The 72,089-nt window shown below is 40.3% G+C and overlaps 2 protein-coding genes and 2 long non-coding RNA genes across 6 annotated transcripts in view; 1 reads left to right on the plus strand and 3 right to left on the minus strand.

Annotated features, from left to right (window-relative positions):
- The first annotated feature begins 19,025 nt into the window (after positions 1–19,025).
- LOC124257549 lies at positions 19,026–20,986 on the plus strand. Its single transcript, XR_006893300.1, has 2 exons — positions 19,026–19,060; positions 20,879–20,986. It is a non-coding gene; the product is annotated as an uncharacterized LOC124257549 (long non-coding RNA).
- On the minus strand, positions 19,400–27,745 carry LOC124257550. The gene is made up of 2 exons (XR_006893301.1): positions 26,586–27,745; positions 19,400–19,540 (listed from the first exon to the last, which is right to left on the minus strand). It is a non-coding gene; the product is annotated as an uncharacterized LOC124257550 (long non-coding RNA).
- Positions 27,746–29,208: 1,463 nt separating this feature from the next.
- LOC124257548 lies at positions 29,209–43,775 on the minus strand. Of its 2 annotated transcripts, XM_046691648.1 has the most exons (5): positions 41,868–43,775; positions 33,393–33,577; positions 32,479–32,571; positions 32,179–32,237; positions 29,209–29,535 (listed from the first exon to the last, which is right to left on the minus strand). In XM_046691648.1, exons 1-4 carry the CDS (start codon positions 43,664–43,666, stop codon positions 32,215–32,217), a joined length of 2,100 nt encoding a protein of 699 aa, XP_046547604.1. In that variant the 5' UTR covers positions 43,667–43,775; the 3' UTR covers positions 29,209–29,535; positions 32,179–32,214. The 2 variants fall into 2 exon arrangements, with proteins under 2 accessions (XP_046547604.1, XP_046547603.1); XM_046691647.1 differs by lacking the exon at positions 32,179–32,237.
- A 17,971-nt stretch (positions 43,776–61,746) lies between these two features.
- Positions 61,747–72,089, minus strand: part of LOC124257553 — a 24,842-nt gene continuing 14,499 nt past the window's right edge. Inside the window, exons 1-3 of one of the 2 annotated variants that reach the window (XM_046691652.1) lie at positions 69,255–69,783; positions 63,425–63,525; positions 61,747–62,641 (exon numbers count right to left, since the gene is read on the minus strand). In XM_046691652.1, the coding sequence (XP_046547608.1) occupies positions 62,367–62,641; positions 63,425–63,525; positions 69,255–69,451 (573 nt within the window). In that variant the 5' untranslated portion in view covers positions 69,452–69,783 and the 3' untranslated portion in view covers positions 61,747–62,366. Of the gene's footprint in view, positions 62,642–63,424; positions 63,526–69,254; positions 69,784–72,089 lie in introns of those variants that run through there. The other variant, XM_046691651.1, reaches the window with a different exon arrangement.

Below are 72,089 nucleotides of genomic sequence, written 5' to 3' on the forward strand. Positions count from 1 at the left end.
GTATGTAGTGTCATCTACATTGCATGCAGTGTCACCAACACTGTATGTAGTGTCACCAACATTGTATGCAGTGTCACCAACATTATATGCAGTGTCACCAACATTGTATGTAGTGTTACCAACACACTATGTAGAGTCATCAACATTGTATGTAGTGTCACCAACTGTATGTAGTGTCATCAACATTGTATGTAGTGTCACCAACTGTATGTAGTGTCACCAACTGTATGTAGTGTCATCAACATTGTATGCAGTGTCGCCAACACTGTATGTAGTGTCATCAACACTGTATGTAGTGTCATCAACATTGTATGCAGTGTCACCAACACTGTATGCAGTGTCACCAACACTGTATGTAGTGTCATCAACACTGTATATAGTGTCATCAACATTGTATGTAGTGTCACCAACACTGTATGTAGTGTCACCAAAAATGTATGTAGTGTCACTAACAACACTGTATGTAGTGTCACCAACACTGTATGTAGTGTGTCAGTGTCACCAACACTGTATGCAGTGTCACCAACACTGTATGCAGTGTCACAACATATATACATGTAGTGTATGCATGCAGTGTCACCAAACTGTATGCAGTGTCACCAACACTGTATGTAGTGTCACCAACATTGTATGTAGTGTCACCAACACTGTATGCAGTGTCATCAACATTGTATGTAGTGTCACCAACACTGTATGTAGTGTCATCAACATTGTATGTAGTGTCACCAACACTGTATGTAGTGTCACCAACACTGTATGCAGTGTCACCAACACTGTATGCAGTGTCACCAACATTGTATGTAGTGTCACCAAACTTGTATGCAGTGTCACCAACACTGTATGTAGTGTCATCAACATTGTATGTAGTGTCACCAACACTGTATGCAGTGTCATCAACATTGTATGTAGTGTCACCAACACTGTATGTAGTGTCATCAACATTGTATGCAGTGTCACCAACACTGTATGTAGTGTCATCAACATTGTATGTAGTGTCACCAACTGTATGCAGTGTCACCAACATTGTATGTAGTGTCACCAACTCTATGCAGTGTCTCCAACATGTATGCAGTGTCACCAACACTGTATGCAGTGTCACCAACACTGTATGTAGTGTCACCAACATTGTATGCAGTGTCACCAACACTGTATGCAGTGTCACCAACACTGTATGCAGTGTCACCAACACTGTATGCAGTGTCACAACATTGTATGCAGTGTCACCAACACTGTATGCAGTGTCACCAACACTGTATGTAGTGTCATCAACACTGTATGCAGTGTCACCAACACTGTATGCAGTGTCACCAACACTGTATGCATGTACTGTGTAGTGTCATCAATCACTGTATGCAGTGTCACCAACACTGTATGTAGTGTCACCAACACTGTATGCAGTGTCACCAACATTGTATGCAGTGTCACCAACACTGTATGTAGTGTCACCAACACTGTATGTAGTGTCACCAACACTGTATGTAGTGTCACCAACACTGTATGTAGTGTCACCAACACTGTATGCAGTGTCACCAACACTGTATGCAGTGTCACCAACACTGTATGCAGTGTCACCAACACTGTATGCAGTGTCACCAACATTGTATGTAGTGTCACCAACACTGTATGTAGTGTCACCAACACTGTATGCAGTGTCACCAACACTGTATGTAGTGTCACCAACACTGTATGTAGTGTCACCAACACTGTATGCAGTGTCACCAACACTGTATGCAGTGTCACCAACACTGTATGCAGTGTCACCAACACTGTATGCAGTGTATGTAGTGTCACCAACACTGTATGTATGCAGTGTAGTGTCCAACACTGTATGCAGTGTCACCAACACTGTATGTAGTGTCACCAACACTGTATGCAGTGTCACCAACACTGTATGTAGTGTCACCAACACTGTATGTAGTGTCACCAACACTGTATGTAGTGTCACCAACACTGTATGTAGTGTCACCAACACTGTATGTAGTGTCACCAACACTGTATGTAGTGTCACCAACACTGTATGCAGTGTCACCAACACTGTATGTAGTGTCACCAACACTGTATGTAGTGTCACCAACACTGTATGTAGTGTCACCAACACTGTATGTAGTGTCACCAACACTGTATGTAGTGTCACCAACACTGTATGCAGTGTCACCAACACATGTGTATGTATGTGTCACCAACACTGTATGCAGTGTCACCAACACTGTATGTAGTGTCACAACACTGTATGTAGTGTCACCAACACTGTATGTAGTGTCACCAACATTGTATGTAGCAGTGTCACAACACTGTATGTAGTGTCACCAACACTGTATGTAGTGTCACCAACACTGTATGTAGTGTCACCAGCACTGTATGTAGTGTCACCAACACTGTATGTAGTGTCACCAACACTGTATGTAGTGTCACCAACACTGTATGTAGTGTCACCAACACTGTATGTAGTGTCACCAACACTGTATGCAGTGTCACCAACACTGTATGCAGTGTCACCAACACTGTATGTAGTGTAGTGTCAGTGTCACCAACACTGTATGTAGTGTCACCAACACTGTATGTGTGTCACCAAGCACTACCGTATGCAGTGTCACCAACATTGTATGTAGTGTAAGTGTATAGCAGTGTCACTCAATCAGTGTCAGCACTGTATGTAGTGTCACCAACACTGTATGTAGTGTCACCAACACTGTATGTAGTGTCACCAACACTGTATGTAGTGTCACCAACACTGTATGTAGTGTCACCAACACTGTATGTAGTGTCACCAACACTGTATGCAGTGTCACCACTGCTGTAACACCGTATGTAGTGTCACCAACACTGTATGTAGTGTCACCAACACTGTATGCAGTGTCACCAGCACTGTATGCAGTGTCACCAACACTGTATGTAGTGTCACCAGCACTGTATGCAGTGTCACCAACACTGTATGCAGTGTCACCAACACTGTATGTAGTGTCACCAACACTGTATGCAGTGTCACCAACACTGTATGCAGTGTCACCAACACTGTATGTAGTGTCACCAACACTGTATGTAGTGTCACCAGCACTGTATGCAGTGTCACCAACTGTATGTAGTGTCACCAACACCGAGAACAAACATCAACTCTGTATGTGCCACCCATGACTAATGTCCCTCTGGTTGTGAAACCATTAATCCAGTGTATGCAGAACTCCGCCACAAGCCGCCTGCACGCCGCTCTCCCCACAAGCCAAAGTATAATCTATTGCAAGAGTCGTGGCGACTGGTGTCTAGCTGGGGATGTCATAGATTACAGAAAGCCGTCGCAAGCTGAGTCAACAGTGGACGCTCTGTCACAGTGATCTATAGACGCGTGGTCACAAGGCAGGTAGACACGCATTACTCTCTATGCGTCTTCTTCACAGCCGTGCTTCCTCAGCGCTTAAGGGCCAACGCAGTAGTTTCAATTAAGGGAACCGTATGACTGATAGCATGTTCAGTCTACATATGTGTATGTACGTGTTGGTTCAAATATATGTGATGTGTATTATACTTTGTTGTACTGTTTGGTTGTTGTTGTTGTTGTTGTTGTTGTTGTTGTTGTTGTTGTTTAACGCCGCACTCAGCAATGTTCCATTTATATGACGGTGGTCTGTAGATAATCGAGTCTGGATTAGACAAACCAGAGATTGATATCATGAGCATCGATCTACGCAATTGGGACACGATGAAACCAAGTCAGCGAGCCTGACCACCCAATCCCGTTAGTGGCCTCTTACGACAAGCATGGGTTGCTGAAGACCAATGATAACCCGGATCTTCACGGGTTATGAATATGCGGATGAGCACCTTCTTCTTTACATTTAGGAACGCCGTTGAAGGTACTAACGTCGTAATGAAACGAGTGATGAACTTACACCAAAACATCGCTCCTGACTGTAATTATAAAGCTATTCATGCCTTATCCTTCTTCGTACTCGGGGCGGTGGGGTAGCCTAGTGGTTAAAGCGTTGGCTCGTCACGCCGAAGACCCGGGTTCGAATCCCCACATGGGAACATTGTGTGAAGCCCATTTCTGGTGTCCCCCGCCGTGATGTTGCTGGAATATTGCTAAAAGCGGCGTAAAACCAAACTCACTCACTCACTCTTCGTAAGACGATTATTTGATGGTACGTATGATATGTACATCTGAAACATATATGTACGTCATCAAGTAAATGAATGTTGTTTTGTGTCCCAATCAGCAGTCATATTCCAGCGATGTGAAGGCACAACGTGAATGATTGAGTTCCAGACAGTTAACGAGTTGGTGAAACCATTAGCAACTAAACAAGCCTTTGGACTACGTTGAAATACACACCGAGATTGCGACCATCCCATCATCTCCCGACAAGCATATGTTTCTATGGATCTGTTCTGAATCCGCACGAGGACAACACACTGAACAAGACTATTAAGTCGTTTATAGAGCTGCTGGTGTGTTCTTTGCTGTTGTGTTATAATATAACTAAAGAGTTTTTCTGCTCCAAGGAAGTACTTCTATTTGCAGCCCAGGTCTAGACGTAATTATTGCCCTATATGAAACTGAGCCTCGGTGTAATTAGGCTGGTCATTAAGGTTTAGACCGATACACAATAAATATTGAGGTGGAAGACAAATAAAGTGGCATTTGAATCAAACTAGGGCTCCGCTACTGCTCGAACCAGATTGAAGTTTAAAGGGCAGTTTGACAGTCTTGGCAAGTGTGACATGGCCGTTCAAACAATAATTGCTTTGTACACTTTCTCAAATTACACGATATATACCAGCGTAGCAGTTAACTGTTGCTTTCATTACATGGAGACAGTGTCTTGGGTGCACTCAAGGCAATCATTACCTGCACTAGACCTATACTGAAAATTGACACTGACCAGTTGAAGAGTCACCCTGTAATTGTTTATGCTGGGGGCTTTCTTGTGTCTCCCATACACGTCGTTTTGGATGGGTCGTCACATGGAGGCTATATAATGTGTGACAAGGCGACAATTGTCGTGCCCGCTTCCTCTAGCGTGGACCGTCTGATATATACATTGATTGAATGCTACCACTGATAATATTTCTCATTTCCAAGATCACATCAGTCAAAATAACCCTGAAAACGGCTAGAACCTCTGAACTGTTTTCAAATATTTCCAAAAACAATTTGATCGGTTCCAGCCCAGGCGATCAGCCGCTTCGTTGTAAAATTTGGATCCATCTTAAAACGATTTCTTTTCTTCTCAGTTCCCTTCGCTGTTAAATCAGAATCAATAGGAAACGCCAAGGAAACATCGGAAGGAAACGGGTGTTTAATGGGACATGGCAGAAGTAAGCTCGTTTTATCAAATGGAGATTAACTCAATATCTTTGAGCCACTCGCCATAGCCCGATATCGGACCAAGGCAAGACGTCTCAGACGACCATCCCATCCCGGCTTCAAAGCCGCCGCCATCAGTCACGTGACCTTGTCAGACTCAGGGGTCGGGGAGACGCTACCTTCAAACGTGAGACGGCAAGACGTTGAAGACGCGCGTTCGCTTAGCACGCCTGGAACCCGTTAGCAACCAGTCGAATTAGATTCCGGGCAAATTAATTCGAGGATTGAGAAATTAATTGATTCTTTTCGCTCCCAAATCCAAAGTGTTGGAACCACGGTTAAGAAATCTACATTTGGGACGCAGGCAGCAAAGGGGCCCAATGCGATTACCTCCACAGCATTTGCATAGTTATTGCGGTGGTAACAGACAGGTCTGAAATAAGAGGTCGCCGTGGTTGGACCGAAATCTCCGCCGCATTACAGCCCATATCTTCTGGACGTTGGACTGTGTCTAATTTGTCTGTAACTCACTTATCCCCATGTCATAACCAGGGCGGAGACGCACAGTTGCAATTATTACTTTATAAAGCTGCTCCCTCAAGACTATTTAGGCATTGCTTTACCGAACGTTGGCACTACGCCTGCTTTACTAGACAGTGTCCCAGTTTCAATTGTATTAATAAATTGGCCCAATTACCATAACCGACTTTGAATTTATCCTTTGTTATTTCCAAGGACACGTGTAGTATAGGGTGTGTTGTTTGTCATATTTATGAAATTGGTTAGAAAATTACCATGCGTGTGTATCGCTTTGACGAACTTCATCATGATGCTAGAGAAAATATTTTGCTATTCATCTATAGGACATATGATATCTTGGCTTAATGCCAGGGACGACTAAAGTAACGTTGCATCGTCAATAAGAGTATCATTGTTCAATCTTATTATAGACATTTTTCATTGTTTTATATTGTTGACATATATAACACATGAAGAAGCATGTATACATGACTCATGGAGTGATGCATAGATATGTAGAACCATGGTGTGTTATATAGACATGCGTGACACAAGGGTTGATATATACTTATATATGATACCGGTGGGATATATAGATATTACAACACATGGAGTGACATATACAGGTGCGCACGACACATACAGAGATATATAGATATTACAACACATGGAGTGACATATACAGGTGCGCATGGCATTTGTTGGGATATATATATATATATGACACATGGGGACATATACAGGTGCACATGGCATTTGTTGGGATATATAGATATATATGACACATGGGGTGACATATACAGGTGTACGTGACACATGAAGGGATATATAGATATATATGACACATGGGTTGACATATACGGGTGCACATGAAACATGAAGAGATATATAGATATATATATGACACATGGTGTAACATATACAGGTGTACGTGACACATGTATGGTATATAGATATATATGACACATGGGGTGACATGTACAGGTGTATAGGACACATGTAGAAATATATAGATTTATTTGACACATGGAGTGACATGTACAGGTGCACATGGCGCATGTAGGGATATATGGATATATATGACACACGGGGAGACATATACAGGTGCACATGACACATGTAGATATAGATATATATGTGTAGATAGATAGATATATGGCACATGGAATGACATGTACAGGTGCGCATAACACATGTAGGGATACATACATGTAGATATATATGACACATGGAGTGACATATACAGATGCACATGACACATGTAGAGATATATATGACACATATATGAAACATGGCACATGGAGTGATATTTAGAACTATATGGCACATGGAGCGACACATACAGGTGCACATGACACATGGAGTGATATTTAGATATACATGGCACATGGAGCGACATATACAGGTGCACATGTCACATGAAGGGATATATAGATATATATGGCACATGGGGTGACACATGCAGGTACGTGACATGTGACATATACAGGTGCACATGACACATGGAGTGATATTTAGATATATATGGCACATGGAGCGACACATACAGGTGCACATGACACGTGGAGTGATATTTAGATATATATGGCACATGGAGCGACATATACAGGTGCACATGACACATGAAGGGATATATTGATAAATATGGCACATGGGGTGACACATGCAGGTGCACATAACATGTGGAGGGTTATATAGATATATATGGGGTGAGTGAGTGAGTGAATGAGTTTAATTTTACGCCGCACTCAGCAATATTCCAGCTACATGGCGGCGATCTGTAAATAATCGAGTCTGGACCAGACAATCCAGTCATCAACAACATGAGCATCGATCTTTGCAATTGGGAACCGATGACATGTGTCAACCAAGCCAGCGAGACTGACCACCCGATCCCGTTAGTCGTCTCTTACGACAAGCATGGGTTACTGCAGGCCAATATTCTAACCCGGACCTTCACGGGTAAGATATATATATAGCACATGGAGTGACATATACAGGTGCACAGGGCACATGGAGGGATATATAGATATCACATGACACATTTAGGGATATACAGATATATATGATACATGGGGGACATATACAGGTGCACGTGACACATGTAGGAATATATAGATATATATGACACACATGGGGACATATACAGGTGCACATGACACATGTGTAGGAATATATAGATATATATGACACACGTGGGGACATATACAGGTGCACATGACATGTAGGAATATATAGATATATATGACACACGTGGGGACATATACAGGTGACACACTGGGACATATGACACATGACATGTGTAGGAATATATAGTAGGAATATATAGATATATATGACACATGGAGGACATATACAGATGTGCACATGATATATGACACATGACATATACAGGTGCACACATGACACATGTAGGAATATATAGATATATATGACACATGGATGTACATGACATATATGCACATGACACATGGATCCCGGACTGATATATGTAGACATTTATGACACATGGTTTGATTTAATGAAACATGACACATGTAGTGATACACACACACGGTAAACTACATTTATATCGAACACTTTTATAACGCGCATATACCGAATTGTTTTTAGGTTTCAGCCACTTGCTGTATGTTTCATTCGAAATGCATAACGAGGTATGGATATAACGAACTGAAATTCGTGGTCCCTTTGAGTTCGTTATAACTGTAGTTTAGTGCATATAACACATGGGGTGATACATACACGTGGAGTTATATTAAGACATAGAACAAATGGACAGATATAAAGATATAGATGAGTGAGTGAGTTTAGTTTTACGCCGCTTCTAGCAATATATTTCAGCAATATCACGGCGGGGACACCAGAAATGGGCTTCACACATTGTACCCATGTGGGGAATCGAACCCAGGTCTTCGGCGCGACGAGCGAACGCTTTAACCATTAGGCTACCCCACCGCCCCAGACATAGATGACACATGAAGTGATATAATATAACCGTAGGTGACACATGGAGAAATATACAGATAGACAAACAAGCAATGTGTCCAAGCTATTCGGAGAATGGAAATCTTCAGCACTTGTAGCCATATATGTCAGTGGTATAGTTAGTGTGTAACATGAGAATTACCCACGTTATCATTGCTACAGTGTGTTATCTTTATTTTTCATTTATTTACACAAGATTAAGATAACTATTTCTTATTCCGACAAGGAAGTGTATTGCATAGTAAAACAATTAATATGACGGAAAACACAAACACAGTGTTAAACACACATGAAGACACTAAGGAAAATGTCATGACATTATTGTTTAAAGTACAGAATTATCGATTGAAACTTTAGTATAACAAGAGACATAATATGTCGAGATGTATATGGTTTTGTGCGTCTCTGGGACAAATCGGTCATATCTACATACCAAACATTAAAGAACACCCCATTTTCATATTACTATAATTTATATTGCCATACTACGACGTATCAACTGTAGTACTAGATGAAATAATTTCAGCATTGGCATTGATTCGGGGTGTTTGTAGGGCTTCACACATGGTAGGGACGATGGGAAATAGAACCCGGGTCTTCGGTGTGACGAGCGGTCGCCTTAACCACTAGGCTACCTACAGCCTCTAATAGACAAGTACGTAAGCTGTTTGCAAATAATTAGTAACTTCAGGCAATTAAAACAGATACATGAATTTATACAAACGACTTGCTGACTACACTTGTGTCTTGAGAAATGCTGTTTCTGTTAGGAAGTATTTTGTTTTTATTCCACTGTTTGTTATTGTTGACGTCTTAAGTGAGCTACTGAACATATGCAATGGCCGGGTGTTAATGGTTGTAGTGGTCATTGTCTGCGCTGCCCTTCACTCCCCCTTCGTGCTGACACTGTCCAGAAGTGGCCTCGGATCCCTTAGGAGTATTCCACGTTCTTTCCATGAAGGGGAAATTGACGTCGCGATCGTCTCATTTGCACATGGGTCCGGTTCGAAGCATGGACGGCTGATCGGAATCGTAGATGAAAGGTTGTAAGAGCTGCCTTCCATCATCAAAATGTGCCCCACGAACGCTTGGTCGTTTTTCAAAGACAAGCCGTGTGAAGGCGGGACCCATGCTTCTTACATTTCCCACCTAACGTAATTAAGGCTTCGCTGCGGTCGGGATAGCTGGTGACAAGCGGTTTATACGAAACGTTAGTCGCTCAAAGAAATCAACCCACATGTTCATCGTCAGGTTCCCACTTGTCAATTAAATAAATTTTTCGGCGGATATCAAAATAAAAAATCCATGCCTTGGGACAAATCGACTTTCTGTTATTTTCCTTTTGATTAAGAAAAAAACTTTGGGAGATAGGACATAAAATTAGAGTTATTGAAGCCTCATCGGGCGATATCTCACAACCAGTCCATATTACGTCTGCTGGTTTCTGAAACTTGCATGAATACCTCGATAATAGGGGAAAGTGACAACGCAAAGATCGATTTCAGCTCTGAGTGACGTGATTTAGTGGCTAGCTTTACACATCATTGCCATTCTTCGTCTCATGTGCTCTCGTGAAGTACAGAAACTTGCCATTTTGTTGGGAACATTACATGCGGGTTTGTAATATTTTTTGGAAAATTTCACCCTCATTTAATTGCCTCATGATACTTTTATACCGAGATGAAACCCATATACAGACATTATGCCGAGACGAAGAGACTAGTGTCTTTTCCATAATGCTCTAAACTGATGATGTAACTGAAAGATTTAAGGATGCTTTTGGTCGAGTTACAGTTTCGCCTGCCCTTGTACAGCTCGACTGTAACTCCTGTAACTGATATTTCATCATGTCGTTTAAACAAAAGAGTACCAACTTATTTTGTAATTACGCAATTGCCCTTTACAATTTTCCGCCACATGACACAAAGCAAGTCGTAGATAACCAACACTGGGTGGGATGGTTTGAGGTAAACTGACACGACCAGTCATCGTCCTCCCGCAAGAACCACCAATGCTCGTACAGCTGAACGTTTACATAATAAGACCAGGAGTCTTTTTTACTCGTTTTAGGTAGGTTTTGTTTACTTGACATTTTAATGTATCGTCAATACAAAAAAGGTCAAGAGTTTCATAATGATAGTTACTCTCGGACTTCACTTAAAAAAACTAATCGTAAATGATATTTGATGGACGTTCCATGTGACACGATGGGGGTTCTTTTCGCCGCCACTGGGCGCTTTGTCTGAGAGCTGTGGGCTTGGGGTTGTTATTTTGAATATTTGTGACACTTTTGTTTTTACTTTTTGGTCTACAAGGTTGAAAACGCGTCAGTATTTTGGCCCTAATGAGGTTGAACTTTGATACTGGCGTCTTCCAGATTCCTCGTTTGAAATGGGATAGGGCAGTCCTATAATCTCGCCAACACAGCTGGGATATACGCTTACACTGCGTGATACCGTTGAAGTTATGCTCTGACGGGAGATTCCTGGATGAGGATGGATTGATCGGATGAAGAGTGCCTGGATGTTGTTTTACGCCGCGGATTGATTTGTCACGACGGCCCGACGGTGATGGAGTTCGGACCAGATCTAGACGGTGATGGATAACATGAGCAAAATTCATTACAATTATAATCATCCAATCCCAATTGACCCTCTGTGTCTTTGGTACCGCCTCCGTGGTGTAGTGGTTAGAGCGTCCGCCTGGAGAGCGGAAGGTCGCGGGTTCGATCCCCGACCGCGTCATACCAAAAGACGTTAAAATATGGTACTTGTTGGTCCCTGCCTGGCGCTCGGCATTAATGGGTACAACAAGGACTGGTCGGCTCGGAGTCAGTATAATGTGTCTGAGTGGGGTATTCATGCTTCACTGCGGCATGTATCTCAGTGGGCTACCACTATAAAACCAGCCTAAGTCTGGGTGGCGTGGGGGTGGTAGTCTGGTTAGTGGATACATGTGTGTGTTGAGGCAATGGATGGGCTGGTAGATAAATACATGTACACAGGTGTGTTGAGGGTGGCGTGGGGGTGGTAGTCTGGTTAGTGGATACATGTGTGTGTTGAGGCGGTGGAAGACCGGTAGATAAATACACGTGTGTGTTGAGGGTGGCGTGGGGGTGGTAGCCTGGTTAGTGGATACACGTGTGTGTTGAGGCGGTGGATGGGCTGGTAGGTAAATACATGTACACAGGTGTGTTGAGGGTGGCGTGGGGGTGGTAGTCTGGTTAGTGGATACACGTGTGTGTTGAGGCGATGGATGGGCTGGTAGGTAAATACATGTACACAGATGTGTTGAGGGTGGCGTGGGGGTGGTAGTCTGGTTAGTGGATACACGTGTGTGTTGAGGCGATGGATGGGCTGGTAGGTAAATACATGTACATGCATGTGTGTTGAGGGTGGCGTGGGGTGGTAGTCTGGTTAGTGGATACACGTGTGTTGAGGCGGTGGATGGGCTGGTAGGTAAATACATGTACACATGTGTGTTGAGGGTGGCGTGGGGTGGTAGTCTGGTTAGTGGATACACGTGTGTATTGAGGCGGTGGAAGACTGGTAGACAAATACACGTGTGTGTTGAGGCGGTGGAAGACTGGTAAATACAAGACAAATAGGGTGGCGTGGGTGTGTTGAGGATGGCGTGGGGGTGGTAGTCTGGTTAGTGGATACACGTGTGTGTTGAGGCGGTGGAAGACTGGTAGACAAATACACGTGTGTGTTGAGGGTGGCGTGGGGGTGGTAGTCTGGTTAGTGGATACACGTGTGTGTTGAGGCGGTGGATGGGCTGGTAGGTAAATACATGTACACAGGTGTGTTGAGGGTGGCGTGGGGGTGGTAGCCTGGTTAGTGGATACACGTGTGTTGTTGAGGCGGTGGATGGGCTGGTAGATAAATACATGTACACAGTGTGTGTTGAGGGTGGCGTGGGGTGGTAGTCTGGTTAGTGGATACACGTGTGTGTTGAGGCGGTGGATGGGCTGGTAGGTAAATACATGTACACAGGTGTGTTGAGGGTGGCGTGGGGGTGGTAGTCTGGTTAGTGGATACACGTGTGTGTTGAGGCGGTGGATGGGCTGGTAGGTAAATACATGTACACGTGTGTGTTGAGAGGTGGCGTGGGGTGGTAGTCTGGTTAGTGGATACACGTGTGTGTTGAGGGCGGTGGATGGGCTGGTAGGTAAAATACATGTACACGTGTGTGTTGAGGGTGGCGTGGGGGTGGTAGCCTGGTTAGTGGATACACGTGTGTGTTGAGGCGGTGGATGGGCTGGTAGGTAAATACATGTACACGTGCTGTGTGTTGAGGGTGGCGTGGGGGGTGGTAGTCTGGTTAGTGGATACACGTGTGTGTTGAGGCGGTGGATGGGCTGGTAGGTAAATACATGTACACGTGTGTTGAGGGTGGCGTGGGGTGGTAGTCTGGTTAGTGGATACACGTGTGTGTTGAGGCGGTGGATGGGCTGGTAGGTAAATACATGTACACAGGTGTGTTGAGGGTGGCGTGGGGGTGGTAGTCTGGTTAGTGGATACACGTGTGTGTTGAGGCGATGGATGGGCTGGTAGGTAAATACATGTACACAGGTGTGTGTTGAGGGTGGCGTGGGGGTGGTAGTCTGGTTAGTGGATACACGTGTGTGTTGAGGAGGCGGTGGATGGGCTGGTAGGTAAATACATGTACACAGGTGTGTTGAGGGTGGCGTGTGGGGTGGTAGTCTGGTTAGTGGATACACGTGTGTTGTTGAGGCGATGGATGGGCTGGTAGGTAAATACATGTACACAGGTGTGTTGAGGGTGGCGTGGGGTGGTAGCCCTGGTTAGTGGATACACGTGTGTGTTGAGGCGGTGGATGGGCTGGTAGGTAAATACATGTACACAGGTGTGTTGAGGGTGGCGTGGGGGTGGTAGTCTGGTTAGTGGATACACGTGTGTGTTGAGGCGGTGGATGGGCTGGTAGGTAAATACATGTACACGTGTGTGTTGAGGGTGGCGTGGGGGTGGTAGTCTGGTTAGTGGATACACGTGTGTGTTGAGGCGGTGGATGGGCTGGTAGGTAAATACATGTACACGTGTGTGTTGAGGTTGGCGTGGGGTGGTAGTCTGGTTAGTGGATACACGTGTGTGTTGAGGCGGTGGATGGGCTGGTAGGTAAATACATGTACACGTGTGTGTTGAGGTTGGCGTGGGGGTGGTAGTCTGGTTAGTGGATACACGTGTGTGTTGAGGCGGTGGATGGGCTGGTAGGTAAATACATGTACACAGATGTGTTGAGGGTGGCGTGGGGGTGGTAGCCTGGTTAGTGGATACACGTGTGTGTTGAGGCGGTGGATGGGCTGGTAGGTAAATACATGTACACAGGTGTGTTGAGGGTGGCGTGGGGGTGGTAGTCTGGTTAGTGGATACACGTGTGTGTTGAGGCGATGGATGGGCTGGTAGGTAAATACATGTACACGTGTGTGTGTTGAGGTTGGCGTGGGGTGAGTGGTAGTCTGGTTAGTGGATACACGTGCGTGTGTTGAGGCGGTGGATGGGCTGGTAGGTAAATACATGTACACAAGATGTGTGTTGAGGGTGGCGTGGGGTGGTAATCTGGTTAGTGGATACACGTGCGTGTTGTGAGGCGGTGGATGCTGGTAGGAAATACAATGTACACAGATGTGTGAGGGTGGCGTGGGGGTGGTAATCTGGTTAGTGGATACACGTGTGTGTTGAGGCGGTGGATGGGCTGGTAGGTAAATACATGTACACAGATGTGTTGAGGGTGGCGTGGGGGTGGTAGTCTGGTTAGTGGATACACGTGTGTGTTGAGGCGGTGGATGGGCTGGTAGGTAAATACATGTACACAGATGTGTTGAGGGTGGCGTGGGGGTGGTAGTCTGGTTAGTGGATACACGTGTGTGTTGAGGCGATGGATGGACTGGTAGGTAAATACATGTACACAGATGTTGTTGAGGGTGGCGTGGGGGTGGTAGCCTGGTTAGTGGATACACGTGTGTGTTGAGGCGATGGATGGGCTGGTAGGTAAATACATGTACACGTGTGTGTTGAGGGTGGCGTGGGGGTGGTAGTCTGGTTAGTGGATACACGTGTGTGTTGAGGCGGTGGATGGGCTGGTAGGTAAATACATGTACACAGATGTGTTGAGGGTGGCGTGGGGGTGGTAGTCTGGTTAGTGGATACACGTGTGTGTTGAGGCGGTGGATGGGCTGGTAGGTAAATACATGTACACAGGTGTGTTGAGGGTGGCGTGGGGGTGGTAGTCTGGTTAGTGGATACACGTGTGTGTTGAGGCGGTGGATGGGCTGGTAGGTAAATACACGTGTGTGTTGAGGTGGGGAAGAGGCCGGTAGGGGATTATTCCAGCATTTATATATCACATTTCACCGAAATAATGTGAGGTATTTTTGTAAGGGACAGAGATTCTTTTTATTCACTGCTACCTAACAACGTAATTTGCTGGCCTGTCCAATTTGATAAATTAAATCACACATTATTCATCAGTCCCTTTGTATACTATGAATACCGTCCAGCAAGATGACTTGAACTTGAAATGATCTAGAACATGCGACTGATCGTCATGAATCAAATAATGGAACTTAATGGTGAACGAGGCAAGGCTCGGCACCAACTTCCTGTCAAGTTGTAATAAGATTCTTTTTCCAGTTGAGCAAAGTCCTGTTAATTACAATCGAAATTATACACGTGTATAAACTGAAGGGCAAAAGAAAGCAAAAACATGAAACGAACGGGAAATGTTTTTTCCACGTTGATTTACTGATAAGGGTTGTATTTTGAACCTAGGTTAACTGTGTTTTGGACGACTGTTTTCAGCGTTTGTAATGTATGCGTCAAATCCAGTTTTCAAGTGTGCTTTGTTCTTCCACGTAGTTTTATTATTTTCACAAACAAAGAACGGTAACAGTCGCACTGTTGATATAGATTGGAAGATTGGTCAATGCACTAACTGACGGAATTTAATGTGCTTTTTATCGAATGTTTGTTTAAAATATGGTAACTTGTGGCGAAGAAGAGCCTTCAGAACTTTAAAATATGCTATGTTCCCATCTTAAGCCTAAGTAGCCCCCGGGAAGTTTGCGAGATGTGCTTCGAAAAATATTAAGCTTATTTTTCCCCACCACATGTGACAGGGGTCTAATGCTGCTTCGAACAGCTAGAGTGTGTGTGGTATTCCTTCTCCATAACTAGTACAAGCAAGCCATCTAGGGACAAGTGGTAACAGCTAATGAAGGACCACGATCGAGGGGAATCTTGAATTCGAACTCGCGTAGCGGGTTCGAGCTGTTTAAAAATATGTATTTAAATGGGAATGATGGCATGGAAAATATAGCCGGGAGTACAATGTTCCGTTTCTGTGAATGAAGCGGAGTAAAATGCTTCACTTTGCTCCACGGTTGTTTCTTGTGGTTTCTATGATGGTTGTAACAAAAGTTACGTCCCCTCGAAATGTCACGTGATCAGCCGCCATTGCTAGTAACATTTTGTTTGTGAAGGTCAATCACGTTTCTTCTCATACAGGGTATGATTTTCATTCACTGCCATGCAGTCAAGTGTTTAGATTGTAATGAATTCATCATTGGTCGTTGAATTTCTTAGATTTTGATCATAATTGTTTCAACAACGTGTTACAGTGTATGAATGAATCTATTTCACCTCTGAATGCGGTGTGTCGTTTGAAGTGCATGCTTCTGCGGTGTGTAAACCATTGACGTTTACACCATTTGCACGTACCCATCTATGAGACAAATTTCAAAATGCAAACAATGTGAAGATAAACATTTTTTGTCTTTAGAATCTATTTGCTAACAGTAATAACAATCTACAAGGGCGAGTGTTGTAAGTGTTAATTCAAACAAAGTATTTCACTAACTAAGCAAGGTGGGGTGAACCTCCGCATTTGTAATAAAATACTACATACATGACAGTAAAACTTTATTGTAAAAACAGTAAAACTGATTGGTTTGAAAAATATTTAGTGCACTACTCAGCCAGATTTGTTGAAATGTTATTTAGACTTGTTCACCTTGTGAGTTATCAGTGAAGGACAGACAAGGAAATCGGCCATTATGGCTTTCTTGTTTCAAAATTGACTGAATTATATGGACACGAAATTGTTCCTGTGGGTAAGAGTTCCTCCCGTTCCCCTATCCCAAATAATATTTATAAATTAATGTATTCTAAAAATATTAACAAAACCTAACACAACAATTACTAGAGAACTCACAAAAATAACTAAAAGCCCCAAATTTAATTACAATATATCAGGTCGGCCCCTTTTTTGTATGATAAGGGCCCAAGGCACGGTAATGCTACATGTTATATGGGAACGGAATGGACTCTTTCCGATTTGTGACTGAATGAAAGGTGTGATGTTCAGTGTACACTTCCAGCCTGTCAACAGTGGGATTACGTTATTATAGGGATGGCAATTGATATAGGGCATAGAGAACTAAATATCGATTAGTAATCAATAAGTATCTGAGAAGTAAGAAATGAATCTATTTCACAACACTTGTGAGCGGTGATATGTTGCATGGATTACTAAGTAAACAAAACAGCATCCTGAATGTAATTTAGAAGCAATTCATTATTAAAAACCTAACCCTATGTTGTTATGTTCACTATTATTCAGGCTCATGGTGCCTCAATCCGAGATTGGGGGCGGTGGGGTAGCCTAGTGGTTAAGGCGTTCGCTTGTAATGCTGAAGACCCGGTTCGATTCCCACATGGGCACATTGTGTGAAGCCCATTTCTGGTGTATTGTATTGGAATATTACTGAGTGGAGTGCGGTGTTAAACAACAAACCAACCAACCATTAAGAAAATGTTCTTTTAACATGTTAAATCATGACATTGTTTGTTGCAGATGGCTGCAGTGCCTCAACTCCGAAACCTTCTGAGGACAAAGGTGAAGAGGGACCTGGGCATCGGGATTGCTCTTGCTGTTGTTGCAACTATCGCCTACAAAGTTACAATAAACGATGTCAGAATAAAGAAATATGAAGATTTCCACAGGTGAGTTTAGGATTTCATTGCAACTAAACATTATCTTGTACTCTATTTGCTTGTCAATCTGATAAGATGATCAATTTTGTTCTTGTGTGTATACAGATTTACCATTATGAAAAATAGCTAGACTGACTAATAAAGTTGACTGACATTTGCAGTATTTGTGTAACATATTTGATACTGTCAACTCAAAGGGTATAACAAATTTATGACATAAGTGCACATTAAACTAGTTTGTTTTGGATAGGGTGAGAAAACTTGTAGAAGTGTTTGCCACAAAGTTTGAGGCAATGTGAACCAATATGAGTTATGGCCCTTTGATATGACATGCACTGTTAAATGGGCATTTGGACAAGTAAACAGTGGGTTTTATGTGCTTTGTTATTGGAGTCAAAGCACATAAATTCAGGAAATTTTTAAAGTTAACTGAGTATTTTGTCAATCTGAATTTTAAGTCAGAACCTCTGTGCCCTTGCTACACAAATGTATGAGCACATTCCATTATTATGATTACAGTTAACATCAAAACAACCTTTTGAGGAAATTTGACTGGCCAATGAACTGACAAACACAAAGTTACCAACATGGCTGGATGTTAGTGTTTCTCCCTGCCCTTTTAATTTGGCACCCTGACCTTTTTACTTAGCGCCCTGACCCGTGAAGGTGCGGGTTAGAATGTGCCTTCAGTAACCCATGCTTGTCGTAAGAGGCGACTAACGTGGTCGGGTGGTCTGGCTCACTGACTTGGTGGCCATGTGTCATTGATTCCCAATTGCACAGATCGATGCTCATGCTGTTGATCACTGGATTGTCTGGTCCAGACTCAATTATTTACAGACCGCCGTCATATAGCTGGAATATTGCTGAGTGCAGCGAAAAACCAAACTCACTCTGCCCTTCTTTTAATACAATAATTGATATTAACACTTGGTGGTCTTTAGTTTCTATTTCATGTTGAAGCTAATTGAAATAACTGAATGTATAATTGAAATAACCTTTAAGAATCACATTGCATGAATAACTTATCATAATACTTGGTAATGTGTCATTGCATGCCCTTTTTGGATCCTGGGGGGAACACTAAATGTTTGATGTGATGAACATTTTCAGAAACTACGATGCCAAGGCTCACTATGACAGAATGATCAAGGCCGGAGTGTTCCAGTCAATACGATCCGATGGAAGCGTGACAGCAGAAGACTGGAAATAGAATCATTATTCAGGATAACTGGACGTATGTTTTGATTTTGGCTGTCATAATCTCATTTGTCTCTTAATGAAAATTTGTTGAAAAAAGAAATAGAACACTGATAGTGGACGCCCTGAAATTGTGACTTCTAGGGTATTTGATGGTTATTTGGATGAAGGAGTGCCAGTGAGCATATTGAGAATTCTGCCTGCTAAGTTATGAAAGGGCCCTGTGCAGTGTGCGAAATAGTTTCCAAATTTTGCCAGCCAGTCGGACTAGCTATGCCTGAAAGTTACTAGCAGCCCACAGAATAATTCACTAGTCTGAAATTTGAATGTAGACATGGGTTTCATCATTAAGCTGCTAATATGATGAACATTTTTATCAGACCATAATCTTTCATGATTTGAAAGTGTGTTACAACTTAAAAAGTCGAGAGAGTGATATATTTACAAAATGACCCCATGAAAATTCACTAGCCAGTCGGGCCAGTGACTGGAGATTTACTGGCCGACTGGATTTTTACTAGCCACGGGCTAGCGGGCCAGTGGCTTTTTCACACTGTCCCTGTGACTGTATGTATTTGTAAACTGATGTGTCAGTTTGGCAATAAAGTACTCAGAGGTAAACCCTTTAAAAATATATGATGCCAGAAACATTAGTTTTGTTGTGGATCATGATTTTGGGGGATCACAGAGTAAATAGCTTTCACTTTTAGTTTAAATAGGTAACATCTGGTGAGTTTTCTAACTGTTGTAAACTGTCAAAACCACTTGTTCATATTTTGTATGGATGCAGTTTTTTCCACCTGTTTTGGGATAAGCTATTGATAGTAACATGCATATGAACAGCTGATTTATTGTTTAACTGTCTAGGCCATGGTGACAGTGAGATAAACAAATGATTTGCTAAAGATGCCTCCTGTTGAAATATTCACACCTGATATCACATTACCAGACCTGAGCTGTCTGTGCCATCATCTTTAGTCGAATCTTGTGTTATCATTAGAACTAGTATAGGCAGAGCATTTGAGACCGGACATAATTTTATTAGACTTTGGACGAGTGCAAAGGTTCCTTGGCTCATTGCAGGTGTATATATGGAACTAAATGCCTTAGGCATCTGGATTGGGAAAAATAGTTATGTTGTCCAAATTTAGATTTTCCAAAGTGTGTTATTACCAAAATTCAGAGTTGTGTTTAAAAAATGCTAAGGAATGTTCTAAAGCGGCTTCCTCCATAATGGTCTTGTTGTCAGTGAAGTACAAGTCCTATTATAGAACCATGACATTAGTGACCCGTGAAGATCCGGGTTAGAATGTGCCTTCAGTAGCCCATGCTTGTCGTAAGAGGCTAACTAACGGGATCGGATGGTCAGGCTCGCTGGCTTGGTTGACATGTAATCTGGTTCCCAATTGCGCAGATTGATGCTCATGCTGTTGATCACTGGATTGTCTGGTCCAGGCTCGATTATTTACAGACCACCGCCATATAGCTGGAATATTGCTGAGTGCGGGGTAAAACTAAACTCACTCACTCATGACATTAGTTATAAAGATGACAGAATGACAAAGGAAATGTTTATCCGTTTTGGGAACTAGTACTGACATTTGTTGCGGAATTGCTAGATATGTTCCTGGATTGTAGGTTAGAGTGACAGAAAAAACACCCTGAATGTGATCTCGTGTATGTCATAGCCAAGACTCATGAGTTTCACCAAATTGTAATTGAGTAATACTGAGTCTTGCTGCCTTATGGTTAAGTGTGCATGTCATGGCAACTGCAATACCCTTGAAGCAGATCTTAACCCAATTCACTGTTCTTGTTAATCCAGAAGTAATGGGATTTTTTGTGTTTGTTTCAGATATGTAGTGTGAACTATTGGTACAAGTGTGTAAGTCACTCCAGGAAACCAGGGAGCCTGCTGTTGTGTTGTTTCAAAAGATAAATTAAATCCTATCGACTAGAAAAATGGTGTGTTTTATTTTGTGTTTCTCATGTAGTGGAGAAAACGAGTATCAAGTATACTGGACAATATAAGTTGGGGATATTGGTATTTTTATGATTGATATTTTATCAGTGTGTCAACAAATAAATAGATCATTATTCATAATTTCAAAATTTACATATATCCCAAACAATTTTTGTCCAGTATATGTTTATAGCTCAAATGAGCCATCCTGTTAGCAAATTATTCCGAACTATCCACACAACAGACCTGCATTAACAGAGATGTTTCAGAGTGTTGTTTTTGAAGGCTATGTCTTGGCACCACTATCAGCAGTACAGCCATACATCTCTATTGCAATCTATCACAGCTTCCAGTCCCTTGTTTTCCCTAATTCTGAACAGTGGTTTGGTCTTCACTGGGCCCATGCTTCTAACCACCACCTCTCATGAAGAATTAAAACAAGGACTGGGTAGCTTGGAGTTAGTATCCTGGGTCTGAGGTGGGTATCCTTGGTAAACTGTGGCATGTGTATCACTGACTGACAGGTCCATCCAGCTGGCAGTATAACACTGACATGGTCCATCCAGCCACGTGCAGGCACATCAATATAAGGGACCGTTCATAAGCCATATTGGGAGGTGGGGTGTGGGTGTGATGATTTTATGGAGAAGCATGTACAATGTGAATGACCCTCTTAAAATTTATGTACAAAATAAGTGACCCCTGCGTGTCATGTACAAAATCAATGACCCCCTGCTCGCTCCCCCTTCCACTGCCTTTAAAGTTCGAGGTTTATTTTGTACAGATTAAATGATTATCAAGTGGTTTTGAGATAGTGTTAACATATACTGCATAATAAAAATGGTTATAATTATTTTCCCCATTGAATGTATTGTGCACGAATTTTGTTAATGTCTCCAAAATATAATACATAAATCCAGATGTCTACAAGTAGATGATACTGATACTTTTTTATCATATCAGAATCTCACATGTCTTGTTAAATATTGTGAAATACGTGTTGCACCGTGGCAATGTCAGTGTTGATACAACTGGGGTTCGAATAGCATTTGTTCAAGTTGTGCCGAGTGACAGGGCTTCAGTATAGGGGAGGTAACTCTAGCACAATTGCTGACGATTTACTTCCTCAATGAAGGCCGCTATCCAATGGTGCATGCTAATTTGATGCTTTAACATCTTGTGTTAAGAGGCACACACCAACAAAAAATAAATGGATCGCATTTATTCTTTATTGATACAACAAAATGTTATGTTGATGACAAGATTATTAAAACATGGGTTTCTTCTCCAACAATGAAGGATTGAATTTACAAAAATAACCGACAAGAGCTTGAGAAATAGTACTAGCTTAAAGTAAGATAGTACTAAATTAGTATTATAGTTTAATTTCGAAAATTGCTGTGTAGACTCTTCGGTTATTCAAATAGAATCGTCGTACTTGTGCTTCAATAACTACAAATGATCATGTGACATTGATGCTCAACAGCTCCTGGAGAAAATTGAAGTGGAAGCCTGTAATATTGTGTACATTTCACAAATATAATTGTCAGTTGTGTCGGTGTGATTATACCAGACAGACTATTGTACCCTGAGAATTTCCATTCTGCCATTGTGAAGTGGTTGGCAAGGTCAATGTGAATGATAATCTCGGGAACCAACTTTGAGCTTTGTCCCAGCTGATAGTAGATTGTCTTGACCCCTTCGCTCCTTGAGTGAGTGAGTATAGTTTTACGCCACTTGAAGCAATATCACGGCGGGAGTCACCAGAAATGGGTTTCATGCACTGTGCCCATGTGAGGAATCGAACCCTGGCGTGACGAGCGAACGCGTAGGCTGTATCTGCCTTTTTGAAATATGAAGAGTAGCCTTGCTCCAAGGCTGTACTGAATGCTGAGCCCATGGATGTATAGTAATTATATCCTCCGAAGAGGCTAGTCTAGATAAGCGGACAGTGACTCCAGTCTGTTATTTATACTTTTTTTATTATTAAAGAAATTATGAGTTAAGCTATTAATTTTACCTTCGAGACTTATGCAAGTCTATATGAAGAGGTACAGTGAGCTAGTATTGCTTATGTTCTATCTGCTGGTGTTAATCACCATGATACGTGTTTTGTTGACTGGTAATGTTTTACGTATCCCAGGAGCGGTGGGTAGCCTAGTGGTTATTTAAAGCATTCGCTCGTCAGGCCGAAGACCCAGGTTCGATTCCCCATACGGGTACAATATGTGAAGTCCTTGTGTCCCCCGCCGTGATATTGCTGGAATATTGCACAAAGCGGCGTAAAACCATACTCACCTATTCCAATACCTCCAATAAAAATGCCAACACGCACGGGCACATAGACGTCGGGATATAAGTGCAATAAGACCACGTTAAACCACATTTTACGCCATAATACCATTATCTCCCTGTTGAAGCTCCACAAAAGTTAAAATGGATCCAGTGGTCAAGTTCTCTGAGCTGATGTCGTGTCATCGAGCAAGGGGTGTTGCTCATGCTTTCAGTCAAATCGTTTACCTGGTCGAAACCCGTGAAGGTCCGGGTTAGAATGTACCTTCAGCAACCCATGCTTGTCGTAAGAGGCTACTAACGGGATCGGGTGGTCAGGCTCGCTGACTTGGTTGACACATGTCATCGGTTCCCAATTGCGCAGATCGATGCTCATGCTGTTGATCACTGGATTGTCTGTTCCAGACTCGATTATTTCCAGACCGCCACCATATAGCTGGAATATTGCTGAGTGCGGCTTAAAACTCAACTCACTCACTCACCTGGTCGAGGCCACATTGATATGGACTGAACATATCTGACTGCGGCGTTCGGTATCAGTCAGATCGTTTCACAACCAAAACTGAACATGTATAAACGCTATGCCGAAATCCCTTTGAGGCACATTCATCTGAGGACCACCTGTCCACCATGTCGACGTACATTAAACTGTCAGAATCATGTGTGATGTCTTTCAAATAGATGACTTATTTTCATGTTGTCGTGTCACTGTGTGGTTTCAATTCTAAAACCTTCAGGTGAAGATTACAAAGATCACAGACATCAGTAATGTTTCATCAATCATCAAGTTTAATTTGCTGTAGGTTGCACATGCTCTTTAAAACAATTTCTCTGTAAAAATAGTGTTACATATCATCAGTACAAAATGAAACACACAAAAATATATCCAGAAATCAAATATAATAATCACGGTTGTGTCGACTATACAAAAGAGGCACTTAGTTGTACATGAAGATTAACTTGATATAGTTGTCACGTGATGATATGACATATACTGAGGGAAACAAATAAGGGATCGCATGAAAGCACAAGTGTTCCTTTATTTTTTTCCAGGTTTCTTCACAAGTTGTGCGATAGAAAGCTTGTGAAGAAACCTGGGAAAAAGTAAAGGAACACATGTGCTTTCATGCGATCCCTTATGTTTTCACTCAGTATATATCAGAATATCCGATGATACCAGTTGATTTGTGTTCTGAAGGTTCTGTTTGCTCAAACCTCAACTGTTTATTTGGGTAGAGGTTGACTCTTATGTATTTCCTTATCAACTGAACAAACATTTTCCACATATTTCGGTAAATATATCTCCTTTCAAATAGAAATACAAGCAGTTAAGCAGTTAAACTAACATATGCTATATTTGAATACTTTTGAATTGGCATTGTGTAATTATAGCAGTTAATCTGACCAGTCGTGAGCAATGAAATCCAAATGCCATATTCTTCGTTTAACCTTTTTTGTGTACTAGATACATGTTTAAGTACAGATAAAACCTTTCTTGAGACGGATTACCTCTGTCATGGCTTAATCGTGAAAGAACAATAACAATTCTCCATAACAGATGATAATTATCCCGTTAAAAGTCTTGCACTTTCATCACTTTGGGCTCTCCTGTTCCAGTATCAAGTTGTAACGCCAAGATATAAAGTGAATACTGATCACACCCATCTCACATGCTCGTTTAATTACAGCGTGACGTGAGGGCTAACAGCAAGGAATAAGTTACAGCATACAAGTATAGGGGATAATCAGAGACGTAAACTCAACATTGCCGCGTCATGTGAATTGACAGCACTGGAAACCAAGTGTCTGACAATGACATGGAATGTTGCCTGTGCCCGTATGCTGACACTTACGTCATCAACCAGAGTAATTGGGTCAAGATGTAACTATTTACAGGCCTTTGGTATAGAGCAGGATCCTGGTGAGAGAAACGACACACACCTGCTATGGTATTCGACAATAAAACTGCATTACCTGACTGACGGGTTATTAGGGCAAGTATGGGGCATCAAGCATTTTGATTCCGAAGATCTTCAGGCCTTCCTTTTTGTTAAGAATCATTTTTACGGAAGCCTGTTAGGGTTAGCATTTTGAAATTTCAACTTCGTAACTTGTAATTTCAAGAAAAAGACAAAGGCCATCTGATCCTAAAAGGTTTTTGTATTCAACAGAATACACCGTTTTTAAGTCCAAATTTCGGACAGGACTAAAGACTCTTCGGTATGAAAATGGATGTTGTATGAATACCTTTTGACGGACAAGATTGGCTTGCTTATATGATAGTGATGCAATTAAATAAAGCAGCATTCATTCAAAATAGTTCAACATATCACAGATATTAAAATCGCCAGCAAAGTTTTATGGTAGCTATTATGTTGGGTATATGAGCAAATGCAACACATAATCCTGTTCCTTGTCTCTCATCGCACACCTACTTTTACCATTTAGATATATGTATATTTTGCATGGTAACTTCGGTGCTTATGTCGCCTTTTAAAGTCATTTTCTAAGCTGACGGAATCAACTGACGTCTTGCATAGATGTTGAAGACTTTCTAATAAAAACTACTGTTTATGATAGGTAATCAGGAGAAAAACATGAAAAGAAAAAAACCCGACCTACCTACCCACTTCATTTTTGTAGTGTGACGAGAAACAAACCGTTGTTTTATGTGTCATTATTATCACTGCGGCTTTGTCCACATTAGCTTGGTCACCGGGTGTATTTTTACATATTTTATTGTACTCGACCATCGATAAGTGGATTGGCCAAATCAATAACGTGGACACGTTGTTGCTACAAGTTAACAACAAACATACAACACTCATGACATATATTACTTGAATGCTGCAATGTACCATTGTATCCCAGCCTACACATAAGTGTGTACATCCCTATGAACAAATATTCAACATCATCCAGGCAGGTAACAAACAAAATACAAATATAAAGTTTATAAGGCTTGTAACCATCAATACACAAATGCATAGTTACACTGTTACTGTGGAGACTTAACCAGTGTGCGACATAGGTTCCATATTTTGCTAGCCAGTCGGGCTAGCTACGCCTGAAAGTTGCTAGCCCAAAAAATAATTCTCTAGCCCGAAATTTGAATGTAGACACGGGTTTCATCAAAAAGTTGTTAATATAATGAACTTTTTATAAGGCCATAATTTTGCATGATTTAAAAGTGTATGCCCACTTAACAAGTCGGAGGGAGTGATATATTTACAAAATGAGCCCATAAAAATAAATTCACCAGGTCGGGCCAGTGACTAGAGATTTACTTGCCCGACTGGATTTTTACTAGCCACGGGCTAACGGGCCAGTGGCTATTTCGCACACTGGACTTAACACATCTCGATGTAACCAAATAATAATACTTGTCATGATCTGTAGTAAAATGAAGTCTGTTTTAATCGACTCAATGTCGACTTGTATAGAAACCATGAAAATAAATCGTTTCTAAGTCAATGAAATGTATCTTTGAAATGACTGGTCTGTCTTTCAGAAATCTAACCGTCTCTGTCCAGTAGTGCGTAATACTGAACATGTCTTCACACAAATATCACACTGTTTCATCGAACATGAGCAACTAACTCTGTAAGTGAAATTGTTCCTGTGTCGAATAGTGCCGTCACACTAATATTAGAAACTTTTGTCGTCGCTTTGTGTAGCAACTCTAATATTATGCTTTCGTATGCCAATTCGTGCAGTTACGTAAGAAACAAGGTACCGTTAATCCATTTCAGTTCTGAAAGGTTTCATTGTATGGCTATAGCATTTCAATGAGTGTCATTAAAATGATATCAGAAAAACCTGTGGCAATGATTAAATCAGGGATTAGAGATACAGACACACACGATTACATTAAATATGCATGAATATACATTCAGAAACAATAAATCATTCATGAAAATTCGAAATACATGTATAATTATTAATCAGGGTTAGATAACGTGTTTCAGTGAACACTGTATATACAAAATGGTATTTCCTACACATATTATACATTATAGATTAACAGTGATGCTTTATTTATGTTCTTGAATATAAGTTGTTTGATAATACGAACGTGATCTATGTTGTGACAAGTGTCTTGAAATTAAGCTGAACGTAATATCTCGTGTACTAAATGCATTTTTGTAAGATATTTGTCGTGCTCAAACAGATAATTTGTGGATCAGCATTCTGGATAAACACACTTGGCAGTTGAGGAACGCGCAGACGCTATTTTTTAAGTGTTTATACTTTGTCAAGTAATGTCATTGTTGTCCAGAGACCGCTTACTCACTGCTTCATTCGAATAACGTCCAACTTGGTACACCTGGTCAAGACAGCGTGTGACCCGTGAAGATCCGGGTTAGAATTGATCTTCAGTAACCCATGCTTGTCGTCAAAGACGACTAACGTGGTCGGGTGGTCAGGCTCACTGACTTGGTTGACAAGTGTCATCGTATCCCAATTGCGTAGATTGATGCTCATGCTGTTGATCATTGGATTGTCTGTTCCAGACTCAATTATTTACATACCGCCGTCCAATAGCTGGAATATTGCCAATATGTTTTGACGTTGACCTTCACACGTGGCAGTCTATATATAGCATTAGGCCCTCACACGTGACCACAGTATACACGATCTGCACATCATCATTCGACCTTGACATTTCTCGAGTGTGCACGTGTTGTGTCTTCTGTAGTGTTACATAAGAACGTTGCTAGGTCATCTTCACTTATGAGGAAGAAATATAGCTATTTTTTTTAAGAGTCCTTGTTTTTCTCATTATCCTTATAAAGATTTGCTATATCCGATCCTTGATAGACGTCAAGCCACTTATCAATGGCTTATACAGGAACACCTTGTCATTGGTATTATGTACAAGTGGCTCCTTCTAACTGATACAGATGTGGTATATTGTGAAACAAACTACACATCATATCGAGAAGAGATAAATGTGCAGTGGGACATAATTAGGTTAATCGATAAGGGTCTATTTACGTCGTTGTCGATCTATCGCAAAAGAAAAAAGATGTAGTAGAAGATTGGAGGTGACATTTTTCAATATTTCTGATTCAGGGAACATTAATATTTAATTATGAATTGTATTATTTAAGGAACAACTAATTGTTGCAGTATTTTAACTATGCACGAATTGTTCACACATCCACACACACTACGATCTACAGCGGGCCTAGCTCTCAATTACTGATTACGGTTAAATGAGCATGTATTAAATGAATCCTGTACAATATGTACGTTTTCATGAAAATATACCTTTCTAGGATAGCCGACCTCAGGTAACACCACGCTCACTAGTAAACTGTATCGAGTGAGTAAGTGATTATAGTTTTACGCCGCTTTCGGCAATATTACAGCATAAAGGCGAGAATTTATGGATGTCAACTTCTTTTATTTTTTTTTTAGAGATACGACATTTCGGAGTGTATATATATATATGAACGGAGTAAGAATACACTCCGAAACGCCGTGTCCCTCAATAGAAAGATGCCTCAATTATATTCTAATTAAATGCTATGGTTGTTGTTTCGTGAACAATTGACCTTCCTTTGCATGTATTTGTGACGGTGCCACCGGTGAGGAAGTATACGTTCGCCTTATTACGAACACCTTATCGCTGATTCATAATGACACATGCTTATGATACAGACACTGCTTTTAGTACTGATTTGTTATGACAGTTGATGAATGGGTTTCGTTAATATTTTAAGTTTTAAGCCTCAGGTCCTGCCAATCATGTTTCATCAAGAATGCCAAGTTGAACCGTTTACACTGTCTCAGATTACTATGGTTACCGGTTCCTTACATCTCAACAGTACATCTCAACAATATACTCATGGTGGAGACTGAAAATATGTGAGATACATCTTGTGACCCTTTCCTATACGTTGTACAATAAATAGTCTTCTAAAACTAAAATGCTGCAGTAACAAAAAGTCTGGACAAAAGTCGGCTACAACAAATATGCCGCTGAAACCAAACATATTCCATACATCAGAATGTATTGGTATGACAATTACGTAGACGAACTGATTGCATCTGTAAGAGTCCGTTATACTGAACCTGACTACACACTGATTGGACAAACACACTATGCCAGCATGGTGTATTGTATGGTTGACTCATGGTTGACTGTTTGGTCTGCAGATGCTCTTACGGTACTATTTACATACAATTCATCATTAGCCCAAGTCGTCATATGGCGGTTGTTCTTGGGATTACTCCTCTGTGGGATATGACTGAAATAAAATAAAGACAACAAATTGACTAACCGAAGAGACACAAACATTGCTAACTGAACTGGTCAAAAGAAAAATAGCTACTCCTTCAAAGTTTGAAAATCGCATGCTATCTTGAAATTCATATTAATGTTACTTTTCAAGTGCTTTTCTCTTTGACAGTTCCTACATGCAGCATCGCTATTCTCATTTCCTAAATACATTTTAACACAAACACTTATTTAAACAACGGATCTAAAATGCTTGTAACTTACATGAAAATAATAATAAACTCACGGTTGAGCTGTGAGTGAGTGAGTTTAGTTTTACGCCGCACTCAGCAATATTTCAGCTATAAGACGGCGGTCTGTATTTAATCGAGTCTGAACCAGATAATCCAGTGATCAACATCATGAGCATCGATCGACGCATTTGGGATACGATGACACTTGTCAACCGATCCCGTTAGTCACCTCTTATGACAAGCATGGGATACTGAATTCCTGGCCTGGATCTTCACGGGTCTCCAAACCAAACTAAATGAGTGATCTGGGTTCAACGCCTTTGGACAATATTTCAGTTTTATTACGGCTTGTCAACTTCAGGCGAAAAGATGGTTCGAAAGGATGCAGGACTGAGACGTTCAGCGCCTTGGTGAACCCCTCAAGGATCGATACATTGCTCACAAACGAAACATGAATGAGACGAAGCGGCATTCGAACCCATCAATTTTGACGACTTGACACCAATACCCCCGTTAAATCTAAACTATATGTGGAGCACCTTTAGTGTATGATTTGACATTTTATGTAACATAGACAAGATGTACACAGTGTAATACATTACGTGTACATTGTACAAACCGTGACCATTTTTATAGTACCATGCTTGGTTATGAAATGCATTCATAAACAATAAACAAACAAAACAACAATAATATTAGTCATTTATGAATGAAAACGGCAATGGATAATATTTCTGAATATGAAACATATCATCAAATATGAATGCCGGAATTAAAGTATCACTGGAAAATTTCACAAGTTGATAATAATTAAGTTAAGATCTCATCTGGAAACAGAGACCTTTTCCACCATTTTTTGCAATGATCATGTTTATGATTATATTCAGGTAGACAAAGACAGACAACACGACGTTGGGAGAGGTAAGGCGGTCATGCGTTTGTTGTACAATGCCTAGGACAGTACTCGCGAGTACTAGGACATGCTGGGTAGGACAAGGATGGACAAGAATGGCACAGGACATTTCGGGGAGGACAGCACAGGACTTGTGAAGGACAAACAGGACTTGTGAAGGACAAACAGGACTTGTGAAGGACAGCACAGGATAGCATAGGCAACACAGGCATATACAGTCAGAGGTCAACAGTGAGAGATTCAGAGAAGCAGATTGATAAAGTTTGGTGTTTCTTTTTGGTGTAGTTTAGATCAATAGTGATCTTAATATCCAAATTCCTAGCATTTCATACATATGTGCTATTCGACATTGATCTGAAGCCTGTATTATTTATAAAACTGTATGAGTGGTGGCGCTACCTCTAGAGCAATATCCTTTTCTCGAACACCCGCTATCATCTTGAGTTTCGTTAACCTGTTGATAGTATTCCACTACTTTATGTCTTATACTGCCACTGGAATGGTTTTTCGGTAAACAATCGAGGGAGATTATTTTCTGATGCCGTTTCACATTTGATACACACAATAAAGAATTCGAGATGTGTGGATCATTGAAAGATATATAATTATCAACAGGTCAAGACAAGCGGACAACCGACAGAGTACATAATGATAGTACCGCGGCCATAGACATAAATATGAAATGTTTATAGCAGATACTAATGCCAAGGTATACTACAGTAAGCATGGTTTATTATATGTCAGGCTCGAATTGCAACCGATATGGAACTAAATATGGAAAAATTCTAGCTAATGCATTTGTACCCAAATACAATGTGTTAATCAGTTGGCGTGCAATGAAGGGAACAGGCAAATATTGGTAAGACTACAGAAATGTATTTATGTTTCTAAGATGCCTAGCGGTTAGAACAATCGAAAAAAAAAACCATTATCAGACAATAAAGGTATAGTTTTTTGATGACGTAACAATTGAATGACGTTATCCCGGCATTGCGCCATTCTAGTGTGCCCCCTCGTAATCGAACCATTTTACATTACGTCACAATGTAAGAGACGTCACGATGCATGTCAGTTGTCATCGCCTCGTACGGCCTTCTACATTTAGGTCACCGACACCGTCGTTTGTTTCTGGTTTAAATTGTTGCTTCACGCAGCTAAGAAGAACTAGCTGCGTTAAAGCAAGCGTCCTCGTGCTTTAACTATAATAGTTCAGGGCAAAAGTGTGTTTTATTACACTATACATGGTGGTAGAGCGAAGTGTATTTCTTAAACTTCAAATGAATCTACTCATTTCCCAAGGAAAAGGGATTCTAGAATAATATATTAACCAGGATCCAAGAACAGAATGTCACAATAAATGATAATTTTATATTTGAGATCAAACGCGATGTGAAAACTACTTAATTAAATGAAATTCTCCGTTACACATACACATCCATCGTCCCCCTAAACACCCCCTCTACCACAACCACGACCTCATGCATTTGATCTTATTCATGCAATTTACCATTGCTAGTGTCTAGCGACTCCGTGACGCTTAGCACTAGAAACTGTTGCGTTTTTCGCCTGGAACAACAATTACAAAAGTGACAGACAGAAATGGAGAGAAGCTTTAAATGCATAACTTTCAGACATAAGGAGTAGGCATTTCATAAAATATATTTTGCGAAATTATTACTTTTAGATGTATAGTCTTGGTACAAGTTTGTCAGATATTTTATTTGCTTCGACCAAAGAAGATTCATGTTACAATTTAGAACTGGAGCTGATGATGCGAACAATATTGATGACATGATGTTATACTCACTTGCTGAGGCAATGTCGGTATGGCTGTATGTTTGGTTGGATGAGGCAAGGCTGGCTCCTATCTGGATGTTTATTTGTTCGTACGGGTCATCCTCTTGAAATGCAAAAGGGAAAGTAAGTATATGAGGGTTTACCATTATACCTACTCGTCTAAATATCAAATACATATGGCTTTTCTATTATGTTATGTGGCGATTTATTTGCACGTACAAAACTTACCAGTGAGTGTGTCATTGTGTGTGTCAATACACACACATACAGAACTTATAATTTAGTCATGTAAGTTACGTGTTTGTACGTTGATGTCATTTTGTGTTTCAGAGACATTTATATGATGAGTGATTAACGCATTTACAATGTCCTATATTAACCAATCACCGTCAAATGAGTGTCAATACATTGCTAATATTGTACTGTACAGTGTGTCATCCCACACAGATGGATGCTTATGTTATTGATCACTGGATTGTCTGGTCCAGACTCGGTTATTTACAGACCGCCGCCATATAGCTGGAATATTGCTGAGTGCGGTGTTATACAACAAACAAACAATTGTATACATTCGGCGCTGGTGGTTCAAGCGTTTGCTCCTCAATCCGCATGCCCAGGTTCGATTCCCCGTATGGGTACTATGTCTGAAACCTTTTGTGGCCACTACCGTAATATTGCAGCTGTAAACCATATTCACTCACTTTGTACATGTTGCGTTATATATTTCCATGAGTATATACAGTCAGCAGAAAATAACTGATACGATATGTTATCATAGGATAGTGTTTACTGTCCCTTGCGGCTCCAGATAGACAGTTTCATCTTCCACTTGACCTGTCAGTATCACCTGACGCAGTCAGTCACCTCCGATAAACTGTATCACCTACATACATGACTGTGATATCGCGCGGATTGATGAAGTACCTGCATTGCTGCGGGCCCCGGGACTCCGTGGTGGCGCGTCGTAGTCGTTTGTCGGTGGCGAAGGTTCCTGGGAGAGCCGAGAGAGGGTGGCAGGGGCGTGGCTACGTCTCCAGTTTATCGGGTTGAGGGCGCGGCTCAGTCGCTGCAGGGGGTTCTTCTTCCGCTTCTTCACTTTGTCTATGGCGCTGTGAATATACACACTAATTATGAGACGCTTGTCAGTTTTTGTTTCACCTCGCCCTCCAAATTATTCTTGCTATATGGAATAAACTAGGGTCTGGAGCAGACAATCAAGTGATTGATATTATGAGTAACAGTCACGCCGTCGGGGTTGGCTGACACGCCATCAAATCACCAAGGCTGAACATCAGATCCTTTATATCGCCTTCTACCAGCACACGTTTGGGACCAGTTCTAACTTTGAATGCCCAACATAAAAGCAAGACATATATTTTAGTCCTGATGTATCATTCGAAAATGAAAAATTATTAAACTCTGACACTTACACAACTAGATGTACTGTTCATATTCCCTACCTCCTACAGACTGGTTAGTTACAGTATGGTATTCTCACCCTCAATGATATATTTAAATATCATTGATATTATTTAATACAGTTAGCACTGACATGTTTTGACTTGGTTTTCACAAACTCTGGTGACTATGATAGGTATAGCATTATGTGTAAATACATTCTATTTACTTTCTACTAAAATTATACATTTAAGTCTCATACATGTATGGAACGCCAATGACATATAATGATCAGTCCCAATTTTCGGCACAACAGACTCCACTGGGGCTTAAAGACAAGGGATCATGTGTCACCCTTACAGATTTTTCATTTGCGATTTGCAGAAAGCGGATATGTCTGATTATATATCACTTCGTGAGCCAAACAATTATAAATCTTTCACGTGTAATTCAACCTACACCCTCAATGCTTGCTTCCAAGATTCGCGTGACATTATAAAGCAGCGTGATGGCTGAAATAATATGTCACACAGTCCCTGTACCTCATTATTATCAGATCCACCCAGCCCTTTCTCCAATATATAGTCCTAAATGAAGCAAGTCTAGATTTCCTCAGGTTCTGAATCTCCCGTCTCACTGGGGCTCTTTATAAATTTAAAAGGAATTGTTTGTTTCTATCAAAAAAATATTTATTCTGAGGCAAAGCGTTAGTGCATATAGTCTATGGCAAAAACTGTGTCAAGTACTTACAACATGCCTTACCACCTACAACACTTAAGTGAGCAGGAACTCGGTGGACCTGTACGTTATGTAATCCCATGTAATCCTTCGTCATGTCTGTAGTTACATAGCAGGATCATGTTGAGGGAAACACACACAGGTCAGGGGAAAGGTGAGGTCAGCCTCGTGCCAAGTATTTCAGGTATGGCTTCAGTGGAGGAACATATACACGGTCACAGCAAACTAGTATACAAGAATTGATGGAGAGACATCTGGGAATTTTGCAGTCATCTGCGGAATCTGCTGTGATGTATCTGACGACACGTTTGACCATGACGCCATTAGGTGAAGCGGTACAGGTGGCTCTGTGGTCCCTGCAGAACTGTCACTTAGATGACTCAATCCCGAATACTCTCCAATTTGTTATGTTCAATTTCTCAGCTACTTGCCTCGATAAATCCCAACAGAGCACTGCACTGAGTCACACACGGTCATAGACTGAAATGCTTTCAAAACTCACTCACTCACTCACTCACTCACTCACTCACTCACTTTCATACGCTGCAAACAAAGCTTCAAGACATCCAACATGCAAAAGCAAACATATTGCTAAAATTGTTGCAAGTCTGTTGCAAGTATGGTTGTAAAGCTGTAGTAAGTACATGGATGGGAATTGTGATGGCCTTAGCTCTTAGATCGCCTTGTGCAAGAAGAGACAGGTTAGATTTGTGTTCCGCAGTGGATTAGGGCACAACATCAGATATAATATATAAACCACCTGTACTAATGTCACTGTGTTATTCATGTGTTTTATTGGGTTGACATTCACAACAAGTTTTCCTGTTCTTCGTGGGTGTTTCGCTGCTCATTTATAAACCATGAACAGAAACCATTTGATCTATATACATATTTATGATCTGTATAGATTTATCAGAAAGCCTCCGCTAGGTTGTGACAGTATAATCCATGTCAACCTTGGATTAAGGACGACCAGGTTCTGTACCAAACATCTCGATACTTGGCAATACATTTGTTATGGCGCATCAGACCACCTTCATATTCAAATGTGTTTTCCAGTATTGTTGAGGCGTAAAAAAGATTGTTGTCCTTTAAAGCTAGTTTTGTATAGCCCGTGGAGAAAGGATGGCCCCAGTTGCTAGTAACACCAGGTGTATTTGAGCAATAGGCTTACCCACCCGTGACGGTTACTAATGACATTCTTACTAGCACATTAATCCACCGTGTAAATCTTGACATAACTACTACCTCCGCCATTAACCAGGTGTCACGCATCGAAATTCTCCATATGCTGCTCACAAATGAACATAGATTACAAGAAAGTATGTCTTCTTTGTGGCATATAAGCAGCTGTCCAAGATACAATGTATTGTGAAATCCTGACGTAACGCATGGGTCTATGGCGATATTAGACTTTCTGCTGGATGAGCGTTTAGTAAGGTCTAATTTGGTTAAAATATCAACTGCTTCATGTTATTAAAATACAAGCATGATTACTTCAATAGTGATGAGAGCCTTGAGATTTGTAGAATAAGATATGCTGCATCCTGTAAAGTTTACGGCGGTGAAAATCCGGTCTCTTGCACATATGTGGAACATGTGAGGGTGTTAAACGGTGTTAATAATGTCGGCAGGAATCCAGCTATTATCTTATAATTAATATGGGTCTTACAATTTCTGAATCCCGTGATTGGATTCGAACCACGGACCTTCTGATTCGTCTTGTCAACATGACCAAAGAGGTTAACCCCGCCAACAAGCTGACATGGTAAGAATGTCAAATGTTGAATGTCATCATGGAACTAACATGGCTAAAATAAGGCAATGATTGTATCATGTTGAAGCAGTTTGTGGGAGAAATATAGTCGCCACAAACACGCAATCGCGTAACATGAACCCCCACTAACCACAGGGTGATGTCATGTTTAAAGGTAAATCGAGAAGTATCATATATAACAATCAATGTAGTAAACATAACATGACAAGCAACACCTGGTCTCACCGCTTTTTTCATGGTCCATCCATGTTATTAAAACTCCTAGTTTGACACATTTACGTTCAATGGAATCCATTTGGTTGGATAATCAAAACAATGATTTTCCGGTAGTTAATGTTAGTGTATGACACTTCGAAAGTCCAGGCCTTGGTGGTGACGATATATATTTTATCATAGAGGTAACAATATCAAAAGGTATATACGTGAATGGAAGGATGTATTGTCCAGACTGTACTTAAACTGTTGTAGTTTGTTTGGTTTTGTTGGATTATACCCTTCGTGAATATTATCTGTCAGTGTTTCACCTATGTAGGTCAGTAACCTACATTCAAACAATGTTAACATCTTGATAAACCAACCGCTAGCACAGCATGATAGGTGCAAGCTATTAAAATGTCACATACCACTATATGTAACCACCGAATATGTAAGGAGGAAATATGAATATACCATGTGTGTAGTGTCAACTCTGGACGTGGTGTAACACAGGATTAATGTTCTGCCGCTGATACTCTATCACCAAAGTAAACAGAGCTTCCTGCACTTATTTATAATACATACTCCTAGTACTATACCATCCCCCCAGGCAACGGAGGTATCTGACTATTAAAATCCACACTTGACCCTTTCTGACCTTGGTGAAAACGTGTGGCTCGATCGTTTGTCCTTCTGTGGCTATAACGTGTTATGTCCTTTCCATGTCCCTCATACTGGCCAATTAGATTATATTAGATTGGCCAGTTAGAAGAATACATTTCACCAAACACATACATTAGCTACATATATGCACATAAACATAGTATTATGCACATACATTCATACAATTCACATATTATATGACTGCATTCAAATATTGTAGTCCATATATACCTTCATTCAAACATTGTACTACACACGTAAATCCAAATTGTAGACGTACACATGTTGTACACATACATTTAAACACACCTTGTACAATATACTACCGCCTAACAATGTACTTCACACATAAATTCAAACACGTGCATCCAAACATTATATAACATCCATATATCGTACTACATGCAACCAAAACATTTAAAGACACACCCAAACATTGTTCTACACAGACGAATCATCACGTTGTACAGCATACGTGCATCCTAACATTGCACTACATACTTAAACATGTTCTATACACACACATTTCAAACTTTCTACTACACACATACACCTAAACTTGTTCTATACACACACATTTCAAACTTTCTACTACGAACATACACCTAAACTTGTTCTATACACACACATTTCAAACTTTCTACTACACTCATACACCCAAACATGTTCTATACACACACATTTCAAACTTTCTACTACACACATACACCTAAACTTGTTCTATACACATACATTGCAAACATTGTACTACACACATACACGTAAACATGTTCTATACACATACATGTCAAACATTGTACTACACTCATACACCCAAACATGTTCTATACACACACATTTCAAACTTTCTACTACACACATACACCTAAACTTGTTCTATACACATACATTGCAAACATTGTACTACACACATACACGTAAACATGTTCTATACACATACATGTCAAACATTGTACTGCACTCATACACCTAAACATATTCTATACACATACATGTCAAACTTTGTACTACACTCATACACCCAAACATGTTCTATACACATACATGTCAAACATTGTACTGCACTCATACACCTAAACATGTTCTATACACATACATTGCAAACATTGTACTGCACTCATACACCTAAACATGTTCTATACACATACATGTCAAACATTGTACTACACTCATACACCTAAACATGTTCTATACACATACATGTCAAACATTGTACTGCACTCATAAGCCTAAAAATGTTCTATACACATACATTGCAAACACTGTACTGCACTCATACACGTAAACATGTTATATACACATACATGTCAAACATTGTACTGCACTCATAAACCTAAAAATGTTCTATACACATACATTGCAAACACTGTACTGCACTCATACACCTAAACATGTTCTATACACATACATTGCAAACATTGTACTGCACTCATACACCTAAACATGTTCTATACACATACATGTCAAACACTGTACTACACTCATACACCTAAACATGTTCTATACACATATATTGCAAACATTGTACTACACACATACACGTAAACGTGTTCTATACACACACATTTCAAACATTGTACTACACACATACACCTAAACATGTTCTATACATACACATTTTAAACACTGTACTACACACATACGCACACATGCATACACATACATTGTAAACATTGTACTACACTCATACACCTAAACATGTTCTATACACACACATTTCAAACATTGTACTACATACAGACGCACACATGCATACACATACATGGTAAACATTGTACTACACACATACACGTAAACATGTTCTATACACACACATTTTCAAACATTGTACTACACACATACACCTAAACATGTTCTATACACACACATTTCAAACATTGTACTACACACATACACCTAAACATGTTCTATACGCACACATTTTAAACATTGTACTACATACATATGCACACATGCATACACATACATGGTAAACATTGTACTATACACATACACGTAAACATGTTCTATACAAACACATGTCAAACATTGTACTACACACATACACATGAACATGTTCTATACACATACATTTCAAACATTGTACTACACACATACACGTAAACATGTTCTATACACACACATTTCAAACATTGTACTACACACATACACGTAAACATGTTCTATACGCACACATTTCAAACATTGTACTACATACACACACACATGCACACATACACATACATGGCAAACATTGTACTACATGAATCAGCAGTTTGTACTGCATATAAGCATCGAAACAGAGTACGATAGACGACATGCTCTGTACACACAGACCTAACATGAAAGGTCCATCAGTTTTCAGTTACAAATCATACTGGGTACAACCAATGTAAAGTAATGTAATACAAGTAATTGTAAAGCCTGATGTAAAGCTAATGTATGTGTATTATTTCATCATGGAAAAATACATGTTTCCATCTTCAGTCATCAGTAGACAATGACCAGCGTGCCTCTTTATCTTCAATTTCACAAAAATTCTTTTTCTAGAATTTGGTATTTCTAGTCAGTTAAAAGAATCCCAAACTGTGATATATAGTATGCATGCAAGCTTGTTACCTCATTTTATCAACTTTATCCCCAAAAAACGCAATACAGTGCATACAAGAATATATGATCTCATTTCTTACAACTCATAAAACTGCAATACATTATATTGGATCATGCTTATTGGAGCATGTATTAACAATTGTCCTTCATGTATCAGCATAATGTAATACACTGTGTACAATTATACACATGTAATCACGTCCTACATCTTACTGTACTAAATGTACGTATGCGAGCATGTTTACACTCATTCCCTTCATGTAATTAGCACAAACTGCAATGCATTGTATGTATACACGCATGTTAACACTCATTTCTTACATCTTACTTTACCAAACTTTAATGCACGGTGTGTATGTAAGCAAGTTAACTCTCATTTCCTACATCTAATAATACCCAACTGTAATGCACTGTATGTATGCAAGCATGTTAACTCATTTCCTTAATCCAATTTTACCTAACTGTAAAGCACTGTATGCATGCAAGCATGTTAACACTCATTTTCTACATCTAATAATACCCAACTGTAATGTATAATGTATGTATGTATCTATCTATCTATGTACTTACGTACGTATGTATGTATGTATGTATGTATGTATGTATGTATGTATGTATGTATGCATGCATGTATGCATGTATGTATGTATGTATGTATGTATGCATGCATGCATGCATGCATGCATGTATGCATGCATGTATGTATGTATGTATGTATGTATGTATGCATGCATGCATGTAATGCACTGTATGTATGTATGCATGTAATGCACTGTATGTATGTATGCATGTAATGCACTGTATGTATGCAAACATGTTAACTATTTCCAACATCTAATAATACCTAACTGTGATGCACTGTATGTATGCATGCATGTTAACTTATTTCCTACATGCAGCCAGTTAAACTTTATATTTAACTAGTTAAACGTTGTATTTCACTATGCACTGGATACATGCAAGCATATTAACCTTCGTTTTTGACAATTACTTCACGTTGTAGATGCAGTTTTACACCTATCGATCTGAGATGATAAATGGTCTAGAATATACATCTTTGCGTCAATAGGATAACTAGTATATAGTTGCGGATGGAGACACATCTTAACGATGACAATGGCCAATGCCTACGATAGTATTGATTCTCTGCAAGTGATAACTGTGCCAGTCATCTGTCTACTGTGTTCCTGATCCAGTGTATATATCTATCGCACAGTTCAGCGACTCCGGTGACTTTTCCACTCCTTTCAAACACACATAGACGACGATCGATAATGAGTAACAAAGTTGACACGGTGCACACGTATGAATAACTCGTTAGAGGACAGATGTATTGGGATGGACTTGTTTGTTTAGGGTTCATAATGTAATGGTAGTGTTATGGCTGTGTTAGGAATATACATTTAATTTGATCAAGTACGTGGCTTGTTTGTATTGTCTGTTTTCTTTGTTTAACCTGAAGAATCGGTCCAGCATGAACAAGTAGTGCACGGTTATAATATAGTGTTAGGTGTTATATTATAATGATGAGGTTGATATATTGGACATTAGAACAAGGGTTTTATCACATACAGACAGGTATTTACAAACATCATTATGTAGGCGAAACGACTGTTATGAAAGTGGAATAAGTCGGGGGCACAGTGCATGCAGTGCACTGGTTGTTTGTTTGTTTGCTGACCAGCCCTGACCTCAGCAATATTCCAGATACATGACGGCCGTCTGTGAATAATTGAATCTGGACCAGTTAATCCAGTGATGACATCATCATCGCCTCTTTCGATGGCATGCTGCAGATCTATTCTAACCCAGATCCCAGGTGTAGGTCCATTGTGAAATTGAGTTTAATAAATAATTCAATAAGTGAGGTAAACGAATAGGCTAATATGATATATGATATGATATGATATGGTATGATGGTTGGGTGAGGTAAACATATAAATTAGTAGAATAAGAAAGGCATACATATAGGTATGAATGTGGTTACTGGCGTTAGATACAAAAATTTTGGAGACTAAAAGGCATTTATGGTTTCTTACCCCTGTGAAAAGGACCTTGGAAGCCTCATTGGTGTTTGAGTTGGATTGTAGGCGACATCCTCATATGGGTCTGATTTGTTCCTCATTTCATCTGCCATTTCAGCGGTGATCTTTTCCACACGAATGGAAACAGTATGGCGAGATCTTGGAAAGACAAAATAATTGTCTGGAAAACTCAGCTTTCTGCAAAAGGCAAAGTGCACCATGTGTCTCTTTGGAATTTCAATGCAACTTTCCAGGATTGGACTTATGGCCTGTGATTGAGAATAATCAACTGGGGATATGACTAGCACCTCATCAGAAACAACTGTCAAAAGGCGAAACCGGCTTGGTAAAGGGAGACTACTCTCACTCTCTTCTTGTAACACAGTTACTACTCTTGAGGGAATGTTAGCACCTGCAATAATATCTGATAAAAAATGAGGACGGTGGGAATGCAGACTGGTTATCTCCATCGTCTTGATTTCCAGATCTGGCGGCAAGAGTATGGGGATAGAGAACCCATTGTCCCCTATCCTTTGGAATCGGATAACTTCACATTGTTTGAAAGAACTTTTCTTCATCTTAAAATTCTCTGGTTCCTTGCTGACTAGTCGCAGGATGTCTCCATACTTTAAACAAAACGGTTTAGGAAAATCCGAGAAAATATCCCCCATTACCCGTACCTCCGTACCAGGCGGACACTGTAACAAATCACGAATGAACCTGAAAGATTTCGGAAACTCGGAAAAGGATGCTCTAACATTTCCATCGATGCTGAAGTGCCTGGTCCTAGTCTTTGCTAGAAGACGCTTAGCGTTTTTCACTTTGTGCACTATGACATCCGACACATTCTTTAAATGGTTTGTCAACTCTGCATGAATCTGAGGATAATTCACTATCGTTGCAACCACTGGGAAATCATCCTCATATGTTGAAATAAAGTCGTCGATTTTCATAGAAACAAGTTTCTGCTTCACTGGCACTTCATAGTCATTTTGGGAAAATGGTCTCACTTCCAAATTGACACTGCTAGGTATTTTCCATCTGGTTTCCAACTCCCCCCAGGGCGACACTTCCAGCATCTCCTCCGGCTTCCGCAAGTGTATCACCCCTTTAAATGTTAATGGCATCTGAACTAAGGGGGAAGGCGGTTGTTCCTTTTCGGGGAGATTCTGCTCTGCACTCCCTGTGGAACTTATTCTCTTAATTGTTATTGGCTGGAGTTGCACGTTATCTGTGGACAACCGAAGTCGTCTGCTCACCCGGGCCTGATTGACCAGTTCCCGCAAAGTATACACCGACCGATCCTCGAGGACGCGAAAGTAGCCCTTGCAATCACTGGACAGTCTAATGACATTGCCACTATTGTCCTTGCACTCCAGCCGAACTTTGTCATCTCGCGGGTCCTTGAATGTACGCAGAAAGCGGAACTTGTCTCCTTGTCTAACTGAAAACCCAGGTAAATAGGGATCATCGTAATCCTCAGTGGCTTGAAAATAGGTCGGACAATCCTTAAGTAGGTCGCTCACTGATGTGTACAGAGATTCGTGACTGTCACAAAGCTGGCCCTTGTTTTTAGGAGGTAAGACAACGAACTTCAAGCAAGAATCAAGGGAACACGGTATTTCCTTCCGAGCACCCGTATCCTCGCTATGGAAGGCCAGAGTAACTTCTTTAGGTAGGTGTGACCTCAGTAACAACACATCCCCGCGTGATATGCGTACATGACTACCTGAGTACCCTCCGCCTACCACTGAGACAGTCGTGGGGAGGTCTGCCACGTTGACAAAGTCCTGGGAGAGTATGTATGTATCCATCCTCTACCTGGCCACACACATGTGCCCCACGGGCCGCCATTACGCGACACTTGTTATTTGAACTTCAGGCAATCTGTTTTCCATAGCGTAATAGTTCCTGTTGGCCCGCTGTTTACCTGGGCAAAAATGCGCATGGATTACCTCCCTTGTTTAAGTAAGGTTACAACAGGTTGGATCGATAGGGAATGACAGGTTACTGCTGGAGGCGGTTTAAGACGACGTCTGTGAAACAAGGTTTTTGAATAAGTTGCAGAAGGCTTAGTTACAAGCTTGAAGGAATGCTTTCTTGGTTAACAGATGTTTAAAACGAGTTATCAAGATCTTAAATTCAAGATAGAACACAAATATTCCATTAGCACTATATATGTCCTATTATGTCCACACATAAAACCTTTAGCTTTATATTGCATTGTGTGCGTGTGTGCATTTTCAGAAGTACTGCTTATACGTTTTGTTAGGTTTTCTGTGCACACTATATTGACATATCTTATTTGATATTGTGATTGACTTAACATAAACAACTATTCACGTGTTAATGATCAAAGAGACGTGTATGTCATATGCAAATGTGCATGATGTTATCTGCATATATCAGGGATGGAAATAACTTTAAAATTGCTAGTGTACTCCGGTACAGTGGCACATGTAAAATCACTTGCCCTGATAATTTTTCCACTATTCCGGCCGTTTTCTTGTTGATTTTTTAAATAAACAACATAATTAACATTGGAATATCAACTGGACACCAGTACAGTGTATTATACAAATTTGCTTGCCCGACAGAAAAAAACACTGGACTCGGGCGTCGGGCAATGGGTTATTTCCACCCCTGATATATGCATGTCATATTGTTTTATTTCCATATGAATGATTATAATAAATGATTGTGTTGACATTTGATACTTCTCTCTTTGTTGTTTTTCTAGAATAAATTTGCGTTGATTTGAGAGCTCATAGCCAAGTTGATACTTCCACACCATTGTGTGTTCCCGGTATGTAAACCTATAATTATGAGTCCTGGTGCTCCGTTACCATGGATAGGTAAAATTATTAACATATCATGGAGAAAAAAATACCCGTTGCTGTAGCCATTGGAGAACTTTATCAACAAATTACCAGGTCGTAAATCAAATTAAATATACAGTAGGGTAAGAAATGTTCTTCAGTAACCCATGTTTGTCGTAAGAGGCAACGAACGGGATCAGGTTCGCTGACTGGGTTGATACATGTTATCGTTTCCCAATGGTGTAGACGATGTTCATGCTGTCGATCACTGGATAGTATGGTCCAGACTCGAGTATTTGAATGCGGCGTTAAACAACAAACAAACAAAACAAAGTATACGGTAATATATTTTTGAATGTTTATTCAGCACAGGCATGTTAAAACAATTATGAACAATGCTATATTCCCTGTAATTCCCTGCATGACATCTTACACTTATTATTTTACTACGGTGCGTTTACGATCTTACATATTTAATTAACACGGTCATTCCACAGTATATGAGCGCGGTAACCTGTTCAGGCCGAGCCAACTGTTGTGATGGACCTACATGAAGGCTTTGTCTCCCTCCAGTTATTGCGGTGACTGACTGACTGACTGAGTTTGCTTTTACGCCGCTTTTAGCAATATTCCAGCAACATCACGGCGGGGGACACCAGAAATGGGCTTCACACATTGTACCCATGGGGATTCGAACCCTGGTCTTCGGCGTGACGAGCCAACGCTTTAACCATTAGGCTACCCCACCGCCCCAGTTATTGCGGTGAACTCTCTAGCGAATGTCATGCATTTCAGGGCTCAAATAAGAATATATAAATAAGATCATATCGGTAATTGTAAGATGTAGTAAACCAAATATGACCTTCTAAGCACAGTTGTTTAGAAATTTAATTTTTCTATTCAATCACCATCAGGTGCCACGGATCTTTCAGAAAACTAGTACAGAAAGATCACGGGATCATGTCCTGCACTTCAGGACAATAAATCTCCCTCCTTCATTGCAGCATCGTCGTGCCAATCCACCATTAATCACCATGCTCACAACAGTGACCCATCAACCCTTGTTGTGGCCACCATCCATCACTTTGTGTGTGGTTAGTATTCCTGGTATGGTTGTGATGGACAGTCTGCACGGGCCACATGTACACTGTGCATAACCAGCATCAATATAGCTGATTCACGTTGATTAGTGGGGCTTATCAGCGGACATACGGCAATCAGTCACCCAAGGGCAAGCGTCACTGCGCCAGCTGATAGGTTCATAGAAACAATATCAGTATGTTATTAAAATACACCTAAATCGTGTTCGTTAGCCTTTGCTTGTATGTGTTATAGTATAATGACTATTTGTTTTTAAACTCTATCAATAAGTGAGTAAGTGTAGTTTTATGCCGCGCTCAGCAATATCGGCACAAAATTACATAGGAGAGACGAAATGGGCTTCACAATGTTGTATTAATGTGGAGAATCGAACCCGTGTATGAAGATTACTGTCAGAACCACAAATCCTGTACCATCTTTACGTTACCTGGCGAATATTACCTGCGAATTGAATAGACATACAGTAGTATTTGTCTATTCATACTGCAGGTCCACGGAACTGACTCTACTGTAGGTGCCATTGCATGTAACTCCTGCTTAAATCTTTCAGAGAGAGAGAGAGAGAGAGAGAGAGAGAGAGAGAGAGAGAGAGAGAGAGAGAGAGAGAGAGAGAGAGAGAGAGAGAGAGAGAGAGAGAGAGAGAGAGAGAGAGAGAGAGAGAGATTTGCATATGGGGCCATACGACCTACAGTACAAAATAGTACATAATATAGTTATTGAGTTACCAAATGTGTACATAGTATGGATCGAAGAACAGAGTTTGCTAACAATGTTTCACAAAAGAAACGTATTTCAAATATTTCACAGAGTTGTTGATGATAATAATATCAGAGGATGTACAGAGACTTTGAATGGAGACGTAATGCCCACTTGATGTCTTTGGACATACATGTATTTGCATATAGACGATACAACCTACAATACAAAATAATACATAGTATGGTTCTTGAGTTACCAAATGAGTACATAGTATGGATCGAAGAAACGTGTTTGCTAACACTGTTTCTCAGAATAAACATATTTCAAATATTTCACAAAGTTATAATGATATTAATATCTACGGATGTACAGAGACTTTGAATGGAGACGTAGTGTCCACTTGATGTCTTTGGAATAAGACGTTGCCGAAAACTCTCATAAAACTTGCAGTTCTATATAACATGAGCTTCATCTTCAACAGCTTTACAATGCTTACATAATGCAACATTGTCATTGACAGTAGCAAGACCTTTCCTGATTAACTTAATACCGAGTATATTACTTCCTGATCTAAACATTGTAAAAATACGTTTATTATCATTACTAATATTAAACAGGAGATATTTTTCACAGTTCAGCAAAGATTTATGAGAGTAGTAAAAGCACAGTGATTTGCTGTCAAGAAGAGATGAATGCCACTCTTGGTGGAAACAATCGTTAATTCTTTCAATAAATTTACATAAAAATATCTTTGGATCACCAACTGATTGTGTGTTCCATACAATTCCAAACCCCTGTCTAAACAATAAATGCTTTACATAACTTGCCCATGTTGGGCGTTTTCTAGATTCAATTGACAATAAAAATCGATAACATTGATAAGGGTATCTATCTGGGTGCATGTGTAATAATCGTATTCAATATTTGATGCATTTTACAAAGTAGACATTTGACAGATGGCGTCGTCCGCTTTCCCCATAAGCAACAGCATTAGTAGATCTGTAACCAATTTGTAGCACGAATTTGCAAAACTTACGATGGATAATTTCAATATTCTCTCTTTTTGGAATCTTTCTTATCTGAACCATTGTCTATTAATTGGTAGTCGGGTTTCCAAAGATGCCGCTGTACGCGGTATGTCGGTGGTCAGTTAATAATTGTATATTGTGCATCACCCAGGGTTCGTGTCATTTCAGTTTATGGTCCTGACGTAAGCGTTAAAGTTGTATATACATGGGCGAGTGGATATTTTTTATTGCCGCAGTCAACAAAAAGCCGCCTTCACAACGGCAGTAAAATATTAGGGCCTGAGCCAATCGCACCAGTTCCACAACGGCACGGGATCAGCCAATGTCACCTTAAGCACCCCTACCCTCACACACGATCCCCTTTAGCCGCCGTAATGAGTGCTACGGACACTGACGATTGAGCATGCCCTCTATGGTCTCAGTCATATTTCGGTTGGTGAGGTAAACACTGCTGACTGCGGCGTTAAACGTCCTCACCGCCGTTGCACTTGATGACGCCACGCACGGTAGGATGGCGTGAGAAAATCACCCATCCGAGTCCACTCGATAACATGATCAATACAACATTCCAAGGAAACCGCACATAGTCATCATGGTGCATGACTGACAGTCGAGGCCATTTGACAGACTGAATGTTGAAACGATGTCAACAGGACAAATTTTATGTTGACATGCTCAGTTCAAAAGGATTCACCCCGATTATGTTTTTAGAATTGTCAACATCCTACCCGAGCTGATAAGTGTTAAGGAAGTGGTAAACCTCCAGGAGCCACATCAATATCCTGCAACATCAAATTGACACGCCATGATGGGCGGTGGAGTATATAGCGATTAAACCGTTCGATCGTTACGCTAAAGACCCGGGTACACGTGTACCACATGGGTACAATGTGTGAAGTCCATTTCTGGCGGCCCCCGCCGTGATATTGCTGGAATATTGCTAAAAGCGGCGTAAAACTAAACTCACTCACTCAATGACACTGACACACTGCGATATAACTGTAATACTGTTCAAAGCGGCCTTATACCCGACACACTCACTCATACACTACTGTCCAGGGATGTACACAAGCACTTTGTCCTAAATCATGTCTAGTAAGAGAGGTTGCACCGTCGACGTACCATACATGAACACATATATATTCTGTAGAGAACGTGGTAATGACAGTGAGTGTCCGACATTAGTGTTTTGTGACAGTCAGCAAGATTACAGCTTCATCAGTGAAATAATTCCACTGGGACAACCTAGTGGTTAATTATAGCGTTTGCTCGTTTCGCCGAGGTCTGTGGTTCGAATCCCTGAAATAAACAATGTGTGTGGCCTATTTCTCTGTCCCCGCTGTGTCATTAGGCCATAAACGCAACTCACTCATTTACTGACACTAAAATAATTGAATTTGAAACAGGCAATACAGTGGTTTGATAGCATGAGCGACAGCTCCAAAATGAATCCTCCTGGGTTGTAAGCTCACAGACACTATATACACTTGAAAAACTTGGTGTAGTTTGGTTCTTAGTTTCTTGGTTGACGCTGCACTCAGCAATGTTCCAGTTATATGGCGGTGGTCTGTAAATAATCGAGTCTGGGCCAGACAATCCCGTGATCAGATCAACAGCAGGAGCATCGATACAGCTCGTAGACTGTCTATGAGCAAGCATTAGGTTCGATTATCATGTGATCATTATTGAAGACAAATACTTCAAACCTGTTTATCCGTCACTGCCTCTTGCCCATCGTCAGTGAGTGAGTGAGTGAGTGCGTTTAGTTTTACGCCGCACACAGCAATATTCCAGCTACATGGCGGCGGTCTGTAATTAATCGAGTCTGGACCACACAATCCAGTGATCAACAGCATGAGCATTGATCTGCGCAATTGGGAACCGATGACATGTGTCAACCAAGTCAGCGAGCCTGGCCATCCGATCCCGTTAGTCGCCTCTTACGACAAGCATGGGTTACTGAAGATCAATATTCTAACCCGGACCTTCACGGGTCCCATCGTAAGTGTACTTGCATGATGACATACTAATGTACATATACATGTCTATAGCTGACTATGCTTCATAACAGTGTAGATTGCTGTTTAACGATCATTATTATTTACTTATCGTTTCAATTTTGACAGTAGACCTGTAACGGCAAGCAATTTGCAAGGGCACACTGTCTAGTATTGAGTATAGTCACTGTAACTCGATATGGACACACAACTTTCCATGTACATTTCAGTGACATTTACATGCTGAGGCCTGCCTTGTACATGTCGTACATTATGCATCGACATTGTCTTCCCAGCTTTGTTCTACCTGCACAGCGGGGTACAATCAATAACACACAATGGAATTGTTCTTACTCCTGTATGTTGTATATATATAATTTCCCCGAATCACGTGGGACTTGTCGGTTCATGACATTAACAATATGAAGCACCTGTTGATTGTCCATGAATCCGATGAACCATCGTTTATAGGCCCTGATGACTTAGTGAGTGAGTGGGTTTGGTTTTACACAGTTTAGAACGGCATTTAAAGTATCAGCTATCAACTGATGTGAGAGTGAGTGAGTTAATATTTAACGTCACATCGGCAATATTTCAGCCATATCGTGACGAGAACATTTTACATTGAAATGGAATATGGGTATATTATTACCTGTCATCGAAGGACAGTAAAACAACTAGAATATCACAATTTGATTTAAAACTAGTGTGGAAGGTTAAAACTAATAGCACTATTAGGACAATACAAGATAAAAACAGGCTATACATCGCCAACAACTGAAGGTAGATCACCAAACTAGGAACCATGGGGACTTACATTACTTTTGCTACCTGCATGGACCCTAGCTGGATTTATATCATCCCTTCAGCCCCTGGCGATGGGAGGAAGATTTAGCCGAAATTTAAAATAACAAAAATACTACATTTAAAACAGCTGGTAAATTTAAATTGCCTTTGAATGTTTTGGGACTTATCTACCCTCTCAGGAGGACAATAATTTTACGCTACTTCAACCCCCTTTGAGGGTACAGCCACTAACAATCTCAGATACTAATCTAAACTACCAATAATAAAGTATTTATCTATTTACAAATCAGTTAACAAGTCTAATTCTTTTAAAAACGCAATAACTAAATGAGAACTTATATTACTAAAAAGATCCTTCATAGTTAATGATTTGAAATAGATATCCCTTGTGATGGAATATTCAACACAGTCAAGCAGGACATGCTTGACCGTGATTCTTTCATCACAAGGGATACAAAACGGAGGATCCTCACCTTTTAATAGGTACTCATGAGTATATCTTGTGTGGCCAATACGACATCGTCGTATGATGACCTCTTCAAATCTGGACTGACAACCCAAGTAGGTGTAACCGATAGTTGGTTTTATTGCATGTAATTTATTTATACCTACTTGGGTGTCCCACTTCTTTTGCATCAGATCTATAAGATCTAATAGCAGCTTTGTAATCAGAGTATGGGATTTGTTGAGTGCTGCCTTAGCAGCAAGATCGGCCATTGTGTTCCCAGAAATGCCAACGTGGCTGGGTAACCAACAAAAGAGGATGTCGCATTGGCCAGTAGCAAGATCATTATACAATTCAATAATTTCTAATAAAAGTGGATGTTTACAAGAAAGATTTTTAATAGCCTGAAGACACGAAAGAGAATCGGAAAATATTATATATTGTTTATATTTACGGTGTTTATTAATATATTTAAGAGCTGTTAATATGGCGTTAGCTTCTGCTGTAAAAATACAGCTGTTATTTGGTAGTCGAGAAGATATTGTTCTGGATCCAATGACAGTGGCACATGCCACCGCGCCACCATCCTTAGACCCATCTGTAAATAAGGATTTGTATGTAATTATTGATTATATTCTTGTTTTTATATTGTAATTCATTAGTTTCAGATTTCTTAAACTTTGTCAGAGTTAGGTCAACTTCAGGCCGCACCAGTTGCCAAGGAGGAGAAGAAAGAAGACGGGAAGGAGATGTATTTTCCAGCTCAATGCCGGCAGCAGAAATGAAAGGCTTAATTCTGAGCCCAAGAGGCGGAACAAGAGAAGACTTTTTGCTGTACAGATCCTCACAGAAGGGATGAAAGACACAGTTATATGCAGGGTTCGACTGATTAGAATATAGTTTTGTATTATACTGCAAAGATAATTTGATACGGCGTTGGTTTAGAGAAGGCTCGTCAGCTTCAACGTAAATGCTATCAATAGGAGAAGTTCGGAAAGATCCAAGAAAAAGTTTTAGACCTTGGTGATGGACAGAATCAAGTAGTTTCAAATTGCTTTTACAGGCTCCACCATATACGATGGAGCCATAATCAAGTTTTGACCGGATGAGTGATCTGTACAAGTGAAGGAGGGTAGTTTGATCCCCTCCCCACTTTGAATTGGACACGACTTTTAATAGATCTAATGCCTTCAGGCATGTAGTCTTCAAATACTTAATATGCGGTAAAAAGGTCAAATGTTTGTCGAAAATCAGTCCAAGAAACTTGGCTTCCTTTACAACGTTAATTTGAGGGCCATCCAAGTATAGTTCGGGATCTTTATGAGGCTTATATTTCCGACAGAAATGTATACATTTGGTCTTTATCTGTGAAAATTTAAATCCATTCTCAAGTGACCATTTATGAATTTTATTTAGACAAATCTGTAATTGTCTCTCGATGGTATGCATATTTTTACCACGACATGAAACGTTAAAATCATCCACAAACAATGACCCATCTATTGAGTCATTTAATACTTTTGAGAGACTATTGATTTTTATGCTAAACAAAGTAACGGACAAAATACTGCCTTGTGGAACCCCCTGATCTTCATTATAATGGTCAGACAGGGTTGATCCGACACGAACTTGAAAGTGTCTGTCTGCTAAAAACTGAGATAAAAAATGAGGCAAACGGCCTCTCAAACCAAAGTCATGTAAATCTCTTAAAATACCATGTTTCCATGTTGTATCATAAGCTTTTTCTAGGTCGAAAGAATTGATACAGCATGCTGTTTATTTACAATAGAATCTTAACGAATGATTCTAGTCGAACTAAATGGCCAATAGTGCTTCTATTTTTGCGAAAACCACATTGAATGTTAGTAATACGATTATTGGATTCTAGAAACCATACTAATCTATTATTGACCATGCGTTCCATGGTCTTGCAAACGCAGCTATTTAGTGAAATAGGTCTGAAGTTTGATGGATCTGTATGATCCCGGCCAGGCTTAGGTATTGGTACAACAATGGCATGACGCCACGAAGGAGGAAAGTGTCCTGTTGTCCAAATATTATCAAAAATGTTCAGGAGTGTTTCAAGCCATGCATTGGGTAAATGTTTCAGGAGCTGATAGTGGATATTATCAGCACCTGTTGCCGTATCATGAGCTTGCGCTAAGGCAGTATTCAACTCATGAAGTGAAAATACTTCATTATAATCTTCACCATTATCAGAATGAAAGTTAATTTTAAGTTTTTCTTGATCATCTTTATATTTCTGAAACTTTGGGTTATAGTTTGATGAAGGAGAATGTCTAGCTAAAGTTTCACCCAACTTGTTTGCAATGTCAGTTTTATCAGTTAAAAGATCGTGGCCATCTTTGAGATGATGAACTCTAGAATTTCTACCTTTGCCCTTCATTCTCTGTTTCATGTTCCACACCTTCGTCATTGGTGTACGGGAATTAATCTTTGATACAAAGTTCTTCCAAGACTGAAGTTTACTTTGTTTAAAAGTACGTCGAGCCTTGGCATTGTTTATTTTAAAATTATTTTTTAATTGTGAACTGTAGGGTGGCGGCGAAAATATTTCTCTGCCTTCTTCCTACACTTCCTAGCTTGTTTACAATCGTCAGTAAACCATGGTTTACGAATATGTGGTTTAGCAGAAGCCTTAGGAAAAGTTTCATCGGCAATATTCTTCAGTTTATCAGAGAATAACCGAATCGGATCAGGCACATTGTCAAAAAGGTCAGATTTTAGGTTATCAGCACACAGCCGCTGAAATAATGGCCAGTTAGCCTTATTAAAATTCCACCTTGTTGCAGGTGGATCATCATTCGGGTTTACAGCTGAAAGTATTGTTGGAAAATGGTCACTTCCACACAGGTCGTCGTGGACTGACCATTCAAATTCATTATATATATTTGGATCTGTCAATGACAGATCGAGTGCAGAATAGGTTCCCAAACCAGGGTGTAAATATGTGACAGATCCATCATTAAATATGCATAAATTATTGTTTGCAATGAAGTCTTCAAGAATTTTTCCTTTATTGTTGGTATCAGCACTTCCCCACAAAGGGTTATGTCCGTTAAGATCACCAATGATTATACATGGTTTAGGAAGCTGGTCGAATAGATCCTGGAAGATCGGACTGCTGAAGGACTGAAGAAGAAAGAACAATGCGTAAAGGTTAAATGTAAAGTGAGACGGACCGCAACAGCCGGAAGATTGCTTTTAAGAGGTACCAGGCTATGGATTACACCCTGCCTTACGAGAATAGAAGCACCGCCAGTGGCTTTATGACCTGGAGGTGAGAATGAATGAAATGAATTATCCTGGAGCAATTCGAATTTGTCAGTACTTTTCAGATATGTCTCTTGTAAACTAAAACCCGATGGTGTAAAATCTTGTGATAATAGTTGTAGGTCGTTAAAATTGTTCCTAAGGCCTCTGCAATTCCATTGTAATAATTTCATGAGGGAGGTTCAACTGGAGATCGTGAGCGCGTGGCAGCGCCACTCCTACACCCTGATTGTGAAGGAGTGATCTCCATGTCAAGCGGCTCAAACTGATTTTGAACTGTGACTGGAGGTGTTAAATAGAAGAAGGGTCGTCTAAATGGTTAAGAGCTCTGGTCTTTCTTTTCCTTGCTTGAAAGTTTGGCAACACTCTCTGTTGCCTGTGTTGGATTCATGTCTTCTGGCTGTGTTTCAGTCTGAGATGCTGATGAGCGGTGACTGTTTGTATTGGAGGATTATCATCCAAGGTTATCTGAGTTGCATTCACCCAGGATATTACAGTTTGACAGTTTGACAGGAGGTGGAAACTGATTTCTTAACAGATATAGGAGCAGAAGAAACTGTGGCTGAATATGTTTGACCAGTAGACGATTTAGATTGAGCATTGACTAGTTTCTTTGCCTCAAAATACGAGATGTTATTCGTGCATTTGATTTTCAGAATTTGGCTTTCATATTCAAACTTAGGGCAAGATTTAGACGAAGCCAGATGTTCACCATTGCAGTTGGCGCACTTGATGGTATCAGTGCAATCGGTACTCTCATGAGTTCCACTGCAACGTGAGCATACCTACTTGCCAGCACAATACTTTGCACCATGGCCAAACTTTTGGCATTTGTAACACCGGAGTGGATTCGGTACATATACCTCCACTCCGATACTACAGTATCCTGCTTTAATAGATTTATGGAGTATTGTCAGACCAAAAGTGAAAAGGTAAGTGTTTGTTTTGATAATATTTGAATCCTGCTTCCTGGTGAAACGTTTCATGGAAGTAACACCTTGGTCTTTCAACTCGGCCACAATTTCTTCTTCCGTCATGTCAGATAAACAACGGGATCTGCCTCTAACGATGCCTCGACAAGTGTTCAGTGTCTTATGAACGGAGACAACAACCTGTTTGTTAACAAACTGCTGCAAGCTCAGCAGATTGATAGATTGTTGCCTTCGTATACATTCCACCAAGAGTGACCCGTGTCGGAGGCGAGTGACATTATTTACTTCTCCGCACACACCTTGGATGCCCTTGGAGACGGCAGAAGGGTTAATGTTCAATGGACTCCCATCATCAGTTGAAATAACTAAAAACCTGGGCCAAGAATCTTTCACTTAATGAGATACCTCTTCATCAGATGACGAAGAAAGATATCTTCGCTTATTTGTCTTTGATGAACCAAAATGCATGTTTTGAGCCATGGTATTAGAATTGTGTTCGACAAACCTTATCCCCACCCGCTATCGAGTGTCAACAAGGACGGTGCTGCAGCGGAAACCAGACTGCAGCACCAGGGTTACAGAGATGTTATACTCCAGAAATACAGACATAAATAGCTAAAGGATCAAATGTCAGGCTGGTTCTGCCCATGACATCAGTCTTAAGAAACTAAGAATTTAGAGGTCCATATCAACAGATTGGCCCATGAGCCACCGCCTTCTGGCATAGGACTCTAGGTAAACATATAGTATAGAATATAATTTGAAAGTTAAACATTCAATGACAAAAATGCACAATAATGTACAATAAGTGCATAAGAATGTAGTCCATGCACAGGGCACGGCGTGGCCAGCCGATTGATAGTACCGGGCCAGTTCTACCACCCGTCTAGGTGAAGTAAGGGCCGAAGTGGTGTGTTGGGCAAAAGGAACACAGTTCCAGGATCCTATTGCCCTCAACCACCAGAATCCCATGCTCCACCGACACAGGGACGCGACCCACGGTAAACGGGTTGGTGGACCAAATATACCCCCGGATCCATAACGGGGGCTTGAAGAGCGCTTAGCGTTACCCAGCACCCACCACGAGGAGGTGGCTCTTCACGGGTACCAACTGATGTCAGAGGGAAGCGAGCATGGTGAACAATTTGATGAAGTCCTCGAGCACAGACATGGTGCAGGCAAACCCGGAAACGTAATCAGGGTGAAGATCATTTCGTTAGCTGGTATAATTCTATAGTGAGTGAGTGAGTTTAGTTTTACGCCGCACTCAGCAATATTCCAGCTATATGGCGGCGGTATGTAAATAATCGTGAAGGTCCGGGTTAGAATATTGATCTTCAGTAACCAATGCTTGTCGTAAGAGGCGACTAACGGGATCGGGGGGTTCAGGCTCTCTGACTTTGTTGACATGTGTCATCGGTTCCCAATTGCGCAGATCAATGCTCATGTTGTTGATTCGAATCCCCACATGGGCACAATGTGTGAAGCCCATTTCTGGTGTCCCCCGCCGTGATGTTGCTGGAATATTGCTTAAAGTGGCGTAAAACTAAACTCATTCAGTCAGTCAGTCATGCTGTTGATCACGGGATTGTGTGGTCCAGACTCGATTATTTACCGACCGCCCCATTTAGCTGGAATATTGCTAAGTGCGGCGTAAAACTAAACTCACTCACTTACTCATTCTAACCTGGACCTTCACGGGCCGGTACAATTCTATAAGTTGTCTGGGGCGGATGGGTAGCCTAGTGGTTAAAGCGTTCGCTCTTCACGCCGTATCCCCGGGTTCGATTCCCCACATTGGTACAATGTGTGAAGCCCATGTCTCGCTTCCCCCGCCGTTATATAGCTGGAATATTGCTGAAAGCGGCGTAAAACTAAAAACTCACTCACTCACTCACTCACTCACTCTATAAATTGTCTTGGATGTACCTCCCTGAATAAATCTTGGGATGTAAGTCTTGAGTCGGGGCGAGTCGGGAAGTTAAGCCTTTTCGTCAGGTGTCATATTCCACTTTCAGTTTTATGCGGCCAGCTAGCTATAAAACATGAAAAACAAGATTCACGACCGCTTCCGCTGTAAAACATTCATAACAGGATTCTTTGCATCCACTTAAGCCATCAAACATACAAGCGAAGATTTATGCAATACTTAAGCTATGTACAAGGCACAACAAAACTTAAAACATAACAACATGGCTCCACCTACGATATATAGTGTAGAAACAAGTGCAACCACGTTAGTTATAAAACGTAAGAAAACGAGGTGAGGTGAAATTGGGTTTAACGTCGTGCTTGAGAATATTTCGCTCATATGACGACGTGCAAGCGTGTGTATGTGTATGTGTGGCTGCTTGTACTAGCCCAGACTTAAGCTGGTTTTATAGTGCTACGTAAGCAAACGAGAGTTTACACAACCACTTAAACGAAATGTACAAGTAAGACTTTATGAGGTAATATATCTTATAGATAAGACTCTGTACAAAAAGATAGAGGCCGGAAAAGACAAATATTCTATAGATTGTAGGGCTAATCCACAAGATACTGATGCTGAACATATTCCCGAGGCAACCTCATATGAGGCTAATAAATGCGCACCTAACATATAAACAGTGGTTCCCCGGACGATGGCTCATTGCGGAGCGATTTGATTGTGACATAAAGTATGGAGTTATCTCCCTTTACTCAAAGCGGGGACGATACGTCGGACCTAACGTATTGTGAATGTGTATGATGTATGTCTTACGCTTAAACATGTATGTTTCCGCTCTTGCCTAAAACATGTTCCTCATTAAAACGGTGCTTCAGGTGCCTTGAAATAGCACGATTTGCTTTTTACTGTTTAAGTTGCCATTTCTTTGGATTGCCTCTATAACTAAGTTGTTCAGCAGTGTGCTGGAACCAGGAGGTGGGAACTGGGTGGAGTGAGTGAGTGAGTTTAGTTTTACGCCGCACTCAGCATTATTCCAGGTAATATGGCGCCGTTCTGTAAATAATCAAGTCTGGACCAGACAATCCAGTGATCAACAGCATGAGCATCGATCTACGCAATTGGAATACGATGACACGTGTCAACCAAATCAGCGAGCCTGACCACACGATCCCTTTTAGTCGCCTCTTACGACCAGCATCGATTACTAAAGATCAATTCTAACCCGGATCTTCACGGGTGAACTAGGTGCAACCAAACAATTGGAAAGGAATGCCTTTCATGTTTACTTCTGGACATTTGGGGGAATATAAATGAGCCAGACGATGGCTTGCTGTTTTAATATCTGTAGAAAAAGTGTCACTATTGTCACTATTGTAGGTGAGTATGCGTTTGGATTACTTTACATCCAAAGTTGTTATTTGTTGTTTGGACATTTTTAACATATAGTTTCAGAAGGTCTTTCTTTCCAAAACTAGTTACCATAGCTGTCTTGTCTCCATGAATAATGCGCCCATATGGCCACACCAAATAGCCATCCTTTCTAAATTAGCTAAAATATAAACATCAAAGTTAAACCCAACTGATGACGGTTATAATTCACTTTCACCAAAAAGAACAGGTCTGTCTAGGACGCCGCTCCCAACAGTATTCCATTCACACCAGAAGCACAATCGTTATGATGGAGAAAAGCTCCAAGTGATGCATGTCCCTGTCTGGTACAACCCAACGGGTGCTGAGAAACCTAAACACATAATCGGGTGAAATGGGATTCGAACCCACTATCACTGGCCTGTCCAAGGGACACAACTCACTACAAAGAGTGTCTGTGCCTTGGGTTACCCGCATGATGAAGGGGTGAATGACAGAAGCATTATTTTTAAAAGCCATTACATTGTTTAAACTGGTAAATTGCAACTGTTTTATCAACATTTCGTGTGCAAACAAATATGGCGTTACATAATATGGTTACATTTCATTTTATGTGTTTGAATTAATCAATAATATATGGTGTGTCTGTTTTGTTTTGGCTGGGAAACTAAACCGATGCACTACTTGCAACATCCTACACCACAGTGAAGTTACGTAACATAAATCCAATAAAATATAAGGAAATGCTTCGCATAAAAGCATGAACGCTTGCTAATTGGGATAAAAATGAGAAGGACCTGTTTCACGCGTTCTTGCAAGTTTTGTTTTTCAAATTATTTAAAAACTTGTCGTCCATGATGTTTCAAAACGAACACCCACATATGTGTGTGTTTGTTTGTAAAGAATGAATGAAACATTCTGGTTTTATCATCAAATGCAGCTCACCCTGATAAATCAATATTTACTCAGTATTGCTCACTGTAATAAAAAAACCCACAATAATCAGTACTGACACCCACTGACCCAACATGGAGGTGTGTAGTGACGCAAGTCCCAATGTCAACACTGTCAACACCCACGTGTCGTCACCGCATGCAGGTGAACTCCTCCGTAAACATCCAATTAATGCCGCGAGACTTCAGTCAACACTGCTGTGTTATATAATGAAGCAGTGTCACCTGCAGGGAGCACTCAGTTCTCACTGCTATAAGATGGGGATGCTACCGAGTGCTCATTATTTGGATACAACAACCTGCTTTGGGTGTGACTCTGATGAGGAGAGCTGTATTGAATCTAAAATATGTAAAACTTGTCCCAAAATAAGAAGTCCGTTGTTTATATTTACAAGCTATGATTGGTCATTTAAACGAAAGATTCCAATATAAGAATACACCGTTACAAAACCTCCAACATCTGGTATCCCACTATAGAAGATAAATGTGTATAGCCCAATTCTGGTGTTCCCCGTCGTGATATTGCTGGAATATTGCTAAAAGCGGCGTAAAACCATACTCACTCACTAACTCACTTATAGCAGATAACACGGATAACTCTGTGAGGTGGATGACAATTTACGGTTTGTTCCAGAAAGAGGCCTTTCTCTGCAAAGTCCTTGGAACAGGATTGTTTTGTGTTATTGATGAGGAAATATTTTATCTCTGTTGGCAGGCGTGTCAGTTTTCCTTCTATGATAAACGTTGTCCCGATCTGCGGAATGCGATCTAAACGCCCCATGACACTGAGGGTGTTCCATGACTGACTTTGCAATACCTATCCTAAGTCGTTCAGCGGAAAATACCACTTGTAGAGTTCTAGTTTTCTTTTCCAAAATCCAATTGAAAACAAATGTCAATTCCTCCAATTTTATTCCTCATGATAATATGTTGAATATGACGATATGGAAGTGTGAAGACGTTAAATTTTGAAGATTGACATTTTGTTTGACCTTCCACATCATCAAATCTAGTGTGTGAGGCACTCGATCACTGCACACCTCTCTCCCACCCATGTGCTTTTCAGTCACCCATCTAGAGTTACCCGACCTGCCTTAGCCTCGGGTAACTGAATCACCTCATAAATCTGTCTCTCTTTCTGATATTTTCACATTGTCATAACCAAAAATTCTTTCTTACTTTTAAACTCATACATGCAAATTTTTATACATACATTAACTCACACATTCACAATTTGATACAAAATGCTCAAAAACTGACACTTTGCATACAAACTTAGTACACATATCTTTTGCACTTAATATTTTTACCGTCACTCTTGCTACTTAAATGCAAACACCACTCATTCCATGAATGAAAAAAATTAACTGTATTTTTGGTTCCCGACCACATGCTGTATGTTTTAGAAGAAATGTTGTGAACTGTGGTTACATCGAACTAAACTTAGTCGTCCCTTTGAGTGAGTGAGTGAGTTTAGTTTTACGCCGCACTCAGCAATATTCCAGCTATATTGCGGCGGTCTGTAAATAATCGAGTCTGGAACAGACAATCCCGTGATCAATAGCATGAGCATCGATCTGCACAAATGGGAACCGATGACATGTGTCAACCAAGTCAGCGAGCCTGACCACCCGATCCGGTTCGTCCCTTTGAATTCGATAAAGCCGTATAAAGCATTTCTACTGAAATCGGAGTTCATGGTACCATACTGACTTTGTCAATCACATCTGATTATGAATCTCTATCAAACAGTGATGTTGTCAGGTGTAAGCAAATAGCTGAGGTTATACGGTCGTAAATACACGCAAAGACAAATGAATTGTTCATCAAGGAAAACGCATCACAGCGTCGACTTTGGAAATGCACCAACCAAAATTATTTTGAAAGCTTAGTTGGTGTCTTGAATGATGTAACCGTAATTAAGCAACCGTTTGTTTGTCCATGGAGTTTCAGGGTTTTGATTCATACTGTATGCTGACAGTCAGATATGTAAAATCAGACAAAGACCTTAGAGACCAGTGGTTGATAGTATGAACATCAACCAGGGCCGTAAGTATACGGGATGCTACTGTCACAAGTTACATAAAACGACTCTACATATAGTTCTCCTTCCTCGCCTGTAAACATTGATACCATCCGATCATCCCAACTTTTGTTGCCAGTAACGACTAGCCCGCAGATTATAATGTCACTTAAAAGGGAATTCCATCATTGGTGTTGTTCACTGACAACAATCACAACATTTAACAACTATTTTAGGTACAAATAATTGTTGTAATGGTTCAATGAATTGTGCAAGTAATAAACGGAAGAGTCTTGTCAACGCTTGTACAAAACCAAGACACAATTAAACCTTGGAGTTCATTTAAGAAATTGAAGAGTTTCCACTGAAAGGGTTGCTTCATGTTGTTTTCGTTTCACTTTTCTCGTTTTACAACGAACACTGCTCACTTTCATCGTCACTCAGTTATACTATCCCTTTTGAGCGTCCGTTTCATTGCGATTGGTAACAATAAATTCATTCATGAAAATGATATATTCTCGATAAATACATACATACATAGATTACACTTTGTCACGTTCAATCGAGGATAAATATCACAATATGTAATGAGGATTGATATAATTTTGATTTGAAGTTGTATATGATCTATGTACAGTTCAGCATTCAATGCTATGGTTCCTGTAATAATTGAAAAATGCATGACCTGAATATAGCCTGATATCACCATTGGACGCATTAGAATATATAATGGCCTTATGATGTTTGCGTATTATGAATATACTGAAACGCAAAGGATGTATGTAATGGAATGTGTGAAATCCCTTAATGAATTACAATGTGTAGAGACATTTCTGCGACATCTGATGTTATGTTTATGAAAATATCCTGAAACATAAACATATATGAAATATATCCAGGTTCAGTGTAAAGATACACATATTAACAGTAACTTTTGTTTGATAGACATCACCAAGAGTCACCCCGAAACAGTTCTCTTTCGCACAAAGATGAACACACAATTGTGGTTGAACGGGTCATGTCACCAATGTCCTGAGCAGGAACATGCATGTGGTTTCCGGGTTTACTGCTCAAATTATGTTCATATCCTGAGAGTTGTATTGTCCTTTTGATTCAAATCATAGTAGAAAAGGCATTCTCCCTTTGGTCCTTTTCACGCTCTTTTCTTTAAAGTATCTGATGATTGGGTTATTCAGGCCTAGCCCGTCCATTTCGGATTCTTTGAGACGAGAGAACTTCTTGCCGTCAAGGCCTTTCCGATGCATGTGGTTGATGAGCCTGTCTTCAACGCGCATGTACCGGAAGAAGGTGGCCATCTCGTCGGCGGTGAAGTTGTGGAGACAGCCGTCGTTTGGTATTGTAATGTCTTCCTCTGGGATTGAATCCACAGGAGCTGAAAGACATAATAATTATATAGAACTGTCTTCATAATTGTTCTTGTTAGTTTAATTGTTGCTTTTATGCAGAAATTCTGCGACCTCCCGTACGTTTTTATTGGTCAGTATGTCCATCTGTCACATCAGGTATCAGGAATGAGTTAATTTCCGCATATAATTTCGAGCTTAGCGTTTGTGGACCATTTGCTACATCATGCAACAGACCCTTAAGCTGATACAGTTTCTGACGGGTGAGTGAGTTGGGTAGCTTGAACGCAATTTCAGTTATGCCATCATGGGTCAGCTTGAAGAGAATGAACGTAGTCTATGTCTATGTCTAAGTTTATCACTTTGGTGATATACAGCACGGGAATAGCACTGAGAAACCTTGTGCTTCAGCACTAGCACATCACGGATTTCTTTCATTCCCGGGGCGGTGGGGTAGCCTAATGGTTAAAGCGTCCGCGCATCACGTTGAAGACCCGGGTTTGATTCCCCACATGAGTACAATGTGTGAAGCCCATTTCTGGTGTCCACCGCCGTGATATTGCTGGAATATTGCTAAAAGCGTCTAAAACTAAACTCACTGACTCACTTGGGAATGACACCTAGTGTCAAACACATCATCAGGTTGTGTATTACTTATATAAATCGCACCTGTTCGCACCTGGGGAGCACCTGTTCGCGAATCAAAACGTTTCTAACTTTCGAATGTTAACGAAGCCTTACATTTAGTATGTTTCGTGGTGTACACTTTGGATATTAACTCGTTTAACATCAGCGTTCGCATGGAAACTCACATGTTACAATGGAAGGCACACTCGGAGCAGGTTTCTTCATCTTGCCGGTGATGATGGAGTCCTTTGGTGGAATCCGTGGAGCCGACCCGTTCGTGCTGATTCTGAAAGAAGACATAGTTAGTGTTAAGCCTTTCTACGACCGTCTGATGGGTAACAGATATGTAATGTTCTGTCCAATGTGGTCATTCGCATTCTGACCGTATTCCGGTTGCCTTGCTTATGTGACAATAAATAACTGTAAATGTCACTTATAGTGTCACAAGGTTACAATAAGATCCTGTTGTGCTAACCAAGTTACTGAATAAATTGTTGGCGAATCGTAACTCCCTCTTGCGGGGAAACTATGACCCCAGCCTCTACCAACTACATGTCGTAAAACTGGATTGGAAAGGGAATTGAGTGGTCACCGTGTAACACCTGTTTGTACCTGTGCCACCATACCCCGACGGTCTGAACCAACCACTGCCTCGGCTCTAGAATACATCTGACACTTTTATACATCTTGAATGTTGTTCACTAAGGACAAAACAACATTCACACAATATAAATCACTGACTACATTAGAACAATATTGGCTTCAGGTGACAGCAAACAAAGGTCTTTACAAGTTGGCAGTTAATTCTCTCTGTTGAAGGTTTAGACAAAACGTTTATTTTTGAAAGAATTCGTCACATGCCAAGCATTTTGGACATGTTTGTGTTTTATCCCTGCGGCTAAGGGGATTATGAATACACTATATTTCCCTACACATGACATCTATAACAAATTGTCCAGCCCAGTGACAAACATGCACAGTGATAAATAGCTGAACCGTTTAAGAAAACATTAACTTGCCACCACAAGGCTGCTTAACCTAGTTGGCTGAAGAAATAATTTTAAACGTATTTACATATGCGGTGAAACTGGACCAGGCCATTCTGCTCTTTCATAGACATAATCTATTCTAACTATTGTCACAGGCACGCCCATGCTTTCATAGAGATTTAGGACATCAGTTGATATTCAGAAGAAAATACAGGTTTACTATGTTTACAGATATATTGTGTTTCGCCACGCCTGCTTTGAAACTAAGCTGAAATATCTGAAATACCTTGGTGTTTTTGTCAACTTTATCTACAAGGATCTTCACCTAGCGTGATATGTCGGCGACATATTTTATGTAGGTAATAACAAAAGCAAATAAAGAGTAAGATGGTTGTGTTGTACAGGGTTGATATGAGACTGGGTGGGTGGGTGTTGTGGGGAGGAGGTGGGCGTTGTTCAAAAGGAGGGACACCACTGTGTTTAACGTATACCTACCATGACAATGTACAATGTGCAGAAAGTGAATTCAAGAACACGATGTATTGATGTTGGATAGCCTCAGTGCAGCTAAATATACACTGCGTATGCATCTCAATTCGCATGAATCACCTTAGCCCGAACACCTTGTATCATCTTACTACCAAATAGTAATTCATAAACACATGCTCGTGATAAGAATGGACTCGTATAATGGTCGGATGTTTATGGGAGGATTATGGAAGTGTTTTTGTGCTGATATTTACCGCTTAACAGAAACCGGCGACCAAAGGGCATGTTCAATGTCACCTACAGCAACTGGCCATGACAAACAAGCCACTTGTCCTGTCTGTACCTGCACCGGGGAGACATAACAAAGACATTCCCCAACATCCAACCTACATGGCACTCCATACCAAGATATCATACCAAGATACCATACCAACTGCTAAAAAAATTAGGAATGTATCCACTTGTTCCAAGTCATTTTGCAGTGATATTATGGAAGTGGTGAATACACCGATATATATCCTTCATAAAAAGATGTTAAAACAATTAGGAATGTATCCACTTGTTCCAAGTCATTATGCAGTGATATTATGGAAGTGGTGAATACACCGATATATATCCTTCATAAAAAGATGTTAAAACAATTAGGAATGTATCCACTTGTTCCAAGTCATTATGCAGTGATATTATGGAAGTGGTGAATACACCGATATATATCCTTCATAATAAGATGTTAAAACAATTAGGAATGTATCCACTTGTTCCAAGTCATTATGCAGTGATATTATGGAAGTGGTGAATACACCGATATATGTCCTTCATAAAAAGATCTTAAAACAATTAGGAATGTATCCACTTGTTCCAAGTCATTATGCAGTGATATTATGGAAGTGGTGAATACACCGATATATGTCCTTCATAAAAAGATCTTAAAACAATTAGGAATGTATCCACTTGTTCCAAGTCATTATGCAGTGATATTATGGAAGTGGTGAATACACCGATATATATCCTTCATAATCAGATGTTAAAACAATTAGGATTGTATCCACTTATTCCAAGTCATTATGCAGTGATATTATGGACGTGGTGAATACACCGATATATATCCTTCATAAAAAGATGTTAAAACAATTAGGATTGTATCCACTTGTTCCAAGTCATTATGCAGTGATATTATGGAAGTGGTGAATACACCGATATATGTCCTTCATAAAAGATGTTAAAACAATTAGGAATGTATCCACTTGTTCCAAGTCATTATGCAGTGATATTATGGAAGTGGGTGAATACACCGATATATATCCTTCATAATCAGATGTTAAAACAATTAGGAATGTATCCACTTGTTCCAAGTCATTATGCAGTGATATTATGGAAGTGGTGAATACACCGATATATGTCCTTCATAAAAAGATGTTAAAACAATTAGGAATGTATCCACTTGTTCCAAGTCATTATGCAGTGATATTATGGAAGTGGTGAATACACCGATATATGTCCTTCATAAAAAGATGTTAAAACAATTAGGATTGTATCCACTTGTTCCAAGTCATTATGCAGTGATATTATGGAAGTGGTGAATACACCGATATATGTCCTTCATAAAAAGATGTTAAAACAATTAGGATTGTATCCACTTGTTCCAAGTCATTATGCAGTGATATTATGGACGTGGAGGACACACCGATATATATCCTTCATAACCAGATGGTAAAACAATTAGGAATGTATCCGCCTGTTCCAAATCAGTATGCATTGATATTATGGAGGTGGAGGATACACCGATATATATCCTTCATAACCAGATGGTAAAACAATTAGGAATGTATCCGCCTGTTCCAAATCAGTATGCATTGATATTATGGAGGTGGAGGATACATCTATATATATCTTTCATAATCAGCTATCCTATCACTGCTTTGTCCATCGATAACATTGCATCTCGTGGCTTTCATAATAATGTAACTGTGTATTATCCATCTGACAATATTGTAACTGATATACCAACTATATGTTTAAACAAACTCACTCCACTAGACAGGAGAATGGTGATAATCTAAAATATATTAGCAGCCAGTGGGTATATCTTTACGGATCATTTAGTGTCTCGATATCTTAATAATTATACCGCCCATGTCGTGCACTAGTGCTGGATGAAGGACTACATAGTGTGTGACCTTTGAGGAACGGGTTCACAAACAAGTCCTGACCAGCTTTCCCTTCAACCATGTCTACTATAGCCACCAACTGAAGCGTTATTAAGGCTAATTCTCCGTTAACAATAATACCATTCAAAGATATTCCATAAGGTTACATAATCCAATACATTAGCCGATAAGTAAGAGTTAAGGTATGTTAGAACTTCCTAAACACTCACAAATGTGGCACTTTGATATGAAACATTGTACGAGTACATCTCCATGTACGAGTATGTGTAAAAAGAGCCTTTTGAGCCATTACAATTATATTCTAATAATGCGGTCTTTGTTGAAGTATGTTTCTTCAGCATCACTCCCCAAGGTGCGAGTAAATTGTTCCAGTCACGCTGGAAAGCCAGGAATTGCTGGTGTTCACATGTCACCTAGGACAGACTGACCATTTGTCTGTACAGACGTCGGCCCATCCACCACCAGTGTTCTACACCTACCAATTCCCAACGTGACGAACGTGTCAGTAAAATAAATGGGTTTTCACAACGGAAGGTGAGGTTTATGTAGAGGGGGATATTCTAGCTGACGTCAGAACGACCTGTTTCCATTAATATTTGCTGTCATGTCCGGTTTATAACGACTAAAACATGTACAGTTATATATTATATTATATTATATTATATTATATTATATTATATTATATTATATTATATTATATTATATTATATTATATTATATTATATCATATATTATCATTCATATCATATATATATATTATATAGACATTACATTACATTATTATATAGTAATTACATTACATTACATTACGAACGTTACACCGTCGCATATTAAACCCGGTCGAAGCGCTATGATCTGGAACAAGAACCTACTACATTTCTCATATGGGTAAAACCTTTCTCCCGCACCAGACACCTATTGCAGGTTTAGGTTTTCGCGATGACAGACCGCTGGTGGGTAGCTTGGCTATTAAAGTGATCACTCTTCATGTTGAATACCCATACAGGTACAATGTGTGGAGCACATTCTTAGTACCATTATTTAGTATCATTAGATTGTGTATGGTCTGGGCCCTCCCACGTGAACTGATGCAGAATTCATGCTACGACCTAGTTCCCATGTGTGTAATCGCAGTTGGGAGTGTACACATAAATATTTGTAATCAATAATTAATGTAATCATATACATCCGGAAAAGCTATCCCACCTGAGAGGAAGACATCACTGCGCGTCATCACGTCTCATAATTCAAGATGACACCCTTGATACAATAACCTGGTCTCCATATATTTCCGTGCTTGTCAAATGAAAAGAAATTGACAGCATCTGTAATCTTAAACCGTGTAGGTAAAAATCCCTGTTGATACCCAAATGTACTCAAGCATGGATAGATGAAAGGCATCATTCAAACGCTGCCATAAATACCAACTTCATGAGTTGAATATATATCAATAGAAATAGAGCCATACATCAGAACTATTATGTGAGGATTGTGATAAGGGGTTCTACATCAGTGCAACGCAGAAAGATCTCTCCGGGTCACTAAACATGTATAGAGGACTATTTTCGAAGGCCTATTTCAGAACCAGTTTTATCAGAAAGAATACTTCAGATGATACATTCCTTTTGAAAAAGTTTTTCCCTCCGAACCTATTTATACAATAGTTATACCCTTTTCAACGCAAGCATTGATTGTTCTGGGGTGTGCAAATTTGTCGTCGAATGTTTAATCATGACAGACTGTTATGCCTTTGTGGTTATCCGTCAAATACCGGTTAAGTGTAGATAAATGTGGCAGCTAACGCCTTAATACCACTTCATGTGTAGAATAGGAACATGCTTCTTTGTATACTGGGATAGATCAAGCCAGTTGACGCTGAAACAATGTACAGATTTACAGAAGTAATGGGGTGGTGGGGTAGCCTAGTGGGCGAAGCGTTCGCTCGTCACGCCGAAGACCCGGGTTCGATTTCCCACATGGGTACAATGTGTGAAGCCCATTTCTGGTGTCCCCCACCGTGATATTGCTGGAATATTGCTAGAAGAGGGGAAAACAATACTCACTCACTGACTCACTACATAAGTAATACACAACCTATTGACGTGTTTGACACCTGGTCTCAATCCTGATTTTCAATAGTCCATGTATAATATTTACATATACACGTTGTAGGTGTAACCATGTTACGGATGAATGTAACTACATGTCAGCATGAATACTTGTACCTTCGCTGTACGTATTTCACACAAAAAGTACAGAAAATACAGCAGATGCCCCAGACGAGTTTACAACACCGCAAAGGTTCAGATAAGAGCAACCAGTACACTGATACCCGATATCTTTCAAAAGGTATAAGCCTGTCGTCTCACCTCAGGTCGTTCATACTCCTGCTGCTTGCGTGAAAAGGAACATATTTTCTCGGACGTATTGCCTCAAAGCTACTCTCTGCCCGTCTCATTCCTGTTAATCCATGATGACCAGATAGCATACGATTTGATCCATTTATAAAGACCACTTTTCCCGATTCGGAATGAACAACTCGCAGCAATGTAATTCCACCGCTCATATTGTCGTCTGCTGGAGAGGTGTAAGCAGACGAGATGAGCAGACGTATGAGCCTGGGCTGTACCGCTTACTGCTGAACCATGGCTGGGTCTGGTAGGAACGAGGGCGAAAACCCAGCTGACCAGAACTGTTCTTTGTTCCCCGAGTAAATAAATCTCATCCAGGGTCTAGAAAAGCACTCTAGTTGACATCGGCGGGTGTCGGTGTCGGCGGATAAACTCTGAGTTATGCAACCTTTCTTGAGCCACTGAACAAAACAAATGTAGCTCGATATGTAAAAACTCTCACAACCTCTTTTATTACGGTCCTGAGAAGTCAAGCCTTACGATTTTGTCCTGATCACGTCACGCCTGAGACAACCACTAGAGACTATTACCTTATGAGGGCTTGTGATGATAGGTATGCATATATGTGACAGTGTCGTGGATGACTGAGTTGGGAGAGCTACACTAGAATGCATTGGCTTAGATGCTGGGGAAATGGGTGGTGCTATTCAGCAGTGGAAGCAATTTACTGATTCATGTAATTTACTACATGAATGATCAATGACTTCATATCATCGGAATGGACCAAAATCCACAATTTCTTTAGGCTCACTATATCCCGGGACACATAGTTGGGTGACTAGATGTTAGGTTGGACCATTTATATGCTGTAGACTGTGACGTCTGATAGATAAAAAATATGTAAAGTGTTATTGACACCAGGTGAAAAGTTAGCCTAAACCAGAAGAAATGGGCGCCCAAAGATGACCTGGGTAACACCAGGAGCGGGTTCGTCAGTATTACGTTCATGCAAATCTTGACATCGACACAAATCGGTAAGGATGGAGAATATAACCCCGCAGCGTTCCGGTGAATAGGTTTCCCTAAAACGTTAAGTAGTTGTAACAAGGGTCGACTCATTTTCAGAATATATTGACATTTCATGTTATTTTGTGACCTCATCGTCAATAGTTTATTTGTATTTTATCTGATCACTTGTTGATAGTACCGTCAGCATTGAGGATAAGCAATATGTTCAATCTGATGAGAGCAAATCTTCAGTTATTCTATGGTGCCTTTGTAATAAATAAACACGGTTTCAGTATGATGACGTTTCGATATTTTCAAAATACAATTTGAGTAACATACTTGCACATTTGCATAAACATTTTCGCGGAATAAGACTGCTTAATGTATGACTATCATAAAACGTTTCGTCAAAGTTAAGAAGTTATATGATTTTTCTCCTAATATTGTTCTTGCGATTCTTTCATATAGGTTATTTTCTGTTGACTAAATGTATGTGCGCATTCGTCTATTGTGTGCCTTTTCTTTTAATACTTAAAGACAGCAGGAGGTAAACTGAATAGAGAAATTAAATCGGACATTCGGATGTAACATATAGGTAGATATATCAGAGATACACGTGCTCACAGTTCGTGCATTATGAAGTTATAGACATTTCAAGTTTCAACAGGTACTTGGAAAACAGGAGACCTAATTCCTATCAAGTCAGGCAGAGTAAATGCTGTTCTCGGAACAATACACCAGGTTCACGGTTGGAATAACACTAGTATGTGCAATACTTAATGCAGCTAATACCGCCCTACATGTGCATATAGTGTGTCCAGACCGCCCACATATACCGAGTGTATTTGGAGAGAGAATGAAGGACAGAGACACAGAGACAATGTAAGAGGGGTGGTGAGAAGCGGTACTGTTTTGTGTCCTGTTCATCTGAATTTTTTTCAAAATCTAAAACAACGAAAATGGAAGTTTTGATAACATCTACATTATATTAAAAATAACAGTTTGCAATGGTCTTATAAACAAATTCGTTGGTAAAGAACCATCCAGATGCCAGTTATTGAGGAAATGTTTTCATATTTCTGTCCCCAGAACCATGTGCACAGATGTCTATTTCTACAACGACATTCCATTGTAACTAAGTTTAGGTGACGACGTCAATAAAACTTGAATCAATAGAAGTATGTTACCGCTGATAACATTCCATTGTTGATAGGTCGATTGTTTGAGGTAGCCAAGGAGCAGCTCTGTGTGCAGTCTGATCTATTTCAACTAATTGACCCTGCCCTGTTGCCTGTGTACACACACTGGAGCAATCCATTCTACAATACGTTTCAGTTACAAGACTCGTAGTACTAGACTAATGGTAATGGTCACAACGTCGTGACTATTCCAAAGTCCAGATCGGATATAAGAATAGAGTAGCTATGGTCGAGGTACAGAAACGTATGTATCGAAATTTGTGTGTATTATATAAAAACGTATCGGATATGTTTGAACCCATTATAAACAATATCAGGTCAAGTTTGTAAACGTTTCGCTCCAAAACTTTTAATGTAGACTTTTGAAGGGTATTTCCCTATTTCGAGATTCAGTCGAGATTGGCTGCCTTTGCATGTGTTTATGACAGGTGCCAATAGGGGCCAGCGTATTCTTACCTTCTGGTAAATACCTGCTATCATCACCATTCGTTAGTGATTCATAAACAGATTCTCATGTTATAGTCGTAATCGTAACATGGACACCTTGTGTCAGATGATATCATCAGTATTTGATTGTAATTCATACACACATATTCAGGTTTAAGTCGGAAATATACAATGGACCCTACTTTTACCATTTGAAATA

This window comes from Haliotis rubra, unplaced genomic scaffold (genome assembly GCF_003918875.1).
Source record: "Haliotis rubra isolate DU_JTF1 unplaced genomic scaffold, ASM391887v1 Scf666, whole genome shotgun sequence".
Lineage (NCBI taxonomy): Eukaryota > Metazoa > Mollusca > Gastropoda > Lepetellida > Haliotidae > Haliotis > Haliotis rubra.

What these genes read in the sequence shown, in the direction of transcription:
- LOC124257548 (XM_046691647.1), bottom strand. Translation starts at nt 43,666, where the DNA reads ATGGATACATACATACTCTCCCAGGACTTTGTCAACGTGGCAGACCTC. An exon ending in CCAAGGTCCTTTTCACAGGG is followed by an intron (nt 33,578 to 41,867) that starts GTAAGAAACCAT and finishes GTATATTCACAG; the next exon opens with CGCCATAGACAAAGTGAAGA. An exon ending in TACCGACATTGCCTCAGCAA is followed by an intron (nt 29,536 to 32,478) that starts GTGAGTATAACA and finishes ATTTTATTTCAG; the next exon opens with TCATATCCCACAGAGGAGTA.